Raw genomic sequence first — 72,089 nt, forward strand, 5'->3', positions numbered from 1 at the left:
TTCGTTTATTCATTCACTTTCTTTTCATTTATTCATTCATTGTTTTATTCACACATTCATTTGATTAAAAATATCTTTAATGCTCGAATTAAAAAATTTCATTAAAAAAATAGTTCATTTTTCACTTTGCCCCGTGAAAAAAAAAAGATGTAAAATTAATACCTTTTTTTGAGGCACAAATTTACTGCAAAAAAAAAAATCAACGCGAGTTTTATCGTAAAGTTTATTGTTCTTCCTTTATGTGCAGTGTAGTAAAAAGCAAAACACAAACCTATCCTGATCAAGAGGAAATTGTTGAAGATGATGTCTATATTGGAAAAGGATTTTTTCTGGAAGAGAAATTACGACTAGCTATAATTAAAAGAAAACACAACACACGCACACACAATACAAAGGAAACACATACACAAAATATGATTTCTTTGAAACCAGCAAGCAAGAGACCGAATTATTTGACGATGAAGGAATTAGAGGAGGTGCATCGCGTATTATTAACAGTTCCAACGACCTGCGTAAATCAGAAAGAGTATTTTCAACTGCATAACTGCCTTGGTAAGAGACTTTCTCACATATAGGCGTTAGATACTTCTTATTCTCGTTTTTTTTTTTTTCACTCCCTAGTGTGTATGTAGCGCGTCAGTATTGTGTTTGCAGTCATATGTTCTAGCTGGTTATCGTGTTCTCCTTCAAGTTCGTTCCTGGCATACATTATTCCGTGTACTATTAATTTTTCAAATGTGTACTCGTTTTCTAATCACTTGGTATATTTACAGGTGTGCATAAAAAAAAGACACAGGCGTATATTCGAGAGAGTGTCTTTCTGTGACGGAGCACAGGTTGGAAAAGATATGATTGTTTTAAGGATTCACAATAAAGTGATACTGAAAATGCAGTAAGTAATTACTGAAGCTGCAACCCGCTCATGATCTTTGTTCATGACCAGCAAACATAACATTTGAGTTAGTTTTTTGTAGTAACATTGTTACAAGTATGGGGAAAGAAAGTTGTCTGGCAAACAGTTGAGTAAATATCTAGTTGAGTAAATATCGTTTAATATCTGTAGACTATTTTCCAGACTTTTTCTCAGGCCGATCAATAAGATTTTAAGTTTGTTATCTAAACGAAAGAGGGGGAATCACTTGAGATATTTTTAACATTTGCAAAAATTCCGAACACAGTGAAAAACCTATCAGGTACAATGTTTGCGATTTGTAATCTGCAATACCCAGCGTCTAATTACGACATGGGCATGCGGCCACTTGCCGAGGGACCCCAGTCGGAAAACAATGTCCTGAATTGGTATGGTTGACTCACATAGAGAAGTATTCAGTTTTGTTTAATAACTCCGCATCAAAATGTTACAAAATTGAAACTTGAGGAATTCAGAGAGAGAATGTACTAAAAAACACATTAAAAAAAATCAATTGTTTCTTTAGGGAAAAAAATCTAAGTCCAATGTGGTTCGCACCATACACGAAGGAACAAAGACAGATAATATTTTTTGCACAGTATAAAAATTAATTTCACACGTTGTGTGCTTGTTTGAATTTTTGAAAAACACTTTTGCTGCCTCTACGAGTTTAAAAAGAAAACAGAACCAAAAAGTGGTTAATTGTGTATGATACAATTTTGCTACTTTCAAGGGTATTTCTTAAAAAATAAATTTCATTATTTTGAGGGGGGAAAATGAAATAAACTCGACATTTTTTAAATTTTACGTTATTTCTCTTTCTTGGCATGATAAAAAATTATTTCTTGACAAAAATGACGCTATCTCCCTATATACGTGGAGCAAAAAAGATGGATAAATATTGCACAAATGTGATTCCTTCCCCCCCCTCCCAAATAGCATTGCCCCCTCCCCTCTGAAAGGGAGCTGCCCGAAAAACGATAAACAACCTTTTAAGACAACCCCCCTAAAAATTTTAATGGCGCAATCTGTGTCATGACCCTTTTTATATAGGCACCTCACATCCCTATATACCATCATGACCTTTTTCAAGGGTACACCCCTATATATACACAAGATTTTTAAATGGCATAATACCAACTTTATCGATATAAAGGTGAAATAACTATAGCACAGAATTGGAGTACGAAATTCGTGAAAGTTAAAAGAGACAACGCTGAAATCTTACGAAACATCACTAATGATCATTTGTTTCTCTAATTTGATTCCATATGGGCCATTCTGAGGGGAAAACGACAAAGAATTTTTTCATAAAAACCTTTCCCTCCTCATCACAGTGAAGTCGAAAGGGCATTTCAGGAAGCAATTACTTGCGCGCCTTTTCCGGCGCCCTTTTGTGTTCTGCTCTCTTCGGGCTTGCAGGATGAATCTGTAATGGCCATTTTTCGAAAGAGATGTCACGCTTCAAATGTCCCGACCAGGAGAACATTTTAAACCTCATTTCGATGGGGATTTGTCTTCAACCTCACTTTTTCTTATCGATTCGTTTTGAAATTTGTTCGACTCTCGTTATTCTGACATTTCATCTGCTAACTTACTAGCTACATCGAGGTGGTTCACCAGCTACATCGATTAGTTTTACATTAGAACTGAATTCCCCCCCCCCCCCAACGAAAACCGTTCTCAAGGGCACTCTGATGGAGGTTACGGGAGGTCCCTGTGACCTCAAAAAATGTCCTTATTCGGGAATTTTATTTGACGATTTAGCAAAATTATCCTCATTCGGCAAATTTTTGAGCTCTATTCGAAAAAAATTGGAGTTACGTTCGGCAAAACTATCATCATTCGGCGAAATTTGGAGTTACATTCAGCAAAAATATCATCATTCGGCAAAATTTATAGTTACATTCAGCAAAAATATCATCATTCGGCAAAATTTATAGTTACATTCAGCAAAAATCATCATTCGGCAAAATTTGGAGTTCCATTCAGCAAAATTATCATCATTCGACGAAATTTGGAGTTCTATTCAGCAAAAGTATCATCATTCGGCAAAATTTGGAGCTCCATTCGGCAAGTTGAGAATTTCTGTTCTCCTAAAAATTTAAGTTCTTGGCGCGCCTGACCGTCCCACAGTGCGGAGCTCTTACGGTCGAAGTGAACTTAAGTCGTTCTTGATGGGATTTTGTAATATGTATTATTATAGCATAGTTAAAGTGAGTTTCCTCTATTTTTCTCTTAATGAGTTCTTAACAAAGAGTAAGTATACATTTTTCTTCAGATTTTTTTCATTTAAAAAAAACATTTATGATTGGAAAATGTTAGGTTTTTGGAGAATCACCCAGAACTATTCAAAGCAGTTTAAAGCAGCAAATATTTGTATATTTATGATGTATGATCGTTATTAAATCAAAATATTTCAGAAACTCACAATGTTTTGGGTCAAAATTAAAAAATATTTATTTGAATTTTTTTTTATTATTATTATTATTTTTTTTTAACGTTACTTAAAGATATTAACGAAAAAGTTTTATTCAAAGATATTAAAAAAAAAAAAAGAAAGAAAGATGCCATCCATACTAAATGGAACATAAAAAATTTATAAAATTTATCGATGCGTTCTTAACACGAAAGAAGAGCTTACTAAATTAAACTTGTTCCACTGATAGAGAAATGCGATCTGCCACTTGTTCAAACATGATTTCTATCCTTTGTTTTCATGATATCGCATTAAAAGCTCAAATTCCATTTCACTAAGGTCACTATGAAAATATTAATAAAATACACGAGTTGGAAAAAAAAATCGCGTTTTCCACTTTTGTCCATAGGCTTCCGCACGGTGCGTCCTCTTGTTGAGCTTTGATTTGGAGAATTCAGTGGGTCATATGAGACGTACGGGCCACAGATTGAGTATGGTTGGTGTACCCATTGAGAAGGAATACTAATGGAGGGAGCCATGACAAATGTCTCAGTGAAATAAGCTTGGGATCCAATGTTTCCCAGGTCAGGTGACTTTTTTGGCTAGGAACTTGTCGCGTTTTGGCACGCAATCGCTCTTTTGGCATTAAATATTTTTCAGACGACGCGACGGAGCTTATTATGAAGTCTGGACTACAGGTCAGAGCAACTCTGGCTCCAACTCCTTTACCGCATAATAATAAATAAATAACGGATACAAATACAGGCCTATCATTCAAATTCCCTCTCCCCACTTCTTTCCGGATTTTAGAATATAATGTAATTGCATTTTTCATGTATTTTGATGTTTATTCCTTAAAATGACGGTACAAACAGTTTAAAGTGTTCTGTTATTGACTGAAAATTTATGGATTCATATGTACTGTAATAAATGTTTTGAAATGATTTCATACGCATGCATACTAGTATTTAAATTGAAGCATAAAAATAGCAAATCTTTATTCTTGCGCATCTGCTGTTCACAGGAGCTTGGCGAGAAAATACTCGCCAACAAAGCAAATGTACACAAAATGCTTAAGAGCCGTTAAAATAATTACTAGTTAAGTAAAAAGTGTTTTTATGGAACTAAAATGTTATTTACACTCAAGATATACAATGTTTTACAACTTTTATAGGTAAAATAAGTACAAAAATTTAAAAATTACAAGCTACTGTGGAATATGTACTCGTTGAATGCATATAAATGTTATTTTTTCTTTATTTAGAAGTAAAAAACATTCGTACATGCTAGGGAAAAGTTACTGGACCTCCTGGTGTGGCCTTTTCCTCACAGTTTACAATGCTAGGATACTGCACTATTACTATAAATCTAATTTTTCCCTTGTACAGTTAAAGGTTGTTATCATACATGGCTTCAGCTAATGAAAACTTCTTCAGCGGTTACGGTCAACTCGAAATTGCTCCCCAGGTCACATGGTACTGTTACCGTATCGGGATAGTAGGGTTGCACACTCTCCATCTATTCCTTCTCAATGGGTGTACCACTTCGCAAGCTTCTAAACTGATTGTGAATAGTGCGATTATCTACTTACATCAACCACATGGGGAAATAAATGGGGTGTTTCCACCTTTATGATCGTTCTTACTGTGTCTTACTTAAACGTGCCCCACTTTTTTCGCTCCAAACTGTCTCAAACATTTTTAGTATTTTCCGGCTATTTAGTTTTAAAATTACCATTTAACTTTTAATTAATGTACATATTCGTATCTCATAGCTTTCAATCACATAGTGCTGTCTTCATGCCCCTTCAGCTACAACTTTATACATTATTCAGTATTCAGTCTGTAATAAATTTGCTTTATTTTAGCGATAGTAACACATTATGCTCAAAACAGTAACAGAACCACGTTATGTGTCAAAATAAATATGCGTAAATGTGCCTCGTGTCCGGGGAAAGTTTATGCAACCGACTTGGACTCAAAAATAATTTTTTTAACGGTTAAAAACACAAGCTGAGCTAAACAACTGAATATACCAATTTTGACTCCATTTAACTGCTTCATAAGACCGCAATGTCTAAAATTTCTTAAGTTAAAACATAAAAATTAGAAAATTAATTGAAAAACATCCTCGTAAACTTACCCCGGTCTACCTTACTGGAACAGTGCTTTGGTGTTTCAGTGCCAGCGCATTCTTGTTTTTGTTTTCGTCCTTTTTTTTTTTATCTGCTAGTTTTCTTTAAAATGCTCGATGAGTTTTTTCTTGAGCAGCGGATGTTTTGTTTAAGTTCTCACGAAGAAAGGATGTTTTTATATTGCAGTTGACAAGCGCTTCATTGCAGATTATTCATAGCGGTTTAGCTTCTCGTGATTTCCCAGTGAAATAATAACACATTTCCTACCAACTCTTAACCATTTTTACTTCCTTTTACAAAAAAGGAAATATTCGCGAAAAAAAAAATTCCCTCAAAAATCGACCTTAATTTCCATTTTACTCACCCCCGAATGAATATTGCGTTCTTTCTTCGACTCGACCACACGTGGATAAGTGCCTAAGAACGTATAGACACGCAAAATATCCATAATGACGATCCCCGAGTTAATTATAACGAATATTTCTCGTGACGGCTGTATGTATACGTACGTATGTCGCATAACTCAATAACGGTAAGTCTTAGAAAGTTGAAATTTGGTACGTAGACTCCTGGTGGGGTCTAGTTGAAGCACCTTCCCTTTTGGTTGCATTCGGGTGTTTCTAAAGGGGTCTTTTGCCCCTTTTTGGGAGGAAATCATTGTTAATTTCGATGTAAACTCAAGTGGTGTTATAATTTGGCGGACACTTGGCGAGATATCGCCAGTCTTTTGGTCAACTTGATGACAAATTTGGTGGATTTTTTTTTTTTATAATTCGTTTCAATTTGACCACTGTTGGTGAGATTTAGAGAGAAAACTATTGAATCACATTAAAATTGCGAGTAATGGGGAAATGACAATTAATTGGAGTAAAAGGAAGTCATGTGATGCACACATCAGCTAGTTTTCTTTTATTTTCAGCCAGATGAGAGGGTAGCTCCCAACAGTTTTCAGTGTCATCATCCTCTGTTGTTTTGAAATCTGGAGCTTTAAGTTGAAAACATGAGCCACAATTGGATACTTATCCGACATTTTGCCCGTCTGGCGTAAATTACCGGTTCTTAACCAGTGATCCATAGTGCAATTACGGTATAAAAAGCGCAAAAAATATTTACGCACGAATAATTTTTCTAAAAAAATTATCGTCGCATTTACGCACAAATAATTTTTCTAAACAAATCTATCATCGCGTGTTACTAACAGAGAAATATATTCACACGGTTTACTAGCTTCGGTTAGTGCATAAGTCTGTGCTCTTTTTTTCCCCCCTTAACAGCGGCTTTTACTGTATACGTGTTTAACTTTCAACAAATATAATTGTAGAAAAGCGAGCTGATGTGTGCATCACATGACTTCCTTTTATACCAATTTAAAGTTATTTCCCCAGTATTGGCAATTTTAGTGTGATTCAATAGTTAACTCTCTAAATATCACCAACAATGGCCAAAATAAAACCAGATTTTTAAAAAAACAAATCGCCAAATTTGTCGCCAAGTTGGCGACAAAACTTGGTGACCAAAAGCTTGGCGGTATATTGCCAAGTGTTTGCATAAATTATAACACGACTTGAGTTTGCATTGAAATTAACATTGATTTCCCCCCAAAAAAAGTGTAAAAGACCCCCTTTGGAACATCCGAATGCAACCAAAAAGGGAAGTGCAAAACTAGACCCCACTAGAAGTCTACGTACCAAATTTCAACTTTCTAAGACATACCGTTCTTGAGTTATGTGACATACATACGCACATCCGCACAGGCACATTCATACATACGTACATACGGACGTCACGAGAAAATTCGTTGTAATTAACTCGTTAATCGTCAAAATAGATATTTCGAGTGTCTATACGTTCTTAGGCACTTATCCGCGTGTGGTCGAGTTGGAAAAAAATATAAACATTCATTCGGGGGTAAGGAAAATGGAAATTAAGGCCGAATTTAGAGTGAAATTTTTTTCGCGAATACAATAATTCCTTTTTCGTAAAAGGAAGTAAAAATCTATGCATGACTCATTCACCTGTGTAAATTATAATTAAATAGATGCATTATTCTTATCTTTATCATCATTATCAGTATTATTTTCAAGCTCTTAAAAAGTGCAGTAAACACCTGTAGTTGCACGGCGCTTTATACACTCGGCTTTAAAATGATATGAATACCAGTTTTTTAAGGATAACAAGGCTAAATTCTGATAAGTTGATGTACGTTAGTTTTGGAACAACTTATAGTATTTTTTTTTTTAATATTTTTCTGAAAATTTTCGAGCTTAATTCAATAATACGTGCGGCTGTCAACGTGAGAAGATCGCGCCAGATGCTATTTTATATATGAAGATGGCTGAAGTTTTTGGAATTTATAAAAAATCCAATGAGGTCTAAATTTGAATTTTGAGCCATAAAATTGCTCTTTTCTATACATTGATGGGGAATGTTGCACTTTTTTTTGCCTGGCTTGCTGAACATTTGTCACTTGACACAACTTTTACTTATGACTATGCAACGCCGGACAATGCAGCTAGTATATAAATGTAAAAATAATTAGCATTTGCAATATTTGTTACAGCATTATAAAACCTTCGACGCATTCTCCAAACTTGCGAAACTTTAAAACTTTGGATTTTATAAAAGCACTAAAAATCATACAGGGTGCCAGAGCCAGCCTTAACGAATGCGGGGCCTGATTGGAGAACTAACTCTAACGGGGCTCGAATGATCCGCGATTTCTGGAAAGCATGTACAAACTTCACCCAGCATTAGTACCAAGTAATGATCACAAAATTCTCGGTTAGTACTTTTGTTTCCTTTTCCATGTTTATTTATTTTATTTTTTTTTTTTTGAAATCGAGGGGAAATAATATTTTTACATTTTTATGTGTTCTAGTCCATGAGAATCATATTGATATGAGGTTCGGCCCGCGGTTATAAAAAGGTTGGGCATCACTGGTATTATAGATAATCAAAAGTTAAAATATTTGACTGCCATTGATGTAGATTTCTTTTCGTAGGAAATTTTTCAGTCAGTGAAATTACCTCCAAAATCAGAAAAATAGACAATCAGTCACTGCAGATAAGACCTACATGAAAATAGTAATTAATCCCTAATCACACACGCACTTTTTTCCTAAAAAGAGAAAAAAAATGTAGTTGTTTGGGTTTAATCGAAGGTTTTAACCCGCAACCGATTGTGGGGTAGCACTGATTCCTGCTGCCCCAGATAAGAAGGCCCGGATAAAACCAACTTCTGCAAATTTGTTATCTTAGTTTCTTTAACTCAACTTTTAGCTCCAATCTTATGTATCTGCGATACATGAAGGCGCATGATGTAAAATGCTTTTGCAATTAAAAAAAGAAACAAAAAACTAGTAGCTGCTGGCAGTTTGTTTTTTATGGATTTATTTTGAAGATGTTTTAAGTATCAATAACACTGTAATTGAGGGATTTGGGTTCTCTCACAATTAATTGCACAATATTGGAGCAACTGGTATTCAAGATTATGCAGTACATCGTTATAAATTGTATGTAACAGAAAATATTATTATTGTTGTTGAATTTTCGAACTTTTAAATATGCCAAATAAATAAATAAATAAATAAAATTAATTAAATTTAAAAGACAGATTTGAAGCGCATAAAATTTGGGTGCCTAGTGTCATTTTTTTGCTTTGTTCATTACTCACTGTACTAATCGGCGATAATCATTAAAAATTTGTTTCTAGCAGTCCCATTATCTATTTCCCTTTCTCCTGACTGGTTGGTACAATCGGTATGACCGTTGATTTCAGATATTCAATTGAACAGATATTAGAACTTTTTTTCAGAAACACGCAAGTATTTTAGGAAATATAATTTTCTAACTATAACTGCTGATGCTTTTGGCAAATTTAAAATGAGCGAAAAGCTTCAGGAATCTCTTTACCCCATTGATTGAACTAAGATTAGCTCAACACTCCCAGATTAAACATCAGTTAAATATTAAAAATTTGAACTTTTTAATTTCATACACTTTTTCTCTAGTTTATCTAAAAGAAAAAATTATTTTTTTTTTCTCTTCTGGCGCGGGCCCGATTGGACCCTTTTGCTCTAATCGGCCTAAGGCCGGCTCTGAGGGTGTCCCAACCAAACCACCGCAGGCGTTTTGGTCGCCGTCGTTAGCGGCGAGGACGAAGTGGACGCCTAGGGTGGCTGATCTTCCCGCCCTGACTAGTGCATATAAAAATGGCTGTTTGTGTGTGTGTGTGTTTGTATATTCCTATTACGAATGCAGTTTATGTCGGATCTTCTCCAGGTTTGGGACGGAGATCCTTTGATGCTCAATAACTCACTTCGAGGGATTTTGAAATGAAATATTGAAAAGCATCCAAAGAGCAAATTTGAATTATGAGTCATATTGCGTGTGCTGCCATCTATTAGCCAGTTTCGAAGGATTATATTGGGGACAAAACAATAACTTAACGTCGGATCTTAGCTAAATCTAGTACATAAGTTCTTTGCTGCTGAAGAATTCACACATGGATTTTTTTAAAAATTCAAAATAAATAAATAAATAAATAAATAAAATAAAAAAGGTCTAAATTTTAAATTTGAGTCATAAAATTGCTCTTTTCCACACGTTTACGAAATTTTTAATTTTTTGTTTCTTTTTCTAAGCCTGATTGTTGAACATGCCTCACTTTTCGTGATAGATTCTGAAACGCCGGACGATGCAGCTAGTAAATAATAAACTCATGATGATCTAGGACCCAATTTCCCAATAGGTAGAGTAGGCAGTTGCCTAGGGCGGCAAAATTTTTAGGGGCGGCCAGGGCCTGATTACCCAAAAGGCTCAAGAAGCTTTGAGCTTCCCCTCAGAATTTTTAGGGACCCAAATATGACTGAAAAACTGCTTAACAACTCCAGTTTCTGCTTTTAGCTACATTTTTAAAGAGATTTCTTATGTTGCAGTATGGTAAATAAAAATGTTTGGAAGAATTGAATAATAATGATAACTATGAGGACACATTCAATAATTTGTGGTCACAAGTTATATTTTCAAATATGGGATTTGGTTCAACTGTTATAATGCATATGTATGTCATTCAGGGGCGGATCCAGAAATTTTTGTAAGGGGGGTCAAGTTTCAAAGGCCAATGTTATACATCCTATGCAAAAAATATTACTTAAGCAGGGCTGCTTCCCATCCAAGGGTGATGTGCACCGCCGCCACCCCCACCCAAATGGGAGCACAACCCTTTCAAATCCCTCTCCCCTAAATTTTTAATAGCGCAACCTGCGCTATGGATCATATTCCCTCAAATTTTCAGCAAAACTCAACTGCCCATTCCTTTATTCAGACAGATTGGTTATATTACCGTAAGTTTTGAAATATATGAAACCACAGCTATAAAACTATAGTTGGAAAAAGTTTAATATTGATTCCATGAACTAATTTTTCGGATTAAAATAAAAAGTTGAAGTTTTATAATAGTCGTAAAAAAAATCTTGTCACAGGGGGGTCAGCTGACCCTTTGACCCTCCCCTGAATCCGCCCTTGATGTCATTTAATTGCTTTAGTGAAGTGTTAAATCTGATTCAACATTTTACTACCCTTATTCATCGAGCATCGCAGTACAACATACATGTATGTAACGAACAAAATCGTATCCGTCGGGAAGGTGGAATAAACTTTACTGAATTTTGCTGGGTCACTTTTGTAAATACTACTCGTAGCACAAATGAGTTTTGTATCAATGTGCGTAGAATTTTTAGAAACATTTCCCTTAACAAAAAGTTGGGGGCCCCGAAATGAGACCAAGCTTCGCCTAATTTCAAAGGCTTATCGGGCCCTGGGGGCGGCACATTTTGCTTTAACCACACATTTTTAAAATTAATTTGTTATTCTTGAAAGTAAAATATTAGCATTCTTTCATTTTTCACAGACAATTTTTTCTTGAAATTTAATAATGATTACTTTCACACATCTTATGAAAATCAAATGTTTTCCAACCATGGTAATTGATCAGCGTAAATATATAAACAGAGGCGCATCGAACTAAAATTTTCTGGAGGAGGAAAATTCTAATTTTACCAAATGATAAAACACGAACTTACACGCATATCGTACATACCATCTAATGAGAAGAAACGTTAGGCATTATTAAAAAACAATTTTAAAAAAGAAAAAAGAATATGTTGCAATATTATCTCCAAATTTTCCAAATCGTCAGTAAAATTTGCCGAATAAGGAGTTTTTTGGGCGCTCGCAGTGACTTCACATCGGTGCGTCTCTGAATGTGAAACATCATCATTTCTTCATTAGCTTGGCAGTTTAATTTTCGGGGGCACTTTTTGGCGTGTTTTTGAGTTTTTGCTTCTTATGGGAGAGGGGGACGGGCGTCATGGAGCTAAATTCGGCCCTGATGATGATAGCAAACTCTTTAGCCTCAACTCCTTCCGAAACAAAAGCCTCGATTCGACACAGCCTAATATTCTTGTTAGAAACACTGTTTTTATTATTTCGGCCCCACATCCATTTTTTAAATTTTATAAACGGAAGGCGTGGCATAAGCAGACCATTTGAAAGAACAAAGTGCATTTTATCCAAATTAGTAAAGGTATAAAAGATAAACGTATGTAGTGAGTAATGATTCGGAAGTTATAGAAGTGTGTAATATTGTACATAAATTGGAAAAAGATGCTTGTCCTCTAGAAATGTCTTCTAAAGCAGATTATTTCGACTCAACGGAAATATTTAACAGCAGGATGCGTGTATGGAGGGTTCGATTGAACGCATCTAGCGGACATAAACCAACAATTCTCATTCACCCATTTTATTTACCAGAGGTTTCATTCATAAAATATTTGTAATATTCCCGTAGCTCCTCCTTTTGGAGTCTATAATCTGCTATGAAGCAGGAATTCCTTGAGATTCCCATGGAGCCCAAGGCTGGATAAAAAGTTTTTGGAAGCCCCCCCCCCCCCATTTTTCTTATCAAAGTTCCCCTGAGGCTTTTTTAAAATGCTTTTCCGAATGCGGAAGCAAAATATATTTTTATTTTTTTGTTTTTTTAAATATAGACGAAGTGTTGGATTTATTACGCAATAAAATGTTTCATAATTAAGAAAATCACAGCTCCATATAGCATTTAAGTTTTGTTGAAGTTTATGGTCCCGGGATCTGACCCGCGGTCCAAATGGTCAGTAGGTGGATTTTCTGGATGCAGAAAATAGTCAGCGCCCATGTCGTATGATTATGCGGCATGTAAAAGATACCTTGCGTGTTGATTTGGCTTTGAGTAGCCCCGGCAAAATTAAATCCATTATGCAGTTTCGCATTGAAGAGAGCCCCCATGTCTCCATCTGGTGGGAAACTGGGCGACGAGATTGTCGGCGCCATTGACATCCGCGCCTCTATGGTTGCCACTAGTGCAGTCAGAAATACCTTCTGAAGGCTGTTTTTTGATCAAAAATACCGTCTGGAGGTTTTTTTTTTTTTTTTTTGAATCAAAATAGTCCTTTCATATGTATAAACTATTGTATTAGAATTCGCATTTATGTTAAAATCAATGCTTCTGGGGCGCGTTTTTACTCCCAAGACTCCCCTTCGCTGCGTCACTGATCATGGGCGCCCATGTGCAAAATTTCAAGGGGGGGGGGCGCTCAGATATTTTCCCATGGTTTAGCAGGATATTTTCCCCATAGAAACCAATTTCAGTACATATTAGAGTTGTTATTCAGGTTTGACATTTTTAATAAATTAATTATTAATGGCTGGAGAAGAAATGTTTTTACATTTTTGCAAAGAAAATAGTTCTAAAAGCAAGGAAGTTCTAATTTCTTAGGGAGGGAGGCATGAGCCCCCACTTGCCCCCCCCCCTATTTGGACGCCCTTGTCACTGATGGTGGCACTTGAAAGACTGGAAGCTATATCGGGATTGAACTAGGGCTATTTCACGGAAAACGGTCATTTTTTCCCGCACGTGACGCCTCATATATTTCATTAAAAATAATACTTCAAAATATTAATGAACAAATTTTTTCTGCGTACAAACTTATGGGCGAGTTCTTAAGTAAAAAATTTTGTCATTATCCTTTAAATTTATTACTTATTAATGAAATATGCGAACCGTCACGGGCGGGACAAAAGATTGACTTTTTCGTGGGATGCCCCTTCTTTGCAAATTTCGAAACAGTACAATGTTGCTGTTCTATTTGTAAAACAACGATGCAGTTGAGATTAAATTTTGGAGCTATATATCGTTCCAATTTATATTATGCTTTGCCAAGAAATTACCACGTGGTTTTTTTCAGTTTACACATGCTTTATTAGCAGAAAAAGAAATCCACATTTTCATAACGAGCTTCCTTGATTGAAATGACTCTTCTAAGGACACATACATGGTTCATTATGAAAGTAATGCGCATGATTTTATTGTGACGTGACGATTGATGGCAATGGCAGCGCGGTAAAACAGAGGGGGGGGGGGGGTGCGATGGGGATCTGTTCTTTGAACGCAGGTGGTCGTCAGTTTCCTCCGAGCAGTGTGAGCGGCAAGACGTGCCTCTGCGTGAAGTGGGTTTTCGACTTTTGTAACACGGCGCGCGATGAAGCGTTCGCTTGAGTGTAGTTTTGCGTGAAGCTTCGAAAGAATGCAACCGAAACATTCCAGATGCTTCAAGGGGCCTTCGAGAACGATTGCATTTCAAGGTCACAGTTCGGGAGGAGGCCGACGAACCCCGTTCAGTACGCCCAACAACCGCCAGAACAGACGAGAATATGGATCGTGTGAGAGAAGTTTTGTGTTTCGACCGTAGTACCGAGTATCTGCAAATGCGCAAGGTCTGCGCGAAGTTTGTGCCGAAAGTGTTGATGGGAAAACAATTTCCTGACCCGGGGCAACACCCCAGTGGTCCCCCAACCTCTTTACAGTCCCGACTTGACTCCATGCGACTTTTTTTTGTTTCCCCAACTCAAGAGAGGGCTGAAAGGAAAACATTGAGACACCGTAGAAAACATCCAAAACCATATTACTACGTTCCTGAGAGACATTCCCATCGAGGAGTTTCAGGGTGCCTTTGAGGCGTGGAAACACGTCTCCGCGAGTGTATTGATGCAGGAGGACAGTATTTTGAAGAATTTGAAACATTTGTACAAGGACGATCAATAACTCTATTTTTCCCAGAAAATGCGCATTACTTTCATAATGAATCATGTATACTCTGTTTTTTTTTTTTTTTAATGTTAATAAATGATTCTATCAAAGATGAATTATTGGAAGAAATGAGACATTACGTTCTCGATTGATTTCGAAACCAGTGAGTTAAATATATTCTTTCGCACTGACCTCCGACTCAAATATTGTTCCCATAGCAAACAAAAGTGCTCTTATTCAAATGCGCTTCGTACGGTAGTTTTTTTTATTTATTTATTTTTTTAAATAACAGTTAAAAATATTTATGTCGTGGGAAATGAATTTAAAAATGCTTAATCGGGTAGTTAAATTATTTTCATCTCTTTGTGAAAGGTATCTGACGTGCTGCCGAAACAAGGCCGTAGCCAATATATTTTTTCGGGGAAGGAGACATGGGTAGAGGCAAGGTTATGTTATTTGCAAAAATTAAATTGAAATGTAATTAAAAAAAAATAGTACCAAATAATTATCATAGTTAATTAATTAGTTCGCTAGTATTTAATAATTAATTCATATTACACCAGAATTGTTTATCAGTGAGTAATGATATTTTTATATAGGATCTATATCATTATCACCATCTGATGACCATCCGACTCAACAAAATAAGAGGACTGCGTACACTTATACGATCTATAATATATTGAACAGTGTTAATTACATGTTTTCAATTACAAATCCATAAATTCAATTCATAGTACTGAATATGCCCACGTAAAGATATAAAATAATATTGTTTTAATTTATTTAGTTATATAAATAATATCAAGGTACGTCATTTTAAATTTTGTCCCATAGTTTTCATAAGAAGAAAGAAAGAAAAAAAAGAATCAAATTGGATATGAAAATATTTATAAAATAAGTAAAAATGAATACATTAATAATAATCTATAAATGGCAGTTTATTTGTGTGTGTGTTCCTTATACAAATTCACAATGCTCAGGAATTCACATAGGGTAGTTTTCATCCCGCTGGGGGGGGGGGAGGAGGCACCTGGCACCCCCTCCCCCACAGGGAGGTTTTCTTTACACAAACCCACAGCTTACCTCGGATGTTTGCCGAACTTGGTACAAATGTCCTTCTATGCTCAAGAGTTCCCATAGGTTTTTTGGCTTGCCCTGTGAAACGGAGTGTTTTCGCCTATTGATAACAATGACTGAATTTTTGGTCTGAATTTTAATTTAAAGTCCTGAAATTGCTCTTTACTACAGTGCAGCGGGTAATAAGTAATACTAAGAACAATAATGATTAAATGAAAGGAAGAAAAAAAAACTAGGATGCGAAAAGTTTGTCTGCAAAAATAAATAACGAAACAAATGCACTATAAAATGAATCACTATCTGCCCCAAAAGAAAACACACACTGCCATTGGCAACTCGTATGGGGGGGGGGGAGGCAAAGTGAGCAACAGCCCCCTCACTTCTAAAAGTAAAGGGAACTTGCCCCCCCCCCCACTTTTCACAAAACTTCACGAGTAGCTGTTGTTTTCGCAACACAGTTATTTTTTTTTTTTTATGCGGTGGATAGGGAACACATAAAAAAAGTCTCACATAGAAAATAACCCAAAAACTTATAAAATTTTGAAAGAAATCAAAATAAACCAAGTGATGATAATTTTTGCCGAGTAGTCGGACAAAATTTCCCGAATAAGGAAATTTTTGGGAGGTCACAGGAACTTCCCATCGGGGTGCCTATGTCGTAACTTGAAGATACTATCTCGCACTCGTTTTAAAAATAATTTCGTCAATAGAATCCCAAGATTGAAATTTAAATATACCGCACAAAAAAAGTCGCACCAGAAAAAAAAAAAATCGCATAGAAAAAGACCGCATAAAACAGGTTTGGGTGTATTTCACAAGAGTAAAAACTAAAAATTCCAAATAAATGTACTTTTCTCAATTTTTTTTCAAAAGAATGCAAATTTGAATTGGAATGGGGGTGTGTACAGTGACCCTCCGTCTCGAATTTAGCGTCTAGATTTTACATTTTTTAGAGGTCATTTAATGAGTAATGTTACAATCCAAATTCAATAACATATCCCAATACATTAAATAATTCGCTGAAACTCAAAATATTCTTGGTTAATTTTCAAACTGTTTTCAAAAAACTATGCACAAATATCTAAACTTTAATTATTATTCAGCGAATTAAAAAATATTAATTCAATAAAAAATAGAAATATTTGAAGAAAAATTTCGAAAAAATCAGATACTTTTATTTTGAAAAATCATATTTTTTGCAGAAAACGGTTTTTTTATTTTTCTATTTTGCCGAATAAAAATTAAAGTAAACTGTTTGAAAAAGATATGCTCCAAATTTCATTACTTTATCTTTATCAGTTCTTGACTTATAAGAGTTTGCGAATAATCGGGAAAAATTGCATCATGTAGAAAAACGCGTTTAAAGTTTTAAAGCTAAGTATAATATAAATGTTCGCAACAAAAATAATTATAATCTTCCGTTTTAATTAAGGTAGAAACAAGATTCAAACATCCTTTTAAGCAGAAAAAAACAAGGCATTTTTTTTTAAATGATAAAAAAAAGCAAAATTTGACGATTTTTGTGTCCGGACCTCCTTAAACTGATAAAAAATTATATATTTTACTTTCACAGTCCACATTAGCAGTAAATTAGTACATAATATTTCTGTACATTGAAGTAGATTTATTGGCTTTAGGAAATCATAAAAACATTTAAAAAGAACCTCACAAAAACTCTGTAATGAAAATTATATAAGGGAAGGGGCACTTCTTATACAACTGCGCTCCCTCCTGTGCCTAATTCAAAAACTATTTTCTGGATCCGCCCATCTGGAATTGACAAACAAACTATTAAGAAGAATTAAAGTTTTAAGTTAAGCAAACATAAATTTTATTTTATTTTTAGAGCTTCCTTTTCTATATCAATATTAAGAGACAAAATCCCACAATATAGCAGCCTCCTATCGTAATAATACGAGAAATAGTACTTTACTCTGAATCTGAAGGAATGGCATTGCTAGATTATTGAGCAATCACGGTTGCTTATTGTTCTCATTTGACCGTTTTTGATGTTCCGTGCCTTTTTCAGCTTGGACCAGAAGCCTCTGCAGCACCACCGCCCACCGTCCTCTGCAGGCGACGCGGCTGCCCTGGTCCTGAGCTATCCGCTTCTCCTGGTCGGAGGCATGTCCTACACACACGCACGCTCACACTCATACATACACATACACACGCCTACATGCATACACACAGGTCTACGCACACACACAAGCCTACACACTTACACACACAACTATGCACACGTAACCGCCCAGGAGGAGAGGCAGGCTTGGAGGGGGGGGGGGCAGGAGCTGTTTCTAGAAACAATAACTCCATCAATGAGTAGGGTCCTGTCTCAGTTCGTGATTGCGAAAAACATAATTTGAATTCAAAATTTCACAATTCAAATTAATTTTATATAAAAATGTTTTTTTTAAAAATTATTTTACCGTTTTTTCACTATTAAATTTTTCAAGCGTAATTTTATGTACTATCTGCAAAAGGAGAGAAGGAAATAAAAATCACAAGAAAAATGCAAGGCAACATTAAAAGTTTATTCGTGAATCAAAAATTAATTTTGACGGAACGTGTTTGTAATGTAATTTCTTTATTTATTTTTCCAATGGGAGGGATTAATCACTACAGCCCACCCCTTGAAACTTATCACTGCCAGACAACAGACGACATTTACTACATATCTGTCAATCTTTAGAAGCGAGATGTTGAGTTTTCCCCTAGTAGGGTTGCTCGCACTTGAAACGTCGCCAATTTCGTTCAAAGCAGCCAAGCTTTCAGAAAACGATCGCCAGTGCATTGTGCCAACTTGTAATCAATTCAAACGTGTTTTTCGTACGTTTAAAAAATAATTATGATTACCAAACAATTTATACACAACGATCTTCCGAATGCTTTCTACTTTAACCGTTTGGTAAATAGTGCATCAGTGATCTAATTCTATCTACGTGATTACGAAAAATTGTTAGTGCAAAATATCATGCATTTTGCTAAAACATTCTCATTTTTTGTCCGTACTATCAATTTTAAGTGTAAAAATATTTCTCGTTCCATACGATTATCTTTTAAACGCAAGCAAGCATATATTCGACCCGCTTGTTCAAAAGTTCTTCTCGCCTCAGCTGTTTCTGCCGGACTTCCTTTTTATGTTTTTAGCAAAAGTAAAATTGAGGCTGAAACGGTTGATGAAAATTATGAAGCAAAAGAAATTAATCTGTCCATATCATATGACAATGCGATTTTGAAATGCCGTGATCTTCTTCAGCGTATTAAGGTAAATTATTTCAATTTTCCCCTACTTTTTCTCTTGTTATAAAAACTTGTTCTGATGCTGCTTTAAAAGGTTTTTTTTTTAATTGCATATGTAATAAAAAATTGGTTTATCTTCATACCAGTTTGTATATTTTACATATATTAAACTGGCAAAATAAAATCCTTTGATATGTATTAAAAAATGTCAAGAACAAAATCTAGAAATAAGTCATATCCATTGAGAAAAGTTAAATAGAGATCAAGTAATATTTGGGGGGGGGGGGGGGGGGGGGACCTCTTTCACTGCCATTACAAATGTGAATATTTCAATGCCATGTTATTCAAATAAATAATTTGAAAGAACAACTTAGTGAGTTAATATTTGCATTATATAAAGAGCAGCAAAATGTGTAACACATGATAGCATAAATTATCATTTTGAATTATGATAGCAAGAATGACTCATAGCAGGGATGCCTTCTGGGGGGGGGGGGGATCATAGTACACACTGCATCATTAAAATTTTAGTGAAGGTGCTAGGGGTGGATGGTCACCTCTGACTATGGGTATGTCATTTTTTTTTGTAGGGAAATGTCAAGTGTTACACTTAGGTCATGGAAATAAGCGTATGAGATATCGTTTACAGGGTTCAGTCATAAATCAGGCAGAAAATGTTATGGATCTGGGTGTCTTTATAAATCAGGACTTCAAGTTTAGTCAACAGTGCAGTATTGCTAGTAACAAAGCCAACAAAATGCTTGGGTTCATCAATAGATCTATTTCAAACAAATCTAAGAAAGTTCTTCTGCCTTTATATAGGAGTTTAGTAAGACCTCATTTGGAGTATGCTGTTCAGTTCTGGTCTCCTTATCTGAAGAAAGATATTTTTGTATTGGAAAGGGTTCAAAGAAGGGTAACTAAATTAGTAAGGGGACTCTCAGATTTAGATTATGATACCAGACTTAATAGGCTTAACATGTATAGCCTGGAGCAAAGGAGAGTCAGAGGGGACATGATTCAGTTATTTAAATTTATCAAAATGAAAGATGTAAATGGATTAAATTTTTGCGGGGAAAGCAGGACAAGGGGTCATTGTTTTAAGCTATTTAAATCTCAGGCTAACTTGGAAATCAGGAAAAACTACTACTTTAGCAGGGTCGTGGGCACTTGGAATAGCTTACCGGAAGAGGCGGTAATGAGCAAGGGGGTGGATAGCTTTAAGAGGGCCATTGATCTTCATGGGGACTAATTAATTGACTAGGACCAGCCTAGCTGGGCCCAGAGCCTGTTGCTGGTCGTCACATTTGTATTTGTATTTTTGAAAATTTTGACCTATTAATGATAAAGCTTAGCCGACATTTAGAGGGATGAATTGACCCCCCCCCCCCACTTGGAGAAATCAATATATAGTTACCCCTTGCTATATTTCATTCGTCGGAAGACAACAAAAAAGCAGGTTGGTTTGAAGGCATGATAAACCAAGGTATCACAAAAATTAAAGATTTAATTAACATAATGTAATTGGTGATTATTTCTTAGATCAAGTTCTAACCCGGGGAGCTCGGCAGGATGCAATTTTGGATCTAGTTTTCCCTGACGTGGGAAGTTGTGTTCAGGGATTGTGTATAGGGGATCATTTTGGAGATAGTGCCCATAACAGTATTAGGTTTTGGATTAAATTTGATAGGTACAAAGATGAAAAATTTAGGTTTATGCTCAATTTCAGAAATACTGATTTTTTTTTTTGCACCAAGGCATAGCTTGAAAGAGGTATTTTTGTCAGGATTAGAAAATAGCGATATAATTCTCCAGCAGACCGACTCAGCCTGTTGGCCAGGGCCTAAGGGAGCCTAAAATGAGGGGTGAAATATATGTAGAGAGATTTAGGGATAAACAATATGGAGGGCGCCCCATAAAAGTCATTGGTGACGGGCCCCAGAATTTCTTTGCACGCCCCTGGACTGACTAGAAAAAAGGTTGGGAATTAAAGATTGAGAGGGGAACACAATTTGCTAACCAATAATCTGTATCTGTTAAAAGCTTTAATTTAAAGATTTCTTTTAGAAATAACAAAGTTTTTTTCCCTTTGCTTCTTCTTATTCTTATTAACCCTTTAAACACCGCTCTATGTCCCAAGTGTAAAATATTGAATTGCTTCATAAAAATTAGATTCTTAGGTAGGCTTGCCAGACGTCCCGGATTTTTAGACAAAATCCCAGTGTCCTGGCCGGTTTACTTAGGGTCCCGAAAAAAAATTATTTGATTGTAGACGACCGAAAATGTTTCGAAATAATAATTAAGAAGGATTATTTAGAATAATTACTCTCTCTCTTTTTCACCGTACTGTATGAAAAATGAAAACTGTAGAAGAGCGATATTCTGCTAATAGATATTGTAATACTGTTATCGTATTGTTTTGTCTCCCCAATCGTTATCAAAGGTCGAGTTCAATATTAGGCACTAAAGGGTGCAGCTTTAGCGCCAGAAGAAATTTCGCTGCACATTACACCCATTTTCGCTTGGAATAATATTGAAGTCGCTCGTCTTGGCGACGACCGTTTATGAGAGAGATAAAATAAGTCTGCACCAGTTGAGAGAGTATTTTCTTTGATGAACAACGCATGGTCTGATGATAGTGGCTTGATGAAGGAATCTACGGTTAAAGGCTTAATTACATGTAAATATAATATCGGATTGGATTATACCGATTTTCATAATAAGATTAAATCTAAAAAAGACTTTCTGAAAAAAGTCCTATCCAATGAAAAATACTTGTAAAACTTTTATCCTCATTTCAATTGTTTCTTCTTATTTAAGTAATCAGTAAATATTATCAAATTTATGGTTAAATTTATATACTTGTGTCATTTATGAGTAACCCTAATTTAAGTTCGTAATTACGACCAATTTTGTCATAGCATTGAGAAAAAACTACATTCTTAAAAATCAGCCAGCGATGTGAATACCCACAAAACTGTGAAGCAGGGGGGGGGGTATATTCCGGCATCCCGGTTTATCATTCCCTTTACACAATGCACGAGAAATTTTCGAAATTTTTTTAAACATTTTATTTTGGGCATGTTCCCGTTAGGGAACATTGGCGTGTTAGGTTAAGTTTTTTACTAAGGCGATTATGCTTTACGCTCATTATATAGCTTCAGTTTTGAATTAGAGTCAGTCAATAAATAACCAGACAAAGGCTATGAAAAGAGTTTATTCGACATTTTTCAAAAATTCTGACTGGAATTGTTTCAACACTTATCCCACTGGGAAATTAGTTGCACAATTCCAGGCTCATAAAAGTCCTTTGGCTAATGCTGGCACCATTTACGCACACACTCCTTTCATCGTCCAAATGAAATCTTTGTCCCCCGAAGTGCCTTCTTGAGTTCCCCAAAGATGTGGGATCACATGGGGATAGATCTGGACTATAAGAGACGTGGTTCAAATTTTCTCACTTAAATTTCCGTTAAAGATATTTTTTTTTTGCATTGGCTGTTTGTGGTTCCAGTAAAATCTTGCGTACTGCCATCCTGTTGAATGACAGCCCTAGACCACAGACAGCCAATGCAAAAGGAAGAACTTTTACGGATATTTAAGCTGGAAATCTTGAGCCACCCTCCTTATAGTGCAGAGCTATCCCCATGTGATCCCACATCTTTGGGGAACTCAAGAAGCCACGTCAGGGACAACAATTTCATTTGGACGATGAAGTATAGGAGTGCGTGCATAATTGGTGCCAAGCAGCAGCCAAAGGACTTTTATGAACACGGAATTATGCAATTAATTTCCCAGTGAGATAAGTGTTTAAACAATTTCAGTCAGAATTTTTGAAGAATATCGAATAAAATCTGTTTTACAATCTCTGTCTCGTTATTTATTTACTGACCCTCATATCTATGCAGAAATGCTTGATATACATGATACAGTAAAACCTGTAAAGTTGACCACCCTTGTAAGTTGATTACCTGTCTAAGTTGACCACTAAAGTAATGCACCGCGAGTGGTCAACTTACACAGGTTTCACTGTATTATGTATTTTAGGTAGAATAATTGTTCGAGGAGGCACCATTTAAAAACTCAATAACTATTTTATTTACAAGACGAAACGCCATCGCCATTCCATAACATGCCACCCTGAAATCGAATCCTTTCGAGCTGGCATACCTTTCAAGCTCGAGTTGAGTTGAAACACAACATTGAAAACAACTATTACGAAAAATAAAATATGTGGAGTGATAAATTATATATACACAGCACATGATACTATTTGTCACATTCATTTCAATTTCAAATGTAAGTATTTCAAAATATATAAAAACTAGCCAACACCTGCAGAACTATGCACTGTGCTTTGAATTGTTTCATATAGCATTCCACTCTTGAAAAATTTCAAAGAAAGAACATTATGAAGAACAATAAAAAAAAATAAACGGATTAAAGTAAACGGAAAAAAGTACATTCACAAAAGAAGGCATGTTGTTTGAAGACATCAGTAACAAAACTTCGTTAAATACAATAAGGCCTGGATTACCCAATAGGCCATCCTAGGCGCTGGCCTAGGGGCTCAATCCGAAAAGGGCACACTTCACGGAGGAAAAAAAAAATAAACAGCTTCTTGAAAAAAAAAAAAGTGACACGCTAGTATATCAATAAGAAAAATTCAATTTGAATACATTGTGACCAGTCTGCTAGGTAGAAAAAAAGCAATTGGAGAAGAGGGGAGGGGGCGTAATGCTTGAGTCGAGGTCCTTTTCCGGTCAAAGCAGATAATTTTCAATATCTTTGATTTGAACAATAATTTCCTTAAATTATAGTTTTGTCCATGGGCAGACTGAGTCCTCCAAGAGGGCGCCAACCTTAACTCCAAAGGGCGCAAAAAAAAAAAAAGTACATGTTCGAGGGCAGGGTGGGTGAGGCTGGGAAACTGTGGTATAGCGGAGTACGCTAATGTTCCCAATTGGGAACAATGAAGTTTGTTCGCTTATAAGATGTACATTTTTGTTGGAATTTATTATCAGTCATATTTGGTCATCAAAAAGATCATATTTATTGTTACTCTAGAATATCAAAACAGTTAAGCATGTTTTAAAAATATAATTTTTTTAACCTGCCTCCGTGAAAATCGGTAAAAAAGCACGTTTTTGCAAATTTTTGTAGAGAAAAGAAATTGCAAATTAGAACTAGTTTTTCTTTCAAAAATTCAGGTCTATTTTTGGCAATGAATAGAATAAATAGTCCTCACAAGCAAAACTTTATGTTTTACGATTTTTAAAAATTGATATTCCCATTTGGGAACATTCACGCTTAAAAGGTTGAGAAAACGAAGTTTTTTTAATAGCTTCGTTTTCTCAAGACATGTGCTTTTCTTAAGGGCACACACCCAGAGCCGGATTTACATATCTTACTCCCATGGGCCCGAACATTTTTGCTGCCCCCCCCCCCACTTGTTACTTCATTAAAAAAAACGGTAATTTTATTCAAGGGTATAATGTTTCGATTTTTATAACTTTCACTTCTGTTCGTTGCATAGTGAATATAACAGAATATAAACAACCACGGAGACCCCTATTTTATAATACTAAATGTTAACTTTATCAATGGTAAAGTTGACGTCATTAATATGTAGTTATTGAACTCCGCTAGTAGTTGACAGAACATTTGACTTCTTGTCGCATTTTTTTTGAATAGTTAAACTTTTGTAAATTGTTAGAAAAGGAATTACTTTCTTTGACCCAGGAAACAGATGTTGTGAGTATGGAAACCCATTTTCTTAGAGAAATGAGCATAACACTATAGTAAAAACAAGTAATGTATAAAAAAGCTTTTTTAAGGCAATTCCTACTTAGGTCAACATAGAAAAATAATACATGTACTCTATTAAGCACCATTTAAGCGTTAAATAGTTTAACTTTCTGATGAATCATTTTTCATTTTAATATAGCTTTAGGTATTGTTTTAAGCCCCGCCTCGTTTAAAAATCAACCATTTAAGTTTATACTTCAACAACTTTGTTCCGGCAGTATTTAACATGCAGTTTGTTTTGATTTGTTTTATTTCATGAAACATTTTGAACTTGCACAGTGAAATGATGAATAATACAATGTGAACAATAAAAATGAATATTAATGAATTTACTATTGAAGGCTCACCTTAATATAGCATGAAATTAGTTTCATTAAAAAGTTCACAATGATTAGTTAATTAATTACTTTGATTATAGAATATTGCATTGTCATCGCATCTGAGGTCGTGTTCCAACCCAGAAAGAAATCTAATGACAGGAAGTGGGTGAAAATTGAGCTGCATGATTTAAACAAGATATATATAAACAATTGAATAACATACTGAAAGGCAACGCCAAGTAAACTATTTCTCATGAAAAGAAGATTTTATTGCTGAAAATATTACGTACTTTGTTACAGAAAGGTATGACAAGAATGGGATAAAATACGGAATTGAAATAAATGACAAGTTGCGGGTATGCTTAAGAGTGTTTTTTTTTTCTCTTACATTTTGCCGTGGATACAAATGGGTCTAGTTCATGAAAAAAAAACTAATTCTTATGGTGGTAGAACTCAAAAATTACTTTTATATAGCTATGATATCTTCATTAATTTTGAAATATGATTTATATTTTTATATATTTCGAAATAAATTCTTACGCTATTACACTACTTTGAACAGATTCAGTCCCACTCGATTCATTATGGTCGTTTTAAAAACTAACAATGCTCATGCTAGTTGAAGTCAATTAATATTTAGAGGAATTGAACAAAAAAAATCAACAATATTGAAACACTAATTTTTCTCAAATTTAAAATACCTTGAACTTCCAATTCGAACAACATTAAAACCAAAAGGATGATAGAGAAACTCAGAAACTGTGCTTTTGAATTTGCAACTAAATTACAACAAAAATAATTAAAATAAATAAAACTATTTTATTGCTGAATTTTTTTATTTATCATTAATCAAATTTAGCTATTTAATCATCAACACTCAACAAGAATTTTGAGTAAGAACGGTCTGAAGCACTGACGCAGACAATGAGTTTTTTGATGCGATGATTTTTTTCATCTTTAACTCGTCACATGAGCACAACTCAAATACTTATATCATATTATCAAGTTTTGGGCACATTAGTTTGAACGTATATTAAATGGCTTGATTAATGATAAAAAACATTCAGGATAGAAAAAAAACCTAAGAAATGAGTACGTTCCAATAAAACTATGATTTGATTTATATATACAAAAAAATTCAGCAAGTTCCTTAAGACAAAAGCACTTCAAATACTTAAATTCAAAGGACATTCACTACTGGTGGGTGAATAGCAGTAAGAAATTAACATAATAAATAACATTATAGATATATAAACTTACAGTTGAAATTTTAAAAAAGGTGTTTGCACTTGATTATTAACATATTTAGAATACAAATAATAAGAGCTGTTTCATTAAAACCTCTTACGTCTTGTTTACTATTGGCAAATGTATCAATAACCTCATTAAAGTCTAATTTAACAGTTAAGTCATTTTCAATAGCCAAAATCGATGAATGAACTAATTTTTGTTGGCCTACTGAAGATCTGAAATAATTTTTGATCCGGGAAACTGCACAGTTAGTTGCTGGTGTGCATAAAAACACTTTAAGGCAAATGCTTATGTTAGGATATAAGTCTTGGAGATCTTTTGATTTTATAAATCGATACAGTTCTGACAGGGACATTTCTTCCGTACTATCCGGTTTTTCTTGGGGCAGGAGTCCCTTTAGATGAATACACTCGATCACCAATGAAGAATATTCAATGTCAGCTGTATAAAACTTTTGCAGTGAGGCTGCTGCTGCTGTTATTTCTCCCACATCTAAGTTACGTAGATTTGACAAAAATGCAAGTCTATTTGAAAACTCTTTATATACACCAATTCTCTTATTCAACTCGGTCGAAAGCTTATCAGTTATTGTTGCACAATTTTCTTGCAGGCAACGGATCTGGTTTTCTTCTGTTTCCCCACCTTCTTCAAGTTCAGATGAATCTGATTCATCATAGAATTTACTCCTCTTTCTCTGTCTCTTATTGCTTTCAAGACAATCACTGTCTATGCCAAGAATATTTCTAATCTCCTGTAATTTCTTCTGCGCATCAGTAATAAAAAAATATGAAGCATTTCTCAGCTCGTTCAGAAATTTTTCAAGGGAATTGTATAAGTTAACAACAGTGTACAGATTAATTCGATGGGACTGTATTTTTTTCGCTTACAGAGTTAAATTCGTTTAGTACATTCCCCCAAAATGATGCCATGAATATTGTTTCAAGAGAAATGAGTTCTTTTAAAAGCCCTTTAGCTTTGCTCTTCGTAATTCCGTTCTCTTCTTGGCTATCGGTCATACTCTTTAGGCATTTTGCAATAGGCTGAAAACTTCTATTTAAGCTTTTGCAAGCATCTTCTCTTGCTGACCATCTGGTTGTGCTTAGAGTTTTAATTGTTAGGTTCTTCTCATCGGGTTTATAAAACGACTCAAGGAGGCTCCATCGATGGGTAGATGAAGAGAAAAAATTGTAGAGTGTCTGCAGTAAGTCAAAAAAATTTTTCGCAAGAGTACAACATTCTGCAGCATGGGATCCTACTAAATTGAGAGAATGGTCAGAGCAAGGAACGTAAGATATCAATAGATTTATTTCTTTTAGCTTGGCTTGTAAGCCATTATATATTCCAGATATGTTGTATGCGTTATTAAACGATTGTCCACGACAGTTTTGAATGTCTAAATTATGTGTCTTCAAAAATTCGAAAACTGCTTCTGCAAGTTCTACACTTTTATGACCTTGTTTTTTCAAAAAACCAACAAATCTCTCTTCAGGGTATCCCATTTCATTGACATATCTTAAAACAAAAGACAACTGGTCATTATGTGTCACATCGGGTGTTGAATCAACTATAATTGAGAAATATTTCGATTCTTTCACTTCTTTTAAGATAGTTTCTAGAACTTTCTTACCCATTAAATCAATTAATTCATCACATACTGTTGATGAAAGGTAAGATGTATTTCCTTGACCAGGGTTACCGTACTTTTGAATGTGTGATTTTAAGAATGGGTCAAACTCTGCAATCAATTCAAGGCACATCATAAAGTTGCCATTACTGGTGGAACCAAAAACTTCATCGTCTCCTCTGAAAGCTAGTCCTCGCGATGCCAGTTTTTTAATAACGACGACAACTCTATGAAGTACTTCCCTACAATACTTCACTTCCTCTTCAATTTGCGTTTTTAACTGCCTGTCAATGGAACCTATTTCAGCAGTTCTTTGCTTAAAGGTTAGGACACTGTCAAGATGTGTATGAGAGTTCTCATGCTCTTTAAGCCTATGAAAACCATGCTTCCAGTCATTAAAACCACCGTCAGTAAATTGAGTTGAAGTGGTGCAAAATAGTTTACACGGGCCACAAAATATAGATCCTTGGCTGGGCGAATAGATCAAGTAATCTCTATTTACTATTTCTCCGTTCGCAAATTCTCGATTAAAGAGTGATTTTTTCAAAAACCTATTTTTTTCAGGGAACGATCTTTTTGATTGTTCAAAATTTCCATCCTTATTTTGATCAAACCCATTTTTCACGAAGAAGTCTCTGGTATCATCATTGACGGTCCAGAATATTGGATCATTACTGGGCTTGTCCGTTCCACTGGAGGTACTAGACTTCGTGGGATAAGGTTGAAAACGATCATTATCCTTCCCCTCAACACCATATGCAGCTTCTTTCTCTTCAGTAATTACTTTATGTCTTTCTTCTTCTACCTCTACGTTTTCTCCGTGTTCTATAGTTGAATTCGAGTTCAATTCGGAAGAAGGTTCCTCTGAACGTGGATTAGTTTAAAAAAAATTATCTATTTTTATGGTTTTATTTACAACTTCACTTAGCTTTTTCCTCTTTTCGTCTGCTTTTTTCTTATATCCTGCGCCACTGAGCTTTTTGCGTCCGTCCATCTTTTCAGATTTAAGCACAAATAGCCGATATAGTATCTGAATTCGGCCACTAAATGCACCAAGGTATTTTTATTGAAATATTTGCTCTGATTTAAGTATCCAAGTGTCACAGCTTTTGGTAACACACGAAAACAAAAGTAATAATTTTCAGCATAAACATTCACTGCAATTTAAAACAATACTGTTGTGAGGGAGAGCAAAATAATACGAGCTTACGGAATAAACGAAACTTGTGCACTGTAGTAGTACCATAGCACTACCTGAAGCCCATACGTCACATTCCATCGTTTAGCCTCAGGTATAAATTTGCCTTCGGAAACGGACCGACATCTGGACACCAGACCTCTCAGTTTCCTGTGCGACATACAAATTCCTCACCCCCAAAAAACGGTGAATATTTAGGCCCGCATTTTGAGGAACCTTCTTGAAGCGAACCTTCTCGGTCCGGCGTTTGGCGAGTTGCGGTTATGACCGTTACGACCAGTAAAAAAAAATCAGCAAAAGCGCAGCCGCCGTTCGTCCGTTTCCTCTCCTTATCAAACGCCCTCAAGTTCCTACTATAAAATACCTCCCAGACAGACACCTTTAAGCTAATTAGAACCATGTGACTGATGTTACAATGGTGTATTCATATTCCCAGGACCTGAGCATGGAGTGAGGGAGACAGTCAACCCCTTTAGCCGCGGGGGGATGTTTTTCTTGTCGCCCGGTTGGTCCTGATAAGGAAAAAAGAGGAAAATAGCTGAAAATAGTGCTTTTGCATTGTTTGGTTGGTTCTTTTTTATTTCTAGTCTCCTAGCAAGCGCCGCCCTTTATTTCCATGAAAAATATCGTATATACTTTTCAAAGATGGGAATTGCAAACGGTTCTCTTTTTTTTTTTGATAAAATTTTTAATTTAAACACATTGCCACTCTCTAGAATTTGCCGCCCTCCAGAATTTGCCGCCCTGGGCCCGGGCCCATGTGGCCCATGCTTAAATCCGGCCCTGCACACACCCCTTTGGTTCTACCACTGCCTGGTGCCATCTAAAGTATTATTATAACTATCATTCGAGTACAAGTAAATTACTAGTGTCCCCACAGCTGACCAAGCAATTCTAAGCAGTAACACTTTATCATTATTTGTAAATGCTAACTAGGAAGTAAATTTGCCAAAAATTGCTAATGCAGCTAAGTTTTATGTGCTACAATTGAAATTGTACCGGAAAACAAGTAAAGAGGTTGCAAATATTTTCCACTACTTCATTAGATAAAACATGCTTCAAAAAAAAAAAAAAAAAAGACATAAATCTTTTTAAGACAAAAAAAATGCAGATAAATCTGTTATTTTAAAGAACAATGCTTAATAAATTAACCTTAAATTGAAATTTCATCATCATTTAACCTCCGTATTTAAATTAAATGGTACGTAACAGAAGGGATAGAAAATGTCAACACAATTTGACAAGCACTATAATTTATGTAATAGTCTGTGATTGGAGTTCTTTCAAAAAACTTGGTTTTTTTTCCTAAATCAGAATATTTCAAGTTAATATCATCCATAGAGAAATATGTTTAAATCATAACCTCATTTTATATAAATATTAAAATTGGAGTGTAACAGCGGGGACATGAGATGTAACAGAGGCAACATTTGACGAATTTGTATTGCATTACAAATAAATAATTAAAAAATCTAAGTCAAAAATGAATTTTGTTGTTTATAGTTGGAGTAGAGGTTGTTGGAGTTAGATGTCATATATCATAACAGAGTTGTTATGATATATGACATCTAAACACATGTTGTATCATTGTCAGGGGTGTCCACCAGTAGGGGGGGGGGGGGGGCATTGGTGCAAGTTGCACCTTTGAAATTTTGAAGGGGGACAATTTTAGAGGGTTTTGTTCTCATTTTGGGAAAGGGTGCTCTGTAGCATTTTAGGAGGTGTGCCTTCAACTTGCGGGGGAGGGGGGGACAAAATATTTTTGACGAAGCTCATGTTCTATTTTGGCATGTTTATAAAAAAAGTTTTTGTCACATGAGATAGAACTAGAGAAAATTCAGTCCAAGTATTAGGGATCTTTTAGAAAAAAAGTCATAAAAATAATTCAATCTTCAAAGTAGATCAAAATCTCAAAGTCCGAAAAATATTAGTAAGACAGTAAAATTTTAGAGAAAATACATGTTTCATTCATTCAAAGTTGCTTTGCAAAGCAAAAGCAGTTCATTTCTGCATTTATTCTACAGTTAAATGATTTAAAACACAGCAGGGGATCAAAAACTAAGAAGTGCAGTTTTTTTTAAAAAAGTAATTGACAATTTTTTTAAACTACTAAACTTGCCACAGATTTCACGGTTCAAATTGAAAAGAAATTTAATAAAATAAGAATTGTGATTAATACAGTAATCGATGCATGGGTAAGTGGACTCAAACATCATGTACTTGTATAGTAAAAAACCAATGCTTTTTATTGTAAAGTGATGAGATTAATCTCAAAAATTTTTTCTTAAAAATACATCAAACAGTAGGCTAAATTTTTAAAAATCTAGAAATTTAGTAGCAGCAAAATTCAAGGATTTTTTTTGATCAGATTGGGTCAGACAGGCCCGCTTGCATGAACCCTAGGTGGCATTAAAATCCTGATGGTGAAAAAGGGGAATAAGCAATTAGAATGAGAATGTCAGTTTTTCTGCTGAAATCCCCTCGAGCAAAATAGATTTATTTGTTCCACTGTCCTCGGGAGTATCTGATGAACTTTAAGGAAAGATAACTTTAAGATAGAGAAGAAAAACTTAAAGGCCACTTATTTGCAGAATAAAAAATAAGGTGCTTGAAAGGAGATAGTAGTAAACTTTCAGGAATTTAAGGGCCCTTATTTTCTTTTCTTAAAAAGCACTGAGTTAGTAAGGAGCATACGAGCCCTGATGTGATCAAACACTGAGAAAACTGGTTTAAACAAGATGTTATTACCCATTTATGCATTCCCAGAATCCCTTATGAACAGTGTCAGCATGTGAGATTTTACTAAAAAATCCAATGTCAAGCTGTAACGAACTGTTGTGAACGATATTCACAAAAATATTTCTGGGAACATGGATTGTTTTGCTGATGATGTCAAAGTTATGGGGACTGTAGAAAATGAAGAACAAGCAAATCAGTTGCAAGAGGATCTAGATCATATTACGGAGTGGGCTGATAAATGGGGTATGGCTGTTAATGTTGGGAAATGTCAAGTGCTACATTTAGGGCATGGAAATAAGTGTACAAGTTATTATTTGCAAGGTTCACTCATTAGTCAGGCAGACAAAGTTACTGATTTGGGGGTCTTAATAAGTCAGGATTTAAAGTCTAGCCAACAGTGCAGCATTGCTAGCAACAAAGCCAATAAGATGCTTGGGTTTATCAATAGATCTATTTCAAACAAATCTAAAGAAGTTCTTCTGCCCTTATATAGAAGTTTGGTAAGACCCCATTTGGAGTATGCTGTTCAGTTTTGGTCTCCTTATCTTAAGAAAAACATTAATGTATTGGAAAGGGTTCAAAGGCGGGCTACAAGGCTAATAAGTGGACTTTCCCACTTAGATTATGATTCCAGGCTTAGAAGGCTAAAAATGTACAGTCTTGAGCAAAGAAGAGACCGAGGGGACATGATTCAGCTGTTTAAATTTATTAAAACGAATGATGTTACGGGGCTGAAGTTTAGCACTGAAAACAGGACAAGGGGTCATTGTTTTAAGCTATTTAAATCTCAGGCTAACATGGATATTAGGAAAAATTATTATTTTAGCAGGGTAGTGGAACCTTGGAACAGCTTACCGGAAGAGGTGGTAATGAGCAAAGGAGTAGACAGTTTTAAGAGGGCCATTGATCTTCACTCGGGATTGTAAATTGACTAGGACCAGTCTAGCTGGGAACAGAGCCTGTTGCTGGTCGTCACTTTTGTATTTGTATTTGTAACAAAGAGGACATTCCATCTGCGTCCCCTCTGTTACGGCTATATTTCTTTTAATTAGTAAAAACTTTTCAAAATTATTACAAAATATGCTTAAACTATTAAATTTAACTTTTTTTTAAAAATTTGAACTCTTTAATAGTTTGCATAAAGTAAACTTATTTAAAATTTTGTAACAGAAGGGACTAATTAATTTCTAGAAGCTTTTCAATTTTAAAAAATAAAAAAAAATTGTATGAAAAAAAATCACTGCACACATATACTCAAAAACAATGAACCTTCATGTATAAAATGAATCTGTATGAAGAATCATTATATTTTAAACATTTATTTCTGTTTTAAAAAGCAACATTGTAAAAATTAAAAAATCAAAATCAGAAATGTCTATATTCATCTCAAATTTTAGACATAACTAGTATCTGTCTATCTATGTCTGTCAGAAACAGCCATTAAATCCAGAAACTTCAATAAGTTTCCTTCAAAATAATATCAAATACACAAGGGTATTGCTTTAAGTTCAAAAAACTATGTTGTGGTTTCAGTTGGTGTGGAATGACACTTATTATTTTTGTAGATTTGTAGGCGCTCGGAACAGCTTACCAGAAGAGGCTGTAATGAGTAAGGAGGTAGATAGCTTTAAAAGGGCTGTTGATCTTCATTGGGGACTAATAAACTGACTAGGACTAGCCTAGCAGAGCTCAGAGCCTTTTGTTGGTCATTTGTATTGACTACCACTTAAACATGCATCATAATCTGGATTTTTAAATATGTGACACAATCACTGATGGTAAAATAATCACATTAAAAAGATATTAAGTTTCTACTGCCTAATTTTCTATTTCTAAGTCTTCTTAATAGTGTTTAGTTTATTCTAATGGAAAATATTTATGGATTTTAGGATGAGTTAGGAATTCCTGGTATTGTGGTTGGTGTTAGCATTGATGGAAAAACTGTTTGGTCAGAAGGTATGTTTTATTTTTATTCAACTTACTTTTTATGTACATGATGCATATAATTTTTAGTAGAGCTTTAAACTTCATTTTCTTTCCACTTTTCTAAAGGATAATTACAATTTTCTGTTCTACAAAATGATGAAAAATATAATCTGAGCAGATGGCAGCTTGCATAGACAATGTTCGTAGGCCATTGAAAAACCTTGAAAAGTGCTTGAAAAAAAAAAGGCTCATTTTCAAGTGCTTGAAAACCTTGAAAAAGTTTCTTAGTGCTTAAATTCTCTCAAAAAAATCATCAGATTCTGCTTGAAAGTTTTAAAAAAGTATTTCAACAATGGAATTTTCTGAACTGTGTTCAATATGCAAGGTCGCGAAAAATTGCTTTTGTTATTGGGATTTCAATCCCTTTGTATCTTGTAAATATTTTGATGTTTTTTACAACCGAAAGATATTTTGACATATGGTAGGGTAGACCGACCAGTGAGTGAACACAACCCAGTGAATGAGCAGCGTGTCATTTAAAAAAAAAATAATAAGCTTTCAAAAAATTTTTTCTGAATAAATTCACTACAAAAGCGTTCTTTATTGATATTCTAAGCTATCTGACACCTGATTGGTTACTTTGGATACATATTTTTTTCCTGGAAAAAATTTGAAATTTTTACTGCCGTGAATCGTTCTTTCTCTCTTTCAAAATAATAAGGCTGGTTTCGTGCTAGCAATTATTTTGATACATATTATTTTATGAGATAAATTTTATTTTTTAACTCTACAAAAGAAAAATTAAGTATACATATTTAGGCTGTGGATTTAAATTGTTTCAGTCAATGCAGAATGCATACATTTTCAGGTAGAGGTGTGTTCAGTCACTGGGTATGAAAAATTGCAAAAACCAGGTGAATGAACAATGGCAAAATTTCTTTTGATTTAAAAAGAAATTTGAAGTTTCTTTTTTTTTTATTTTCGTACTTTTTTGTAATTCAGATAGTTTTATATGCTTATTTATTTATGTATTTCATTATATATTTTATAATTTCTTTATTTTTGTCTTCGTAAAGAATACACTTCTTACTGAGTTTTATCTTTTATCTATCTATATCTCTATCTGTATATTAATCTACCTACCTACATCTATCTTTCTATATCTTTATCTCTCTTGATAGATAGACAGGTAGATAGAGAGATAGAGAAATAGAAATATATATACAAAGAGAGAGAATAGATAGGTAGATATATGTATGTTTGTATATAGATAGATAGATAAATAGATAGAGGAAGATATAGAGATAGATATATAAAAAATAAGAGGTAAATAAATATATTGGTAGATAAATATAGAGATAGGTAGGTAGATAGATTTATTAATAGATAAATAGATAGGTAGTGGTTAATAGATAGATAGGTAGATAGAGAGACTAACATAGAGATAGATAGCTAGGTGGAGAGACTGATATAGAGATAGATAGGAGGTAGATATAGACAGGTTGATAGACTGATAGATATAGATTGGTGGATAGATATAGATAGGTAGATATACTGATAAGGAGATAGATAGACAGGTAAAAAAGCAGGTAGATAGATAGATAAATATATTGATTAGGATAATAGATTGGTAGATATTTAGATGTACAGACAGATAAATAGGTAGATAGACAGATAGATAAGTAGATAGATAGATAGATAAGTAGGTAGATATATAGATAAGTATATAGATAAGTAGATAGATAGATAAATAGATAGATAGATAGATAGATAGATATATAGATAGATATATATATATAGATAGTTATATAGATAGATAGATATAGATAGTTATATAGATAGACTAGCCGCCTGCGGCAACCAGCTGGTTCACCTTCTTACGCCATTCGCCTTTTTGTGCAAGCAGCCACCTACGGCGGCTGTTTGGCCAACTTGTCATTTACCTTTTTGCTTCAAGTTTGCCGCCTTCGGCGGCTGTTTAGATAAATTAAGCAGCAGTATTAATCAATCCATATCTATCTTTTTTTTGTGCCATTCACATTTTTACGCAAAGATTGCCGCCTTCGGCGGCTATATACCTTTACGATCTATCTCTAAATTTTCTTATCCATCTCTACTTATTTTAACCTCCCGGCCATTTCCTAATAAAAACAAACATCACTCAAAAAACCGATTTTTTTTTATTTAAGTAGAAAAAAAAAAAAAAAATCCCCGTAGTGTGCAAAAAGTAGCGTTTGACAAAGATGAAAAAATCTCGCTGTTTTTATTGAATTAAATGCGAACAACTATGAAATGTAACGTAATATAGATACAGCAAAAGGTCCAGCTTGTGGGAGGGTGGGGATGGAAAAAGAAATAAATGCAATCCCTAAATAAAACAAAAAAGGAAAGAAAAAAAAAGCAAGCGCTGCTGGAAAAACACGTGGTCATCACGTCATAAAATGTAGATGTAAGCTATATAGTAAAAAAAAAAACATTGCTTGCGATTAAGATTCCATCGTAAATATCGAATCGAAATCCAAGTAGTGACGTCACAAGCATAAGAGATTGAAGAACGCTTTTTTTCGACCGATGCGTGAGGAGACATGATGTGTTCAGCGTTAAAAAAATTGTAAAAAAAAAAACTATTGCGTATTTTTAAGAACTTTTTTCTTTTGAAGAGGGCGAAATGTTTTTACTATTACCAACTTAAATTTTAGAAATGAGGCTTTGATACTTCTCGCTGGATGATATTAGAAGAAAATAAAACTCAGGAAAAACTGCAAATTAAAGGTTTTTTTCAAAAATTCGTAAAAAATGCAAAAATTGCTGTCTTCAAATTTTTTTCATTAATCATATTTAAAATTAAATTTCCTACCCTACAGTACAAAAAATATTTGTGTGGTGCAATTGGTTTGGGGTCTGTGAGGTAAAAAGTACTAAAAAGTGCTAAAAATCACATAAAACATTAAATAACTTTTTTTCTAATCAAAATATCAAAAATCGAAGCCCGAGGTGCACATCTTCAGCTAAAACTGCACCTGTATTCCAAATTTCATCTTTCTAGGCGTTACCGTTTTCCCGGGATGCGCGCCACACACACACACACAAACATCTTATTTTATTATATGTATAGATAGATATAGATAGTTATATAGATAGTTATATAGATAGATATAGATAGTTATATAAATAGATAGATAGATATAGATAGATAGATAGATCTCAAAGAAACTTAGTTTCTTTTTGAATCAAAATTTATCATGTTCATTTACTGGTTCGAGGTGTTCATTCACTGGGTCGTTGTGCCATTTTTTCTTTAAACATCTAAAAAAGTCGGAAGCAGTACCATTTAAGTTCCCGCAGTTTTTTAGGGATATTTACTTAGATCAATTAAAATGTTTTAGCTATCACGATCTGTATTGTATAGAATTTAAAATTACTAGGATTTTTAAAAAATGAAATTGTGCTTAACTGTTCATTCACTGGTCGGTCTACCCTACCTTAGATTAGTTTGTTTTTTTGTTTAATTTCATTAATTAACTAAGGAATTAATTTGGAAACTATGACAACATTAAACTAACTTGGATTTCGTGGAAAATTGCTCTCGTGTTTGAAATTTCTATCTTTTTGCATCTTACAAACATTTAAATATTTTGGCTAATCAAATGTTACTTTTGCATATGCTACCTTAGATTAGAATATTTTTTGTTCAAGTTTAATAAAAAACAAATAAATTAATTTTATGGGAAACATGCCAACTTTGAAGGAACTCGGACTCTGCAAAAAATTGCTTCTCATGTTTGAAATTTCAATCTTTTTGCATCTTGCAAATGTTTAAATATATTGTAACAGATTCGGTGCGACTTCCACTTTCTTGAAATGAAGACACAGTTCTTGATAAAAACACAGGAGCTTTATTTACACTATGTACAGGAGAAATCGTTAACAACTGCTAAAATAATCATCAGCAATTAAGCAAATATCACTCAACACCGTAAACTCAACGGTTACACACGTATTTACTTCCAAATACAAAAACAACACAGCGAAATGCTTCGCTATAAACAGAGCTAATACACACTCTCAGTACAAATTCTCAATCGAAACTAACTCTTTATCCAGCGTAACGGTTTATATACACACCGAAAGAAATCTCTCAAATATTCCAAACGCTTCTGGAAAATAGTAGACCGTTATCAAATTTTATCAATGAACAAAAACAGAAATAGGGGTGTCGTATACTTTAGCCATATGTTAAGGGGTTGTATATTCATTATGGGAAACTATTTAAAGGTTACGTAACTACAATAATTACTATTTACAGGATTTGTAACAATATTGACTAATCGGATGTTATTTTCATTTTTGCTACGTTAGATTAGCATATTTTTTGTAGAACTTTAGTAAAATATCAATTTATTTTGTGGGACACATGACAACATTGAACTTAATTCGCGAAAATTTGCTTCCCTTGTTTGAGATTTCAACTCTTTTGCATCTTGTAAATATTTTTATATTTTTGGCAACTAAAAGTTATTTTGACACATGCTACATCAGATTAGCTTATTTAATTTTTTATTAACTAAAGAATGAATTACTTTGGTCTCATTTAATTATATGCTTATTAATTTTTGCAATTTTGAATTTAATTGTCTTTAGCTAATTTTTGGTCTTAACAGATTAAAAAAAAAACATTTAAATTTAAGCAATTGAGCACTTAAATAAATTAACTTAAAGTTTGTATTTTAAATATAAAGTTGAATTTATGAGTACATCATTTTCTTTATGTATGCTAAAGTAATTAAGGTGTGTAACGGGGTGGTTGTGTTATGATTGTTTACTGGAAATCTAGTAGTGTTCCCTTATGCTTTTACCTCCCTAAATCTCCAATTTTCCCCTTTATTTCAAATGTTCAAAATTACTACTTTAGTAAGGTTGTGGGTACGTAGAACAGCTTACTGAAAGAGTCTGTATTGAACAAAGGGGTAGGTAGCTTAAGGAGGGTCATTGATCTTCATTTGGATCTCATTAATTGACTAGGACCAACCTAGCTAGGCCCAGTGCCTGTTGCTGGTTATCAACAGGCACTGGACCTGGTATTTCTATGCAGAATATTTGACTTAATAAACTATTTTAACATAAGAAATGCATTGTATGCAGTGGTTGGAAAAACTACATTTTTTTTGTAGCAAACTACAACTACAACTACTTTAGCACAAATGTAGTTAATTAGAACTACAACTACTTTTTTCAAAATGTAGCAGCTACAAACTACTTTTGAAATGTAGTCGCTACTTCGCTACTTTTTAAAAAATAAATAAATAAACAACACACACATACACACCGTTTGAGATTGAATGAAAAACTTAAAAAATGTTCAGATTGATATATTGGCTCATTTGAACATGGAATATTGCTATAAATTATTTATTCTTTCTTTCCGTTACTGAAACGATTCGTCAATTCAAACATTTTTTACCATTTGCACGAATATTTCCTGCAAGAAAGGATTTAAAAGTGGAAGGAATTCAACCTTCAAATTTTTAATCCTTTCCTGACAGTAAATAGCATTTCATTCAAGAAGTGCAACTCGGCTACTTGAAATTGAGATAAACCCAGTCGTAATTTGATTTAAATTTTACATAGACTAGACATACAGATACATAAAATTGATTAAGATGATGAAATGCATCTTTTAAATAAAAGAAAAAAACTTAAATTTTCATTATATGAGTTAGTTTTAAAGGAACTTATATTTCATAGGAATTGATTGTTTTGAGCTTCAAGCTAGGGTTCCGGACCTGGACACCATCTCTTTTCTTAAGCCCCTGATAAAATGAAATAAAAACATTTTTCTATTTTACGAACAACCTCAAAAACTCACGACATTTAAAAATTGACTTTTAATTTGTTAATATATCAACACTCAATCAGTAAAAAGGACAAAATAAAGAAATAGGAAAAATATCCCAAACGGTACTACTAATTATCCGAAACATAAAACTTGACTAAAAATACTTACTTTACTTCAATGTGCAATTTTTAACAACAGTGCACTCAGGCTACAACGCAATTCGACTAACGCGAAATGTCTATGGAGCGAATTTTTCAGCTGACGCGAATTCCTCACCCGCTACACGAAAATTTTCAGAGCGGAAGCGCAGGGCTTATATCACCTTCTTTCTTGGGTACTAAATATTAGTTCGACTGCATTTGCAAATGGCGTTGATACCGAAAGCTTTTTGCTTTCGGTATCAACGCCACGTACCAACGGGCAAAGTTTGCATGAAACGGGAAAAAATCGTTTCTTTCTTTCTAAGCCATGCTCTATTCAAGGCGAATATTGGGAATTGAAAGATTCTACGCCAAATTAACTAATGGCGTCAAACAGATACAACATATGGCGTCAAAATTATATGTCAGAGGTCAGCTCGTACGAATCTGATTGGTGCAAGTTACTCGAGTAAGACTTGCACCAGTCAGATTCGTTTGAAAATGCGTTTTTTTTTGAAACTTTATTCAAAAGTAGTTTCCAGAAATCACTACAAACTACTTTTTTTTGTAGCGAACCACTCGCTACTCTACTTTTTTTAAAAAGTAGTGTGCTACACTACAAACTACTAAAAAATGTAGTTACTACAGTAGCGTCGCTACTTGTAGCGCGCTACTTCCAACCACTGATTGTATGCATATCAAAAGTTATTGTTGTACATACGTATATTCAAGTAATAGGGGTCTTAGTTTTAAAAATGACTCCCCCCCCCTTTTAGGTAATTTTTATGAACTCACAAATCATTCACACCTGAATATTATTGCCTTTCTAAATTTAAATTCTGATTTCAACAATAATCCATTTTTTCCCAAAATAAAACTAAATTTGTCATAATATATGTTAACTTGTGAATCTTTTCAATTTCAAAGTATGGCTCTATGAATCTGAACTTGCACATTTATTGAGCATTACAAGTTATTCAGTGAAAGCTGAATAGGCTCAAGTTTACATTCAGAGTATTTATCACTTCTTAAACATCTTTTGTATATTTTGAGGTGTGGAGACTGGACTGTGGACTTTTATAAACTTTTCTTATTTACTAATTTTTAAATTTATTGAGGGACAGATGAAATGCCTTATTGGCTGAACAACTAATATGTACATATGAATAACTGATTTGCATACTTATAAATGATTTGCAAACCTCTAATATTTTAGACTTTTTTTTTTGAAAATGTGAAAGGCCGCGGACAAGCCGCCCGCGGGTAATAGGGAGTTTATTGTAATGACTTGGCAATATAAGAAAGCCATTGAGTTCCGCATGCTTCCAAACAATTATGGACGAACCACAGTTGTTTGAAAACAACACTGAAAAAGTTTAGTGATCTTACTTTTTTCTCTCTAGCCGAACTACAATTGCAAAATTAGTAATTTTATCTAGTGAAACTTCTATTAGCGACCACCACTTTTAACGACCAATTCTGTAAGGGGCTGATATTCTCCCCTATCTGCTCAGTGTTTGAAATCCTGTAGGAGATACCATCAAAACCTCTTACAAGGACCGGCAAATTGTTAAACTCAACACCAACATATGAAGAAATTTTTGGTGAGAGGAAACTAAGAGAGATAAGGAATGAAAGGGCACACATCAGTCTACTCTTGCTTACAAAAGTGGAAAGAAACTGGAATAAGCGATTAGAATTCATATAGATTAGCGATTAGAATTCATTCATCAAAGCGTCACATCATTTGTGGACAACCTTTAATTGTAATATTATTAACAATGTGTAAAAAATTAGTGTTATATTAATTTGTGTATAATTTGTTTATGTAACTGTCAATCAGTTTTAATTATAAATTTTTCTCCTGCTAGATTATTCTTATTAAAATGTACAGTCGAGTCCCGACTTACGCGAGGGATGTGTTCCAAGACCCCTCACGTAAGTCGAAATTTCGCGTTGTAGAAAAGGGTATGTGTAAAAACTTTTATAAACATACCCATATAATAATAACACTTGTGAACACCACCTCAAACTGTTAAAAACCATTTCTTAACTATACATTACTGTTTCTTACATAAAAAATTGTATTTTTATTTGTAATTGAAAAAAAAGTTTTATTGCACAAAAAAAAAATGCTATGATGCACAAAATCAATGATTAATGGGAAAGAAAGATGTAAAATTATGTAGTAAGAAAAACGAATGCACTATAGTTGTACTAAATATGGTATAGTTGTACTAAAGACCATATAACATAAAAAACTGCTACGACGCACAAAATCAATGATCAATGAGAAAGAAAGATGTAAAATTAAGTAGTAAGAAAAACGAATGCATTATAGTTGTACTAAAGACCATATACTGTACATTAGATCCAGTAATGATATTTGTAACTTAAAAAAGAACAGATGGTGCTGATTTATGCTGTGTGAGCAAACCGTTATTCTTTTATAATTTTATATACACAATACAGTTGCTTCACTAGTTCTTTTGTAACGTTTCCATCTATGGCTACACTCCTCTTCCTGATTTCTTAAAGTCACAATACAAGAGCAGCTTCCATTTTCATAATTTTTGCATTTTGCTTAGAGCAGAGCAAACTACTCTGTGAACTTTTACAGATTTCTTTTTCTTGTTTTTTAATTCTAGATATAAAAAATAAACTCATACCTAATTGTCGTGCTACCTTCGACGCATTTTATAGTTGTTCAAGCTCATAATATTTAGGTTTTTTTAATTGTCAGAAACTTTCTCTTTTTTCTTCTATCTTTAAACTTTAAATGAAACAGCGCTCTTAGGTGTCATATTTCATCAACTTTCCCATATAGAATGAAAAAAATAAATGGAAAATGAGGATTATTTGTATAAGCGATGTTCAGACTAATAGGGTGTGGGAACTTCCGCTCTCAGTGATGCCAAAGGGATGAAGGTCCATTCACGGAAAAAAAAAATTGTAGCCAATAACAAAGCCGATACTTACACACCGCGGTTCCCTTTGAAAAATTTTCATGTTGCGAGCGGAGAATTCTTTACCGCGAGAAAATTCTTTACCGGGGAAAAAATCGTGTTATAGCCGTTTCGTGTAAGTCAGCGTTGTAGCAGGAGTTGACTGTAAACCAACTTATGAGTTTTGAGATTTTATATCTCTTAGCAAATGCAAAATAAAGCTACACTTTTTTCAGCTGTACTAATTTCTGCCCAGGAATTTAAAATTGTCTCATCAAACAAATATATCTATATTTCACTCTGCCAAATCTCTTTAATTGTCACACATAATTTTTTGATCATGTAAAAATTAGAAAACCTTTTCATAGGTACTTTTTTCAGACAAGTAGTTTTTTGTTCAAATTTTTTGTACTAACATTTTAACTCTTATTAATTTTTATTATTCTCTCTTATTAAGTTTGAATGTATGAAGTTTTTAGTTAATGTTTTGTGAAATTTTATTCGTAAAAGTAAAGAAAATGTTGGTCAAATTGTACAAAAGTAAATGAATGGTGAAAACTATTTAATTTTGTCTTTCTAATTAGATTTTAGTAAAAGAAAAAATATCTGTGCAAGTACAATCATGCATGAATTTTCCTGAACTATTTATTAATGACATTTTTTTTATAGGTTTGGGTTATGCAGACATAGAAAATAGAGTATTGTGTTCTCCTGATACTGTAATGAGAATTGCAAGCATCAGCAAAAGCATTACAATGGCTGCAGTTGCTAAGCTTTGGGAGGATGGAAAATTAGATCTGGACAAACCTATTCAAGAATATGTGCCATATTTTCCAAAGAAAACTTTTGAAGGAAAACCAGTAATATATTTATACATTTACAATATCTTTTTATATTGATGTAAATCTTAATGTATAAAACTTGATCTGTTTTTGTAACTACTGCTTTGTACACCTAAAGTTACCTCAGATACTTTTGTTGATCATATAAAAATTAGAAAACTTGTTGATTTAGTACCGTACTTCATATTAGACAAATATTTCTAGAAGAGTTAAAACTTTTGTACAGAAAATTAAGTTTGAATGTAAAAAGTTTTCGGTGGATATTTTCTAAAATTTTATTCAAGAGCAATGAAGAAATGTTCATTAGTGCCGTGAGAAAGAACCCTTTGCTTTCCTTGTTAAGTAGAATTTGTCAAAAGAATACTAGCCTGTACTTTAGTTGCCTCTACTGTATTATTTGCCCCTAAAGAGTTATTTAAGATGTGGGACATATTGTATAATTTCAAGAACAGTATGAGTTTTTATGCAGTACTTTGAAATCAATATATTTTTTTTTTGTTTGTTATGTATGATCTATATGATCAGCATTTCTTAATACATTGATTTCAAATAAGCATTATAAATTTCAAGTGAGTTTCTTATACCTTATTTTAGAAAAATAATGCTAACATATTTCATTGTCTTTTTAATTAGATTATGCATTTAGCATAAAAAATATAAGTACAATATACGTACTGATTAATATTTCTCTCACAATGAAAGGCATGTACAAATTTCAAATGATTTTGCACTAATCAAAAGAGTTACACAAATCTTTATCATGTAGCTAATAATAGGGGAAAAGAGGTGTCATGTAAGAACGTAATACATTTTTTTCAGTTCTTTATTTTTCAAAAAATATCATCAATTTCTCAACGCAAAAGTGTCCCTATGATTGAATAAACCTTTCTTTGTACCATGGATTTTTTAAAAAATTATTTCTGTACTTTATGGTATTTTTAAGAAACATTTTCAGCTGTTTACATGTGCCCCTATAGAGGGACACATGTAAACAAGCTTAGGGCACATATGAACATGGGTAAAAAATGCATTAGAAATATAACATTTAAAGGGGTCTAAAGACCCTTAACCTTCAAAATTTTCGACCTTCTGGAAAAAATATAAGTTATGCATAATTTAATTCTGAACAATTTGAAACCTTATTTATTAGCATACGCAAAAAACTTTTCAACTTATCGAAAAAATGCGTATATTTACCTCCTAGAGATTTATGTTAACAGCAGCTGTTTAAGCCTCTATCTCTCAGGTTGCGTTTTTTCAGGTTTCTCGTTTTGTGTGCATGATATTTCAGAAAGTTTTTTATATATTTCCGTAAAACTTTTAATACATGTTTGTCTGGTTTACTTTCATGATATGAACCTAAATTTATTTATTTTTTTAAAATTATTTATTTATCTTTTTGAAATTTTATAATTTAATATCAAAATTTTCCAGAATTTTGGGTGAATATATATATATATATATATATATATATATATATATATATATATATATATATATATATATATATATATATATATATTAAATATTAACTTTCATTTTTAGTCAAAATTTAGGTTCAGATCATAAAAATAAATCAGACAAACATGCATAAAAAGTTTTACCGAAATACATAAAAAACTTTCTTAGATATCAAGCATGCAAAACAAGAAGCCGGCGCCTGAGAAAAAGAGGCTTAAACAGCTGCTGTAACCATAAATATCTATGGGGAAAGTTTACACATTTTTTTCGATAACTTGAAAAGTTTCTTGCGCATGGTAGTGAATCAGGTATTAAATTGTTCAAAATTAAATTATGCATAACATATATTTTTTTTCCTGAAAGTCAAAAATTTTGAAGGTTAAGGGTCCTTAGACCACTTAAAGGAAAATTCTTCAGTATGAAACATATACCTAAATAACAAATACGTTAAGGGGTTTGTAACCTATACTTTGTCAGTTTCAGTTGTACAGTATTGTACAGTATTTCTCCCTGAATATATATAGCCGCTCACTGTCAAATTCTAAAGTCTCATAGCCTGTTCTGATCATCGAATAAAATAGAAAAAAACTAATATGACTACATAATACAAAGAACTTTTTATTATGTAAGGGTTATTCTATACATATTTGGCTTTTAAGCTTCATACATTGCTTGATAATGTGTTTTAAAATGATTTTGAACTTCAGTTTTTAATTAAATGAAAATATTTTGTCTTTTTATTTCCTGTAAGTATTATATGACACTAAATTATTGAATTAATTAAAATTAATTAATTATTTTGATAACATTTAAAAAATAAAAATAATAAACATAAATAAATAAATACTTAATAACATTAATAACAATTTACAATAAATTTAAACTAATTGTAGAAAAATAATAATTATAAATATTTACACATTTTTTAACACTTACAATATCTAATCACTAATAATAATATTATGGAGAGCCGCTATTAGTACTGTTCACTTGTGCCCCTAGATGTTGTGTCCTCAAGTGCCCCATCATCTACTTTAGAGCTAACTCGCAAAAATAAAGACTTCTTAATTTAATAAAAAAATTCAAACATTGTCATAAATTTTCTTGAATGTTCATAAAATGGTTTGTAGTACTTAGGTTTAGCATTGCAGTTAGTTTCAAAACTGTTTTTACGTGAAGAAAACTGTGAAAATATTTTTTCAACACCTGATAAAACAAAGAAGTTATCACCACAGACACATAAAATGGCTCGTAGCTCTAAATGTTTGTCCAAGAGGTACAACTGGTACTGTCTTTATTTGAGAATTTTTCCAGATTTTTTGCTTGAGGCCATCTTAGTAAAACACACCATGTTCACCCATGTGCCCCCTTTTCTCCCTACATGTCAATTTTATACTTGCCATGTAATGAAGTTAGAAAAAAAAATTTTCGAGCTTATATTTTTTTTTATAAGCTGTGTCTAGCCTATAATAGGGTTTTCAAATTTCAACCTTTAAAAAATAATACAAATGTGACAACAAGCAACAAGCTCTCGGCCCAGCTAGGCTGGTCCTAGTCAGTTTATTAGTCTCCAATGAAGATCAATGGTCCACTTGAAGCTATCCACCCCCTTGCTCATTACCGCCTCTTCCCGTAAGCTGTTCCAAGTGCCCATGATGCTAGTAGTAATTTTTCCTTATTTCCAGAATAGCCTGAGATTTGAATAGCTTAAAACAATGACCCTTTATCTTGCTTTTCATTAAAAAAAAATAAAATAACCCTTTAATGTCTTTCATTTTGATGCATTTAAACAACTGAATCATCTCCCTTCTGACTCTCCTTCGCTCCAAATAAAGTGGTATGGACAATAAGTTAATATTCAACTATTATTATTATTTTAATATTTCTGTACATTTTTGCTCAATAATAATGTCAGTATTTTTTATGAAGTACATCTACTTATGACAGAAACAAGTTCAAATGCATTTTAGCATTAGTTTACTGGTATAATGCTCATAATTTGTTTTTTTCATCATAAAACTTCTGTTATAAAACTTGTAATCATATGTTTTTTTAGAAATATTTTGAGAATATTACATGGAAATTCTGTTGAAGTTCAAATTCAGAAATTATCCAGCTGCATTGCTGCCAAGGTTTACTCATTGGGCATAAAATGTAATGCATTTCAGCTCTCATTACACTTCTATTCACTAGTGCTAATATTTTACTTAGTTTAAAATCTGATTGCATCCTTTTCTGTAGCATTCTCTCATTTTTGTCTACTATGTGATTCTATGACTTAGACATTTAAACCTTTGTGTTGTGGATTATTTTCAGCTCTTCCTATATTTTATCTTGCTGGCTCATTCTTTTTGTCAGGTTCATTTGAAATTTTTTTATCCAGTTGTTGATATCATTACCGCAGTTTACCTTAAAGATTTACCAAACTTAACCCAACTTACTTTATGAAGATTTAAAATGAAATTGAAGTGAAGTTGACTGAATTTCTCTTTCTGAAACTGAAGTTCTTTTAATTTAGAATGACAATGGATTCAAGACATCAAGGAATTATTTTGTTCTGGTAAAAGAGATGGGTGGAAATATGAAAAATATGAGTTATTCTGATATACAGTTTATTTTTCAGCCTTTTAATCAAATTTTAACAATCATGTCAGCTATTATGAACTTGAAATATGGTAGATCATCCTGACTGAAGAGCAGAATAACATTTTAGCGAATTTTCTTGATTGGGGAGAAATAATGAAGGGCAAACTGGGTGTCCATTTTGATTGCCTTTGTAATGATGTAGAAGAATAAATTAATCTCTTTGTGAAAATGAAAACTTCAATATTCTCCTGTTATTCACTTATGAACACTATGACTATGGTCAGAGGAGTGGAAAGTCTTTACCTAACTAGTATCTCTCAATCATCCTCAATAGAATATTATCTCCCAAAGTGTTTTCATTATAATTTCTTCAGTGAGCCCTAAATCTTATTATGTAAACTAATCAGTTCTCAGTTTTACTTAAATGTAGAAGGATTTTATTCTTTTAATAATGTGAAAAATTCAAACATGAATTAACTTATAGGTTGAGATAACATGTCGGCAACTTGTTTCACATATTGGTGGCATTCGACATTATGACAAAAATGTTCGCTTATATGAAGAAAAAGCAGATTCCCAGGTAAGTAGACTGCGTTATAATTATTTAAATATTTTCTGATGCTTTTCATTTTAAGTGGTCAAAAACCTAAGCATAGTATTCTGTGTGTTTGTAGTGCACGTCCCATGAAATGGATAAGGCCTAAAAACATGAAATTTAGTATACAAGGGAATTTCTTTTTTTGATGTACATCTTGGAGCAGTTAGCAATTTATAACTGCAAATAAAGTAATTTATATACATTTTAAGAATTTTTAAAAGTTCTAAAATGTCATTTTACTTATGTTTTATGCTGGGTGCATACAAACTCCTGGGATCCTGGGTAACTACTTGAAAAAACATTCTCTTCCCAGGGTACTTGGAACTCTTTGGATTTTCTAAATAGTCCTTGGAATTATGGAGAATAAAACTAGAACAACTTCAATCATGGTTGTCATTGTTAGAAAAAGAAGTCATTACATTTTGATTTCTAAGCTAAGAATTACTTTTTGGCCCCTCATAAAGCTGGTGCAACACAACTATTGGAGCATTATCATATAAACTACAAAAAATTGTTGGCATATTTTTCAGGAAAAACTAAAGTAAAAAAAAAAAAAACAACCAGTTAATGTGTTTTGAAAAGTGGTGTTGTCAACATGTTTTTGCAATCGCTTAAAGGATTAGTTTCCCATTTACAGTTTTTGCTAATTGCTGCTTTTATTCTGAATTAATGTGAGTAAAATTTGGCTATTGAATTTCTTGCAGCCTTATTACATTTTTAATTTTAACATTAAGCTCGTCTAGAGCTAAATAAGCTTACTCTTTCCCATATATCAACATAAGTTTTCTACCTGTAGCGATACCCCTCTTTCAATTGTCTATGGCTTCTAATTAATTTAAAGATCGTCTTTTAAGAGATAAGAACAATTAAAAAAAAGTTATGACTGCTGTTAATCATCTTGTGTCAGTAAATTTAGTTAAGTTGACAGTTGCCTCCTCTTTTGATATTAGTGGCTCAAAAAGACTAATTTAGATTAGAAATAGATAACTTGAATTCAAGCAGTCAAGATTCAAATTAATGCCAAGGGCTGGATGCTGTTTTTCTCTAAAAAGGATTGTGTAAAGTCAAGAGGGTTGGGAATAAATAAAGTCAGTTCTGTGGGACATGAATACTACTGCACAGGAGGAGTACCGCACTTGGAGGTTGGTTCAAAAGTGACTCGGAATGCCAACTTCAATCATTTGAGGACAACTAGCAATTTTTGATTGTTCAAAAAGTCTTTTTCTAGTTTTGTTCTTTAGCTAGCATTGTTTAGTCTAAAAACACTTTTATTAAATTTTAAAGATTAAAATAATTTTCACCAATTTTTTACTCTCTCTGACATTTGAACAGAGTTTTCGTAATTTATGCCTCGTGTAAGGGAAAGCTATGTTTTGGTAGCATACCAAAATTGAGTACGTAGTCTGCAGATAATTTCGTGTCGGGATTCCAATCCTTTTACATCCTAAAAATATTTTTCAATTATTTTGAAAGTTGGAAGTAATTTTAAGCTATGCTGCTTTAAATCAAATTATTTTTATCTTTATTTTAATAATAATTATTATGTTTTCCTAAACTTGATGGAACATTACTTTTCAGATTTTCTAGTGTTGAAAAAATATTGAAATGAAGTGTGTGTGTGTGCATGCATCCTAATGCATTGGTAATCAGTTTATAATGAACTATACAAGTGTGTCATTAGAAACCACTTCTTATAGTAATACGTTGAGTCTACAAAACCTTTTTTAACCAAAATCTTTTTAATGATAAAATGGAAAATAGTAGGGAAAGAATTGATGTGTACTTTTTTGATTTTTAACACTTAGAATGTTTGAAATTTTGAATTTAAACATATAATAAATTAATATTCAGTTTCAATAAATATTCAGCTGTAATGTTTTCAACCGCAGTTACTTTTTCCCTCCATTTTCCACAGTGAGAAGTTTTTATTTAAAATGCTGCATGCTTTCAAAGCTGTTTAATATCTGTGTATCAGTGCATGAGGTTTCAATCGTTCTGCATCTTGTGAATATTTTAAGTATTTTGAAACTTAGAAGTTATCAATTATCTTAGTAATTTTTGTCTCAGCTACTTTAAATTGGCTTATTTATTTTAGCAATATTTTATTTTGTTAATTTGATTTTAGTTATTTTGAAATTGTGAGCGTCATAATAATTTAGAAATTCATTTAGTCAAAATTATGACTTCATTCTATGTAACATACAAGTAGCATTGCGTGGTGATGCCCATGCTAAAAATTTAAAGGAAGTTCCTTGAATAAATAAAAATCTAAGCCTCCCTCCTTTTGATGTAAAATGATCATTTTTTTAACGCTAAAATGCGTATGCAATACATACCTCTTCCAAAAAACCTTTAAAAATTTCTATGGAATTTTAAACAATTCACCAAAACATTCAAATATTCGCATTGCAAAAACAGCAAAAACGAGAAAGAATCGATTGCCGTACGCACAATATAAAATATAAAAAATAATAATAGTAAAATATCAATAAACGATAACAACAACTTTCCCCAAAATCTTTTTTGAAAAAATAAGAAAATATGTGAAAAGTTATTGTTTAAGGCAAAGGAAAAAAAATCTTGTGGGATGTTCGAAAATCATCATTAGAAAAAAAAGGAAAAAATGCATATTTTAGTTGGTTAAAAAATGCAATAAACGAAACAAAAATCACAAAAGGACCTATGCGTTCTCGACATCACTGAATACCAAACATGATGTCACAAAATGAAATTTCTAAAACTGATCCTTTTACCTTAACATAATGTAGTTTTGAATAGAGCAGAGACTTAAAAATTGGCTCAATTAGAATTGCTCATATCTCCTTTTCTAATTAATTGAGAAAATTGGAACAATGCATATTCTTGTTCAGAAAAAAACAAAACAAACTTTCTAATAACACATAATGTTAGAGGGAGAGGAGATTTTTCTCTCTCCCCCCCCAATTAGGCAAAATATGCCTTAAAAACTTCAGTTAAAAAAAAAACTAATTTAAAATTTAGAATTCCGGCATGAGACTCAGACCCCCGGGATATGTTCGAAGTTTCAGGCCTGTATTTGCTATAGAGCCTCCGGACCATCGGGTACAAAGAAAGAAACATTGTCCCCTTTGTATATATAGAAGTAATAAATAAAATTATTTCTGTTATTATGAAAAGTAAATTAAGTTGTTATATCACTGTGCTTTAGTGTGTATATTGCGTAGAACATAGATCTTCCTTTTGTCCATAATACAAGGAATGTTTTTTAAGTAAGGTCCGTTTTGTTTTAGACACCAAAAGTTCATGCACGAACCGCAACGAACGGCAATGACAACGCCTATGATGAGGAATGCTCTGGTTGCCCTTCTTTGATTACAGACAATTTGATGGCTTCAGTGGAAGCAAAATCTTCGCAAATTTGTCGATGAATTTCTGCAGCAGACAGGCTCCTTGCTGACAGAAAGCGTATCATTGAGAGAACCTCACATGGGGCGGGCAAGTTGATAATGTTAAACATTATGGAAGCACAGAACAGAACTAAACAGGTTAGCTACAGAGCAGAAAATGAGCACAGTGTTTCCCAAGGCATGCCGGTACACGATGCTCGTGTTCGTTGAGGTGTGCACACAAACTACTAGTGTCTAAAATTAAGCGGACCTTACTTAAAAAACATGCCTCGTACTTATTTTGAAATCCCCTGTGGGCCTAATCAAGGTTTGAAAATACTTTGATATTTTCGAAAATATCCGATATTTTATATATCTCTGATATTTTGATATACATCCGATATTTTCAAAGCACTACAAACTAAAGTCTTCAAAATAGTAATTGGATCCTCAAATCATTCTTTATATTGTTACTACACTATGTAGACTTAAAATTAAGGTTTCTTTCATTATTTATATAATATTTCCTTTAACAATTTTATCAGTTTTAACGGAGTTAATTAACATTAGCTGTTTTACTCCATTTTTCTTCTGTTAGCTACTTTTACAGTTAAATGATTCAGAAATGAAAAATATGCATTAGTCGGTGATTATATAAGTGAAGATAAAAAATATGCATTAGTCTCGAAAATTAAAGGCAAGGCGTGGTATTTTCAGTAAGTTACCGCCCTACAGCCAGGTCTAAGGTAGAAATACATGAAATACACTGCCGACTGAATTGAACCGAACCATTGCTTTGGTCACTCGTCTGGTCATTGTTAATTCAGTCAGGTCTCAGCTGGTTAGTGCTGGAATGACTGAGCTGGCGGTATATTTCATATATTTCTGCCTTAGCCCTGGCTGTAGGGCGGTAACTTACTGAAAATACCATGCCTTGCTTTCAATCTTTGAGTTCCATTACTTTGGTCACTCGTCTGGTCAGTACTAACTCTTATATTAGCTACCAGTTTGTTTGGCACTCTTGGCTTCCTTAAGAGGTTTTTCACCTCCAGCTCAGTCACTTCCTATGCCAAGCTGATGAGTGCTAATAAGCATGAAACTGCAGTCCTCGGCTGGAATGACTGAGCTGGCAGTGTATTTCATGTATTTCTGCCTTGGCCCTGGCTGTAGGGTGGTAACTTACTGAAAACAAACAATTTTACTTCAATGGAGAATACTTATTAATTGCTACTATCTTTCCCCATTACTTAAAAAATGTTTTTCGCTTTTAATTTTAAAGATTATTTATTTAAAAAAGATCTTGGGGATTGATAAATTTAGAAAAATTTTGATAAACAGGACAAGGGAAAATTATATTTTTTAAAAGTATTTTCTTGTGATGAGTATAAAAAAAGTAGGTAAAGAAATAGATGGAAAAGATATAGATATGCTTAGGTTGATATTTATTGAAAGAGGTAGCAAAATGCCAAAATAAGGAGGAGGTTAGGCATCAATCCTCCTAACCTAAAACTCTTGGTGTTAACACAGTTTCAAATTCTAGTGTGATAGTTTATCTACATATACAGAGAGTTGTATCCAAACCTCCCCCTCCAAAGACAAATCCTGACTGTGGTAAAGAGAGAGATAGAAAATGATTTCTTGAAATTCATAGGCATCTGGTGCATCATAAAAGTGTGGCTGGAGGGGGGGGGGGGAGAAGTGTAGGGAAAAGGGAGCATGACCCCCAAAGCTGATTTTTTTTCTTTTTGTAAAATTGGACTATATTACTGATACTCAATATAGAGTAGTTATGAGGAATTTTTTTCTAAATTGAGTGTTTTTTGTTGGGTTCCAAGGTTTTTTTTTTTTAAATCAAAACCTAATGACATCAAACTAGCATTTTGATTTGTTTTCAGCGTAATAACCAGTTAGTTCTTTATATATCTTTGCCCCATAATATCTTAAAATTTCTTTTCATTCTTGATACTTATGGATGTTACATGTTCATCTATGATTGAACATGCTTTGTATATGTTAGGAAGTTTTTAAAACTTCAAATAATGCAGTAAATTGTTACTATGTTTTATCTGAATTTATTTTAAAAAAAAATCCTCCTCTTTAGAATAAGAATGAAAAACAGCCAAATAAGAAAAAAGAAGAATTTGATCACAAAGAATACTACATTAAAGATCAATTTAAAGATGTAAAATCTGCTATCGATTTATTTAAAGAAGACCCATTAGTAGCCAAACCAGGTAACATTTTGCTTTACTGTTTTCTGCAGAAGCTTTTTCCCTCTAACAGATATTACTTGGTTGCATTTGAAAAAAATGTTGTGTGAAATTTTTTTTTATGTTGAGATTTCATTTCATGCAATTATTTGTAGTAAATGCAATATACCAGGCAATCCAGTTATCACATCCAGACAGATGTGACTGGAGACAGATAACATCTGCCTTCAGCTTGGTTATTCACTAATCCAGACTGATGAGTTCAAATAAGAACAAAACTGCAGTCTCTGGATGTGATAATTAGGCTGTCTGGTATATTGCACGCAGTTCTGTCTTAGCCCTGGCTTAGGGGTGTTAACTTACTGCTAAAAACCTTAGCTTTGCCTTCAATTAATGAGTTGAATTGCTCTATGCTGTGGACACTCTCTGGTGAGATAAATTCATTTTATCTACCAGTTTAATGGCACTCTCAGCTTCAATGAGATGACATCTGCAAGAATGAAACTGCAGTCTCTGGATGTGATAACGGGGCTGTATGGCATATTGCATGTAGTTCTACCTTAGGCCCTGACTTAGAGGTGGTAACTTACTGCTAAATATTGTAGTAAATGTTTAAAAAATTTTAGTTTGTACAATGACTTGAAAATAATTTATATATGGCTTTCAGATGCGGTAACTAAAGTAAAAAAATTAATTATTTTCTTAAAATTATTTTGTAGCATTACTGAAATGCTCAGAAGTTAAGTAATTCATCAATTTAGATAAGAATAGCATGTACTTAAGTTCACTTTACTAGAAAGTTTCTGTTACTTTTTATTGTTTAGCCATCAATGTTAAAATTTAAAATATTTTCACAATTTAAAAGCATGTTTTTATTTAACCATCCCTTTCTTCACAGCAAAATTTTTCTGTGCTCCTGGCATAAAATGCAGGACATTTGAATTTATTTTTAGTTTCTTAATTGATTAATTATATGAAATCAAAACCTATTTTTAGCTAATTTGTTGCTTGAAAATTTTAGTAAACACAAGCAAATCAAGTTTTTAATAATTGTTTATAAGTAGGGTATGAATCAAAATTCAGTAAATTACCGCCCATTAGCTAGGGCTAAAGCAAAAATACAAATCAAATTGTATGAATCAAAATTGTTTAAGCTCTGGTGTGGTACATCATAGCTAGGAAAAAGTCAGCTTACAAACTTGCTCTTAACTCCATACAAAATCTTTGAAGCACAGTTTATTAAAATGAAGCCAGTACCAAAATACAAATAAATTTAAAAAGGCCACACTCTCAGGGTCAATTTAGTCAAGTGCATGCAGGGAAAAGTGGATGGAGCAAAATAAAATAGTCCATTTCATTTACTTGTTCAGTCCTTTAATAAATCACTTACATATTCATTAATTAGTTCTTTTATTTACATTCCTCCAATTAATGTTTTCCTTTTTTTATACATTCATTCACTTATTTTCTTATTCATTTATTTTTTCTCAGAAATTAATTTATTATTCATTCATTTATTGTTTCATTTTCTTTTTGTTTACTCATTCATTCTTTCATTTACTCATTTATTTGATCAAAAATCTCTTTAACAATCGAATAAAAACTATTTCAATATAAAAAATATTTTTCACTGTGCCCCATGAAAAAAAGAAGTGAAAAAATTCCACCTGCTAAAATAATAATTTTTCCTAATATCCATGTTAGCCTGAGATTTAAATAGCTCAAAACAATGACCCATAACCATAAGCTATCAAGAAACTGAAATATGGCAAAAATATCAAAAATACAGAATTTATCAAGAAATTACCAAATGAAAAAGATATCAAAATATGAAAAGAGGAAAAATTAAATACCAAATAATACCAAAGAAATAACATGAAGCTAGGACTAATATGTCATTAGGGAGAAGATTAGCCCCTACTTTGCAAAGTTCTTTCTGTGATACTTGTGGGAAGGTCCCAAAAACATGCAACTTTTCCCTAGAGCCTTAAAACACCAACAGAAGAGGAACAAAAACAGTAACCTTATAAAAGCAAAGCAGCTCAGTCAAGAAAAGAATCCAATTGAGAAAGCCATCGAGTTAATAGATAAGTAAAAGATACAGTTATAAAAGACACACAAGATGCCAGGCAAAAAAGTTTTAAACACATGGTAAAAAAGGAATATGATGGAGTGTATGCAGGTAGTTATCAAAATAATGGAAACACCTGAGATATATAAAAAATTCTTTATTAGTATGAAGCAGAACCATGCCTTTGGCATGTAAATACAGTTTGGGTTCACCTAGGAATTGATTCATAACAAATGCTGAGTGGTATTTAGAGGTATATTGTACCATTCTTCATGGAGACATTATGAAAGTTAATGGAGCGGTGCTGGTGGAGGATATCAATTTCATATTGAACTCTCTAAAATAGACCATAATGGTTTAGAGTCTCAAACAAAAGTAAATCCCAACATTTACTTCCCAACCAATATTTAAAAAAGATAAGCAAAATGCACTGAATATCTGAGCTGTAAAGTATGAAACAAACAAAGCTGTGGATTCGGGAGGGGGCTCATACACTTTTGTCTTGCCGAATGACAAAAATTCCATTGAAGTCTTTACACAACAACGCCAATCAATCAGCATTAGTTCGCGACTGTCAGGATTCCTTCCCTTTTACCGTAGTGGGCCGTTTACTGTAATTATTTAGTCTCTATGTCATAGTCAGAACATGTAAAATTATAGCAGAATGTGTAAGTATGGCACCTGTTTATAGCACCTACTTTAAAGAGTTGGTCTAAAATTGGGTAAAATGTTCACATTTTCAAGTGTTTTTTTCCCAAGAATTATTCAGGAAAAATTTTCATTCTGCCGCGTATATAAGTGAACTCTCTAATTTTTAACCTCATTTTTTGTACTAAATTTCTTGACTTATACACGAATATATACTGTATGCCTTTTACTAATTTTAATGATTATATCAATAGCAAGTTTGTGCATACCATTAAAGATGAAAATTATTTTTTAAGAGTTGTTGAAAAATGCTGAGATTTTTACTTTTTCCTTAGTTGAAATAATGTCCAAAGGCCACAAACAATTTCCAATTATAAAGGCCAGAGAAAAGAACAAAAAAAAAAAAAAACTGGTCTCGATAACTTTAAAGTAAAATTTAGGAAGGTTTTACAATGTTCAATAATCCCCCCCCCTCAAGGGGATGGAATATGACATTCTTAGAAAAATTGCTCCTTGTACAAAGAGTTTTCCCTGAACTACATGACTCATAAGACTTGGAGGATTAATGACTGCTGATATTAGAAAAAATGCTTTATGTCTCCTAATGCAGTGTAGTCAGAATTCAAGATATACAGGTTTTTGGAAAAATTCATTTGAGATAAACTTGGGACATTGAATTTATGTATAAATGCTGGAAAATCGAAGAATTTCGACATAGAGAGTTTAAAATAAGCAGGTTTGACTGTATATGTTTTCTTTATGTTGTTTGCATGACTATTCTGCTTTAAAAATTCTAAACAATGATTATTGTTTTTCATGGCCCCGATATTTGCCAAATCCTAAAATCCCTACTAACTTTGGTGCAACTGTGCTGATTTTTGACTCTCATGTATACAATTAAGCTAAACAAAGTTGCATTCTATATTTTATTTCAGGAACCAGATTTCATTATTCAACTCATGCATGGACTTTAATTAGTGCTATTGTGGAATCAGCTGCTAAAGAAGAATTTTCTATTCATCTCACTAAGCTTCTAAAAAACTTGGGAATGGCAAATACTCACCTAGATATCAATCATGTTTTAGTCTATCATAGATCAAGGTAATTAATTTATCTTCAGCAACATTATTGTGTATTGCAGTGCTATTAAATTAAGTAAATTTAATAGCACTGCAGATTAGCTAGTAAATTTAATAGCTAAGATTTAAAGAGTAAAGAATAACACTAGGTGTTTTCACAAAACAATCAGACAATTTCACTAAGATAGTGCAATCAAATTACCTTTTGATCAAGTAAAAGGTTTTTTTTCAACAGATCTAATCACATATTTTCATTATATTATTTTTTGGCAGTTTAGCAAATAAAATGTATTTGTTTTTCTCAACAGATAAGATGTATATTGTTATAGATTTTTAGAACTCTAAATGGTATAAGATACATACACACATTCAAACATGCCGTATATATAAGAATATGTACATTGTATTCAAAAAAATCAGTAATCCAACGTCATTAAGCACAAAATTTGCAAAAAATTGCAGACACGTGTTTCGGTGTTACAAGGAAATCCTTTTTCAATGCAAAGAGGTGTGAGCTTATGGATGAAAAGTCATCCGAGAAAAGCAACACGGTGGAACAGGAGATAGTATAAATATCAAAAAATAGAAATTAAACGAAACAAAAAAGATAAAATGACACCTGGAGGCAAAATTTATTATATAATTCCATCAGGAAAAAACCGTTAAGTAATAAATTTTTCAAGAAAACCCATAAACAATGCGAAAATTCCAAAAATGAAACCACTCTGAATAAATTAGCAATAAATTTACTTGTTACAACAGCTGAATAAATCCAGTATTGCCCAACACTGTTGGGAATCGAATCACTCTTTTGATTTTAACTCTTATCAAATTACCCAAAAATGTCCCAATCCGTTAGATCTTGATTTTTGGGAATCTTTCCACATCCTGAAGAACCGTTCTAATTTAGTTAACGATCTTACTGCAATTCCCTATTTTTCTTCTGTGTGGACTCCTTTGTTAAAATTGGTTTAGTTTTTTTATTATTTTTATGTAAACGTCGTACATTTCTTGCTTTTATTGTTTTCATTTTTTGCTTTCTTATTTTGTTTTTGTGATTAACTAATTCCAATATGTTTATCCTTCACTTTGTTTTTTCCTGCATTTCTCCATTTCATACATTGCTTCCATACATAGTTTTCCCGCTGGTAAATTTATTTCAGAGCAAGAGCCTGTGAGTGCCAGACCTACTTCATAGTTTAAAGGCTCAATACTTTTCTGTGTAAGCACACATCACAGCAAGTACGAAAAGTTCCCTATTATTTAAGCTGAATCGCTCTGGCATTGGCAGGACACAGGTAGTAAAGGTGCATCTGAAACTAAGCGTCATTCCATGTTAAGTGACCTCGTCGCTTCCACCCTACCATCTCTTGTTTGAACGAAGTGCAGACATGCCTTTGAAACTAACCTATACAAATATTCAGCTTCCAAGACCTAAATCCTGAAGATCTAGTATCAAAAAAAGAATGGGGCTCCGAAATGGCTGATCAGATTCGTAAAGCGAATTGCCATATTCAGGCAAGTCTTCTGTTGGAGGCCATTTCGGAGTTCACTTTTTTCTTTCTTTTTGAGGTATCCTAGACCCTTATGATTTGTGTCTTGAAAGCTGAAAATTTACATAGGTTAGTTAATGTCTGCAGCTCTCTAAAACATCCTCCAAATCAGAGGTGCTTGGATGGGGACTACGAGATCACATGACATGGAATGAATCTATGATCTATAGTTTTTGCAGCAATTTTATGCACCTTTGCTACCTGTTTCCCGCGAAAGCCGACGCAACTCAGCCTAAATAATAGGGAACCATTTTTACCTGCTGTGATGTGCTTGTGAAAAAAAAGGGCCTTTATACTATGACATAGGTCTGGCACTCATGGGCTCTTGGACTATTACTGATTACAACAACCAGAAAAAATTGTGTTTATAATTGTTTTGTTTTATTACCATATATATTTTATTCCTACAAAGCAATATCCATAACAATTAAGAAAATTGTTCTTCTTAACAGTTGAAATTTTTTGAAGTTACAATGGGCAATATCAATTTGATAAAATGACTGAAGGTTTCTAAATGTTTTTGCTGAAATTTAAAAAAAAAAAATCTTTTTTTTTTCCAAACTTGAATCAACAATTATGCCTTTTTACTTTGAACAAACTATCTTATTCAAGTTTCAGAAACATATGAATAGAATTTCATAAAATTTGATCTATATTATATAAATCTTATCAGCATATTTCATGGTGATTTGCTAGAAAAGTGTGCATTCTGACTTGCATACAAAAACAGGATACAGAGTAGTTTTCCCACAACTGAAAATCATTGTAAATTCTGGCTACTCAAAATTGAAAATATTTTGTACTTAAAATACATTCTGTGTCTCTCCTGCTCAAAAGTTTTATAATTCGTACTTTCATTGTTCATTGCTTAAAAATTTCACTATGGTTCTTTTACATGATTTTCTCTTATTTTTCTAGGAATTATACTAAGGATAAGAATGGGAAAATTTTAAATGCACCTTATGTTGACAACTCTTTTAAATGGGCTGGTGGTGGCCTTTTATCCACTGTTGGTGATTTGTTACAATTTGGGAATGCAATGCTTTACAGCCTTCAGTTCAAACCATCTTTTTTGTTGAATAAAAATTCAAGTTTGAACATAATTGCTGATAAAGGTTCAAAATTATCAAATGACATTAATCAATCAAACAATAGTGCGCTTCCAGGCTATCTCAAATCAAAAACTGTTGAAGCATTATGGTCTCCAGTTGAGGTTAATAAAGAAGCCAAGTATGGAATGGGTTGGTTTTTACAAGCAGAAAAACAAGAATGCAAGTTTTGTCAAAAGAGTGATTTTTGTGCTTTTCATACAGGTGGAGCTGTAGGAGCTAGTAGCATACTGCTAATTTTACCTAAAGAACCCAAGTGCAATGAATTAAAGAATGGTGATAATTGCAGTGCTCCTAAGGGAATTATAGTTGCAATACTTGTAAATCTTCAATCAGTTAATTTGAGTAAGATTGCTTTAAAAATTGCTCAAATATTTGACATTTCTAACTGTGACAATTGACTTCAAAAATTTAAAATTTTAAAACATGACTGTCATGATTTTGAATATTTTTGAAAAGTTTTAACTCTTATTATGCTCATTTCCATAAAAAAAGGATAATACAAGTTCAGGCAAATAAAGATTCAGAAGCAAAACAAATGTGACTGATTTGTAAAGCCTATTTTTAAACAAAAGGTAAAGGGCAAAAACGATGCTATATGTTTGATATTATTAATGAAAATTACTATCTTTGCTCTCTGGAGCAACCAAAAAAAATCTTTTTTTTTATAAAAACCAATATTACATTTTTAGTATAAGGGCTAATACGTAATGTGTCTTTCAGATGATGAAATAAAGTCCAATCAAGGTCTAGGCATGCTGAGTATCAAATTATCGATATGATCTATCTTGGGGAATATTACATTAAGCAAACAATCTTTGAAGATCTGGTAGACATATAGGAGGTGGTAGACAGGCTGCAACTGATTGGCCAAGCATGTCCCATACACGCTCTATTAGAATCAAATCCAAAATGCTGGCCAGCTCATGTGAGGGATATCCTCCAATTGAAGGCATTTTTTAGAATGTTTGCTCAGTGAGACCAGGCATTGTCATCCATAAACACAAATTCTGCACCAATGTTCCCCAAAACAAACCTACATGTTGTTCCAGATTGACATCTCGATAGATTTGGCCTGTCATGGTTGTAAGTTGAACATGTAGGTCAGTTCTGGAATCCAGAATAATTTCTCCCTAGGCAAGCAAGGCTGCCCCACCATAATGGTGTCATTCAATGAAGCTCTCTTGGTGGTAATGGGTACCTGGCACTTTTCATATGAAAGTCCGGCGAGAATCAAACTGCAAGCTAAACCTGGAACTGGCAGAAAAATTTACACAAGCCCACTGTTGCAGTGTCCACAATGCATGATCTTTACTCCAGGCTAACAGCAGGCGTTAGTGAGTTATAGTACGTAGAACATATTTGACAGGCCTGCAAGCATTTAGACCAATCTGTCCAAAGCAGGGTTTAAGCTGGGTTCAAAAGTTCTTTAGCATAAACGCTAAAATTGAGGGGAAAATTTTAGCAAAATGCTAAAATGTTACACATTCTCATATATTTATATATGCCTCAGTGTGTTTCATCTCCAGTTGAAAATAAAATTCATATTTCATCTGTGACATCTTTGAAGTAATAAGTACAGCAGCTATTTTTTTAAAACATAAAATAAAAAAAGAAAACACGATTGGTGTTTAGAACGTTGCAGTCCCCTCCTCCTAATGAAGCAGTTATATGGGGGACATAATGCTCGATAAGACTAATAGTTATTGAACTTTATAGTAGTTTAAACATCTTAGCTAAGATTTAATAAAGCTTAAGTTGATTATCGCCATGCATGTTTCCTCTCTAGGATGAATTCCTCTGTGAGCACAAAAGCGAAAATGCATTGCTTTATTTTCGCAATTCAGATAGTGTTTTCGCATTATGCGAAAAACGCGACCGTAGCGGAAACTCTGGTCCAAAGCATCCATACACGGTCTGCCTTAAAACTGTCAAACCAGTGGCTGAAGAGAGCTGATGAAACAGTCCTGATGCTGTGTGTTCCATCTGTTCCTTTCGCAATTGCTGCTAAATACCGGTCCTCATTCAGCATTGTAACTCGGGGATCACCTGTGCTTTAATGTCTACTTGCATTTCCATCATCTTAAAAGCGTTACTAAAGCCTGGAGATATACTCTGAGCAATTCCAAATTCCTCGGACACTTCCTGCTGCGCATGCCCACATTCCAGATGGTTGTTAATTCTACCACATAAAAATCAAATCAATGTGTCACACCTATGCGGTTATTGCACTGAAAGGCTTATAAAGACCTGCGAACAATTTTACTTCTTTGCCAGTAATCCTTATCACTCTCTTGTCATTGTGACTGTACTATCGGTGTCATCTGTTGGCTTCCTGCAATTAGCATATAATTCTTAAAGATGTGTATAGTAGTCTAGGCTAGAAAATCATATAACTATTTCGAATATATGTAATGTTTTTTGACTTTCTATATACTATTTTGACCTGCAATTCCAAATCCATTGGGTGCCAAATGCTAAACCTTGAGAGTTTTTGTCAGAATGTCAAAATCCAAGATGACCACTACTAAACGTGTGAAGCAAAATATGGGAAACATACGTGCAATGAAACAAATTATGAATTTTCAGTATGATGCTTTTTGGTAAGAGGTGATTCTTTGGTGAGTTGAAAATTACGATAGAAATCTTTCTGTTCTATAGCGCGACATTGTGACTTGATGCTAAAGTTATAGTATCTATCAAACACATTGTGTGCCACAAGAATATTTTGTATGTAATTCTTGGTATGGTTTTCTACAGCATCAATATAAACGCTCACCACTGCTGGCCAAAATACTGCTCACAGTGCTGCATATATCAAAAATGATAACTTCTGGGAACTCGGCCACCGTCCCCATAAACTACTTTCTCTATTGATTTCAGTGCAGATTTATTTGGTTCTCTCATACTTCCATCATCAGTAGGACAAGAAGACAGTTCATGACTAAATAATTTTTGGAAGGAAACTGTTTCAGTTGATGATGCCATTAAACTAATTATTCTTATCCTGTGATGTGAATCACCAACTTTAGTCTTCTTTTTGGTGAACTTTGTTTTAACCGTCTTTCTCAATCTTAGGTGAAATCTTCGAGGCCAGTTTATCATATTCATAACACAGTGACTTGCCAACTTTAACAGAATCTTCTACATTTAAAGTTGTATCATTGGTAATTACCAGAGTAAATGTTAACCACTCTTCTCTCTGGGTGATTGGCACTGTTTAACCCCCTTGCAGTTGGACAGTCCCAGAACTACATGTTAAATGGACGAGATATCTCGTCATAAACTGCAAGGTGGTTAATGCATCAATACTGGAGGAAAGTGTTTCACAAATCTTTTGTCTGTCATTTGAGTTTGAAGCAATACAAGGCTGATGCTCCTCAGCATGGCGAGTAACTATATTTTGTACCTCATGATTCTTCGTCAAATTACTTTTCAAATCCAGCAATTATTCTAAGTGATAGTGTCCAAGTAGCAGCTGTTGTTTTATTTAGTGTTTTGCCAATAATACCTAATGGACTATGACCATAGTGTACATTGTTTCTACTTAATTTACATATTATGTTTTAAGCTTTTTTTCCTGTTTAGAGTTTGTTATGCTAAATCATAACTTTTATGCTCCCTATACATCATTGTAAATGCTTATCCTTAGTAAAACCTTATATTTTCATATCTATTTATAGTTTAAAGAATGATTAATACCTGAAAATCAAACCTTACAATTTTTTAGGCTGCCATCTTGAATTTTACCATTTTGTTAAAATTGTTCATACTTTAGTGTCTGACACTCAACAGATTCGAAATCAGTAAGTCAAATTCATATAGAACCAGCCGAAAATTTTTATGTGTGTATAAATATGAGATTTTGTGACATTCTATTGGACACTTGCCTGGACTATAGTCATTTTACAGATGATATATTTATTTTTGATTTTGATTTCTTTGTGACTCTGAATTACCCTTAATTTATGGACATGAATATAATGCATCTTATCTTGGAAACAATGTATTTTTTAAAATTTTTATGTGGTGATTTTTACTCCACTAGTATTTTACAAAATGAATGCTTTATATGAATGTGAATTAAATGCTTTTGTGCTGAAAATTAATGGATAAAATACTATGTCAATATACACAAATTTGCATTAAACTGCAAATACACATTTCAGTCAAGATCATTTTTGTTTGTACTTACACATGTATTTACATGTGAATCGATTATTTCAGAAAGGGCGTAAGTCCAATGGCTTCCCGTCGGACTTACGCCCTTTCTAAAATATTCAATTCATGTGTTTTGACAAGATGGTGCTGTTAACATTGCAAATTTATATTAAACTTCTAGTTTCATACTTGGTTCTGGATTGTGTGACATTATTTATACTCTAGGTATTTCTTGTTTAAGTTTTAATGGGCAACAAGAATTTGTAAAATAGCAAGCAATGCTTAATGCTTTAATTCATTGGAAAATCATTCAACAACTAGTTTAAAATTCTAGTTTTATTTTAAGTGAATATTTTTATCTTGTCAAAATAATTGAAGAAGTTGCAAAGGTTTTAATTCTTCTAAGAAATTTGTATCAGAAAGAATGATGAAAAGTTCTAGCTATGGGGGGTTATGGAGTTAATTTTGGAAGTGCAGAAAAATTTGTATTTTAAAACATTGTTTGTATTACTATAGTTGCATACGCTTCATCACGTTTCAATCTCTCTAATTTTTATTCACAGATTTAAGGATGAGTTTTTATAAGAACCGGGCAGAAATGGGGTGTTCGGATATACACCATTTTTTATTTTGCTCAAATTTTTATGGTGGATTATTTTAAAGATTTTAAAAGACACGTATTTTATTTTTTCCTCCAAAAAAATTTGTGGGGACCTGTAAAAATTCGTAAAGTGGAGCCCGACGTAGAGGTTTTTCCGAATCTGCGTTTTTTAAAATGTGGTTATTTCTGTGTAGTAAGCATGAGCCAAAAACATTCTTGTGTTGACAATATGACATTTAGTACCTAAATTGAAATATATCGTAAATTTTGTAGCTGACTTTCAGTGCAGCCTTTCAGGGGTCGCAAAACTTTGTCGAAATATATGAAAAAGTGCCTTGTTTGAGGCCCAATGGTTCCCTGCATTCAATCTCAACCGTGGTTTTTGTACGTAATTTGTGTAAGAATATACCGGGTGTTTCAAAATGAATAGCGGGGTTTTAACATGTTATAGTATTAATTACACCAAACTTACAGCCACAAGTGATATATCAAATGAAAGAGAAACTCAAGCAGTGTTTTGTTTGTTGGCATCAGTGCGCATGCGGGTGGAATGTTTCTGCTGCAATCCGCTAGAAAGCGCTTGTAGCAAAGATGGTGACTAAAGAACAGAAAACGTTTTGTGTTTTACAGAAAACTTCACCTTTCAACAAGATGGTGCGCCGCCTCACTGGCATAATGAGGTACGCGATTGGCTTAACCTAACTGTACCCGACCGCTGGATTGGCCGTAAGAGGCCTAATGACAGGGCTTGTGTCCCATGGCCTCGAGGGTCACCCGACCTAACGCTGTGTGATTTCTATCTTTGGGAGTTTATTAAGGACCGTGTGTATGTGCCTCCACTGCCAGCCAACCTTCCCGAATTAAGGAACAGGATTGAGTTTTTCAAATTGTCAATTATTATTTAAATTTTTAATAAAAATATATTGTGCCCTCTAATTCACAATTATCCAATATTTAACCCCGTTAAAGGTGGTTGTTGCCAATAAAAAAAGGCACGGGTTCAATATTTAAAAGTGTTCTATCGATGCGCAAAGTTTTATTCCAATGGGTGATTCACACCTGGGTAGGGTTACTTGTCAGTGAAAAATCATCAGAAAGGCTAATGTAAAACTGGTTTTTAGTAATTAATAATAAAAAAAAGTTATTTTCACTTAAAGAGAAAATGATGTGTTAAAGTGTGTTACATGTTATTCTAACATCCATAAAAATTTAATAAACCTATCTTTCACCATTTCTGAGAAAAAGGTACATAAAGTTGGTAAAATTAACATGGTGGAAAGGTACTTTCCTGGTCTTCTTTACAAAAACGAAAATACTTTTCTTGAAAAATTTTTTTTTACAGCTTCCCTGGTTTCTCAAGTTTAAGTAAGTTTTCATCATTAGGGGGCTTCTTGGGTTCAGAGGAAAAGCAAGATATATCCAAATTAGCAATGTAATGAAGAGTAACTGTATTTGAAAATTCCCTATTTGTCCTAGTCAATTCATTAGACCTCAGTGAAGATCAATGGCTCTTTTAAAGCAATCCCCCCCTGCTCTTTACAGCTTCTTCTTCAACCTTACTGAAGTAGTATTCCGCTTAATTTACAGATTAGCCTGAAATTTGAATAATTTCAAACAGTGACCTCTTGTCTTGCTTTCAATGCAAAAATTTAACATATTTACATCCTTTATTTTTATAAAGCAACTGAATCATGTCCCCTCTGACTTAGCTTTGCTTGAGACTATATATATAAAGCCTAACCTACCTTTCTTGTGATAAGGAGACAAAAACTGAACAGTGAAGAACCTTAGAATTGTTGGAAAAAGATCTTTTAATAAATCCAAGCATTTTATTGGTTTTGTTACTTGCTATGCTGCACCGTTCGTTAAACTTAGAAGTCATGGTTTATCAAGACAACAAGATCAATAACCTGTTCCTGCTTCACTAAATGAGTTTTATTGTAAATAATAAATTGTATGCTTCATACCATTATCTAAATGCAGCACTTTACATTTCCCAACATTAACTATCATAGAAATACGATTTAAACCCTCTTGAAGCTGCAGCACTTGCTCTTCATTTTCTGCAATTCCCATAACATTGATATCATCACCAAAAAATCTTTCTATTTAGAATGACTTCCTTTAACAACTAGTCTATTTCTTCCCATTCGGCCAATTTCCAACTTTAATTAAATTTTTCCCTCCTATTCATAATAGTGATTTTCATCAGTTTCTAGTCAATGCCAAGGACCAAACACTTCAAGGGAATGAGGATTCATCCCAATGGCCTTTGAAGCTATAAGAGCTGTCCTCACTGCACAAACCATATCTTTGATTGCCCTGCCAATGTGGCAGCGCTCTTCAGAATCCATCCTGCTCCCCCACATCAACTCCTCTATTTCTCGGAAGTTATTGATGTGGCCCGGGCTGTTTTGGATCCCTTTGATTCCACTTTGTGTGAGGATTGATCAAAAAATAATGTTGATTGACTTGCATGCTTAAAGATGAAAGGACTTAATAAGTGTGTTTTATATGTCTCTCATGCTATTATTTCAAAAAGTTTTTTAAAAATATGGCACTTTGAATTGGGAGGAAGGAGTCTAATGTGGCCAGCAGTTTTCCAGGTTTTTGAGGCCATGATCTATATGTTTTTTTGGTAGAAGGTCATTTTTTCAGTAATGAAGTTAAAATTCAACCGTTAATTTTTTTAAGAGAGATTTCAGGTGCCACCCATGTTACCTCACATTCTTCGACCCTATTCTTTTTTGATGCATTACCTGCCTATGAGCTTTCTTGTTTTCTGATGTTATAACCAGCTCTATTAACTCCAATACACAAAAACATTTCCCCAAAAGGGCAGACGAACTATTTTTGAACACTTAGATCTACAGACTTCCCTGTCAGTGATAAATGAAATTTCTAGTCTTTTACTGAATCATCTTTAATAGAATGCGATTTCGTTCCACCATTAATTAGTGTCATGTGTGTCGAAATTCTTTTAACCTAGATCATATTTTCTGAGATTTCATGTCGTCAAACCCATAAATGTCAATGAATGGTACAAAATCTTCCTTGGTACTAATGCAAGAGCGAAAGTAACTACTTCGGTAGTTGAAATATCTGGTTTTCTATCAAAAAGTATTAAGAAAAATTCTGAAAGTGAAATTCTATTGAAAATTGTTCCTCTTATTTCTAGCCTGCAGCATTCATTTTCATAATTTTCATTTGACTTGCTGATAAATGTAGCTCCACTTGACACCACAGCTTGCAAATGACTCTCGAATGCTTTGTCAGCTTTATTATCTTCATTAGGCAATGCACTCGCACCAACCCTGCAAGTTTCTGTTACTAAATTCTAACTCTAAAACAAAGAATGCAATGTACATTCATTACTGATAAGTCATGCTGCACTTTTTTCCTGCCACCTTTCTTCAATTTTGCATTTTAGAAATATGTACCTTCTGCTGTAGTAACAAAGGGTAGAAGTGGAAGAAAGAGGTACATTTAGGGTTTTAGGAGGAGAACGTTTCCCCCTTCATGGTTCCCCGCCTGCCAATGTCACAGAAAACTCGAGTCAAAAGCATATCATGCTGAGTTCCCTAAGACATCTACATTCCAAGAAAGTTACCAATAAATTTCAAAAATTCTATTCTAATCAATGCCTGGTATCCCCCCATTATACAATTAGATGTGTTAAGTGCTTTTGACTTATTTTGTAAAATAAGATGCAGAAAACTTATAACTTTGCAAGCACAGTACAGCTTTGAGCCTTCAAGTTCCTGTTGAAGTCAAATACACAAAAAATATGAAGTGGCACAAAGTTAATCTGCATGATTGAAAGTTGTTCTGAATGACTGTTGTTACGTCCAAATCCAAAGTAAAATAAGAAACCCTTGAGTGAGAAAATACAATTTTTATTTTGTATAAATTCAATGAAACAGAAAACAAAATTTTCTATAGAACTGTACATACAGATGAGTCGTTACACATGCACACATATGTAAGAATATTTATATATATATATATATTTTGCTTAAAAAACAGGGTGTACTGGAGCCAATAAGTATGGAAACAAAAACATCTATGGTGTAAGTCCATGTCAATCCAGGCATGCCATTACCTTCATAGTTTTGGAAGTATTTGAACTTTGCGTTTGTGTGTTAAAACTCATAAAAAAGTAAGTCACGGCATAGATTTGTTTTACCCCCAAGAAATTTCTGGGGTGTCATTATCCCTTATGATTTTTAAACAAATTGAAAATTTTGTTGATCTCCTTTACAGTGCAGGATATTTTATTGTATTTTTTTAACTTTAAATACAATAGTTTTCTTTAAAACAATTGCACCATTTGGAAATATATGCTTATTGTTTAAATTTTCCTTGCTCGAGCATTTTGAAGGAAAAAAAAAAAAAGAAGCCAATTATCAGGGATCTTGAAAACAAGAAGGCAAGCACTAAAGTTAAAAGTTGCGTGGGGAGAAAAGCATAGGTACTAAAAGTTTCAACTAGCAAATCGGCAAATGATTGCCACCTTCAGTGGCGTAACTACGTACCGCAAGGCGGGGGGGGGGAAGGGGGCGCAGTCTAAAGGAGCCCGAAAATTTTTGAGCTTTGTTTTCATTCAATTTTATTAAATTTTCCCGAAAATCAATCTTAGTTCTAAAAGCTTCGATTGGTGCTGGGGCCCCCTACAACCCCAGAACCTATTGACCTAGGGCCCCCGATTAAGATATCGGGGTCCTAGGCCTCTTTTTTAGGGCATTCATGAAGCCAAACATTACAATTTTTGCTATTTGCTAAAACAATTTTAGCCATTTGGGACCCCCAAACAGCAGGGGCTCTAGGTCGTGGTACAGTTGTCCTATTCAGTAAACAGGCCCTGAGGAAGAGGGCCTGCAGTCCAACTTCCCTGAGTGAAAAACAAACCTTGGCTCGGTGTAAAAAGTATTATATTGCCCTCCCTTAGGCCACCTGCCATGAACAGAAAAGTCCTGAAAGTAAATAAAAAGAAAAACAAATAATAATAGTGACCATACTGGAGCCTGGAAAAAGACGGCCAATAGAAGTTTTTGGGTAGGATCTGGATTGGGGGGAGGAGGGGGGTAGAATCGGAAGGGGCCCGAAATTTTTTCAGCTTTGCTTTCATTTAATTTTATTACATTTTTCCGTAAATCAAACTTAGTTTTATATGTTTATATTAGTTCTGGGCACCAGAACCTATTGGCCTTGGGCTCCTGATTAAAATATCAGAGGTCCTATGCAAAACGCTTTTTCGGTGCCCCCTTGTAGCCAAACATTACAATTTTTGCCATTTGCTAAAACAGATTTCGCCATTTGGGGAGCCCCAAATATCAGGGGCTCTAGGCTTCGGTCTAGTTGGCCTATTGAGTAAACAGGCCCTACATTAGCTAGGAATAACCTGACCTTCCAAGTTAAAGAAAAGAAATGCAATTGCTACTTAGTTTTAAGTTAACTTCTTTTGAGAGCAATTGCTAAAATATATCACCTAAAGTTTTCTTACTTTTTTTTTCCAAACAAATAAAAGATAGGGATTTAGCCAAGAAGGTGGGAAAGAAGAGATCCTAAGGCTAAATAATTTCCTTTTACTTCACCAAACACAGCCTATTGTGTTTTTAAACTTCAATTTCGGAAACTTTCTGGGAGGGAGTATGAAAAACCTCCTTCTCCTTAATGTGTCCACAACACGCCTAAAATTGCTTTCTTGAAACTTCTATTTCGAAAAATTCCGGGGCAAAGCTCTAAACCTTATCTTCTCTCAAGTTTGATTTTGAAGCTTTGATTTAAAAAAAATGCTGGGAGAACCCCGAAACTCCATCCCTTCTCTTCAGTTCTTCAAAGATGAAGTACGTTTCACGAGTTCAATTTTGAAAAATTTCCGGGAGAGAACCTCCGAATTCTCGTTCCTTTTAAAGTTACCGAACATCATCTAAAATTGTGTTTTGGGAACTTCAATATCAATTTTTTTCCAGAAGTTTAATCTTCACACAGCTTCCCCTAACATAACATCCTAAAAACGCATTGGAGGGCCACTTTTGATAAAGTTAGGAGAAGGAATGAGAGGTTTGAAACTTTGCTCCTTAATTTTTTGAAATCAAAATATCAAAAAGGCTTACAATAGCGTTTTCAAAAGTTTAATTTCCAAAAATTTATAAAGAAGCTCCTCAAAACTTGCCTTCTTAATATCACCTAAATTTGCCTAAAATTGTATTTATGGAACTTCAAAATTCTGGGGCAGAGTCCCCAATTCAATCCCTTATTGCAACGTCATTAAAGGAGGCCTACAGTTGCGTATTCAGGAGTTCAATTTCAAAAAATTTCCGGGGGAAAGTCCCTGAACTCCCCCCCTTTCAGAAACATCAATGAAGATTGCCTAAAATTACGTTTATAGAACTTTAATATCGAGAGATTTTAGTGTGAGCCCCTGACTCCTTCCCCCAAAGGTGACTTACGATCACGTGTTAAAACTTTCGAAAAATTTATGGGTAAAGCCTCTGAACCTTCCACCATCCTAATATCACTGAAGAACGTTTAAAATCACTATTTTGGAAATTCGAAAAACTCCGGAGGAGAGTTCTGAACCTCATTCTTTCACAAAATGTCATCAAAGGTATTGCATTTTCAGAAGTTTAATCTGGAAATATTTCTGGGGATATAATCCCCGATAACTCCGTTGTTTAAGATCATCTTTTAAAATTGCGGTTTTCGAACTTCCAATATCAAAATATTTGTGGAAGAGAGTCACTGATCCCTTTTCATTACGTTACAGAAAAAGGCTTGCAATCGCGTTTTTAAAACTTGAATTTCGAAAATTTTGCGACGAAGGGCCCTGAACCTTTTTCTTCCACATGCAGTCTGAAATTCAATTTTTTAAACTAGAATTTCAGAAGACTTTTAGAAACTCTATCCAAACCTCTATTTATGCGCAAATATTATAGTTACAATTTAATTCATATTGCTAATTCTTTGACACCCCATTGTGACGAATTCTCTGGATTTCTGTAGCTAATGATCCCTTTCTAAACTAAAAGATATATATATATATATATATATATATTTATTTATTTACTTATTTCAGTGTGTGTGTGTGTTGGAAAAAAATTGTGGG

The 72,089-nt window shown here is 33.5% G+C and overlaps 1 protein-coding gene across 1 annotated transcript; it reads left to right on the plus strand.

Moving 5' to 3' along the window:
- Positions 1-15,018: 15,018 nt before the first annotated feature.
- LOC129231162 (serine beta-lactamase-like protein LACTB, mitochondrial) lies at positions 15,019-60,620 on the plus strand. The gene is made up of 7 exons (XM_054865410.1): positions 15,019-15,033; positions 33,740-33,806; positions 43,367-43,557; positions 48,071-48,166; positions 53,651-53,783; positions 57,414-57,579; positions 60,029-60,620. Exons 1-7 carry the CDS (start codon positions 15,019-15,021, stop codon positions 60,618-60,620), a joined length of 1,260 nt encoding a protein of 419 aa, XP_054721385.1.
- The last annotated feature ends 11,469 nt before the right edge of the window (positions 60,621-72,089 follow it).

This window comes from Uloborus diversus, chromosome 10 (genome assembly GCF_026930045.1).
Source record: "Uloborus diversus isolate 005 chromosome 10, Udiv.v.3.1, whole genome shotgun sequence".
Lineage (NCBI taxonomy): Eukaryota > Metazoa > Arthropoda > Arachnida > Araneae > Uloboridae > Uloborus > Uloborus diversus.

Coding starts and splice junctions, on each gene's coding strand:
- LOC129231162 (XM_054865410.1), top strand. Junction 43,558..48,070: donor AAACTTTTGAAGGAAAACCA/GTAATATATTTA, acceptor ATTAACTTATAG/GTTGAGATAACATGTCGGCA. Junction 57,580..60,028: donor TTAGTCTATCATAGATCAAG/GTAATTAATTTA, acceptor TTATTTTTCTAG/GAATTATACTAAGGATAAGA.